Source organism: Schistocerca gregaria, chromosome X (assembly GCF_023897955.1).
Source record: "Schistocerca gregaria isolate iqSchGreg1 chromosome X, iqSchGreg1.2, whole genome shotgun sequence".
NCBI classification, from domain to species: Eukaryota; Metazoa; Arthropoda; class Insecta; order Orthoptera; family Acrididae; genus Schistocerca; species Schistocerca gregaria.
In genome coordinates, this window is record NC_064931.1 from 674,633,966 (window position 1) to 674,706,054 (window position 72,089).

General features: G+C 39.5%; 1 protein-coding gene across 1 annotated transcript; it reads left to right on the forward strand.

Moving 5' to 3' along the window:
• Nucleotides 1-4,750: 4,750 nt before the first annotated feature.
• LOC126297760 (glutaryl-CoA dehydrogenase, mitochondrial-like) lies at nt 4,751-27,265 on the forward strand (the record flags this gene model as incomplete). The annotated part of the gene is made up of 3 exons (XM_049988934.1): nt 4,751-4,757; nt 7,957-8,180; nt 27,032-27,265. Coding segments are annotated over 3 exons (465 nt in total), but the record flags the coding sequence as incomplete, so codon positions are not given.
• Nucleotides 27,266-72,089: the final 44,824 nt, after the last annotated feature.

A 72,089-nucleotide genomic window follows, 5' to 3' on the forward strand; every position in this document is an offset into this window, starting at 1 on the left:
TATGAGAAGAGTTATAAACAATAGAAATGCTAGTTCTACATAGACATGTGCTATACTCTGTTGCCACTACACGGGGTTCATAAATACCCATACAAAAACCTCTTCGCTCCTGGCAACAGGTTGGCCTCAACCTCCATCACTTTCACTGTCTACAACCTCCCTTGCTCTTCTCACATTTGGTCATAGTAGTTATGAAATTGTTTTCCTGCAAAGGAAAACTTGGTACATTCATATCTCTGCTCCACAGTAACTTCAGTTCTGTGGCCAACAGTGCTGACAGGTGACACTCAACTTCATGGAAGAAGTTGAGTCCAAACATATACATGAATAAGATGAAAAATACGAGTTTCTTAACAGTTTTGCTTCTGAGCTAGTACTGAGAAAAAATAAGAGTTCAGTATACAGTCCAACAAAAAGTTAATAGTGACAGGGTTAATCAAGTGAAAGGTAAATGGAACAGTAAACCCTACTTTTTTTTAAATTATTGTGGTTACAGTTCTATGTAGTTGGAAAGTTCAGTTACTTGTGATGTCTTCATTGCACTTTTCGCAAGATGATGCCACTAAACTCCATAGCTGCTGTGATATCTTTCCCTACTCTATTTTTTAAAAGAAATTTTGCAAAAGGGGTTGAGTCACTAATTTACGGTGACTTGGGAAGCAACAGGGATCATTTTACAAAATGGTAGTTGATGCCTCCTTTGTGTAGCATAGCAAATGGAGACTATTATCCATGTAATTTTGGAGACTAGGACTTACCAATTGAATGAGCTCCTAATTCTGGATGGAGTGTCCATAATGGCAGTGGCTGCATCACCTACAATGGCAGCATTATGTGGGATCAGGTGCCATGTCCTTCTTCACCAGTCCATGCTGAAGATCCCCTGCTGGCTGCAAGTGCTGTCCTGTATCTTGACCATAAACAGTGGTAAGCTCCCACCTCTGACAGCCTTCTGTTTGTTTCTGTCACAGAGGACACACTCCCATGTCTTTTCTCCCCTTCTGTTGCCCCCAACGTATTCTCATTGGTCCCCATTCTTGCTGCTTTGTTATGACAGTAATTTTATCCTTGTGTGGTTCTAAATAGTACAAAAATTTAGTGGTTATTTTCGCTGTCTAAAATAAAACATTAAAATATTATTTAGCAATTAACATAATAATATAAGAGTTTACCTGGTATAAGAAACGATAGCCTCTCAAATTTTCTGCCAGTGACAGATGTGTGGCAGAACCATTACAAAAGTAAATTACATACATTCACATAATGCACCTGGAATACCTCAAAATGTTGCTTATGGTATTGCCAGTAAGAGTCTGAAGCCCCTGTGTTTCTTGGAATGGCACAAATGACGATGGGCATGGTAGTAGGGGCACTAAAGCTTGTATCTCCTAAGACTGTTGCCGACTGCATTATTCCAAACTTTTTTATTGGCTCTCCTGTTTGTTTAGTTGTTACTGAAGTAGTTGATGGTGTTGGTGTTGTCCACGCTGAAGTTATTGCTGGTATATTTCAGTTCTTATTGCTTGCATTTTCTCTGTGGAAGTGAATACATTGTACCTTATGAAAGAATTACGGCTTATTAACAGGAATCATGGACCTTGCCGTTGGTGGGGAGGCTTGCATGCCTCATACAGATGGTCGTACCATAGGTTCAAGCACAACGGAGGGTATCTGTTGAGAGGCCAGATAAATGTGTGGTTCCTGAAGAGGGGCAGCAGCCTTTTCAGTAGTTGCAGGTGCAACAGTCTGGATGATTGACTGATCTGGCCTTGCAACACTAACCAAAACAGCCTTGCTGTGCTGGTACTGCGAACAGCTGAAAGCAAGGGGAAACTACAGCCGTAATTTTTCCCAAGGGGATGCAGATTTACTGTGTGGTTAAATGATGATGGCATCCTCTTGGGTAAAATATTCCGGAGGTAAAATAGTCCCCCATTTGGACCTCCGGGCAGGGACTACTCAAGAAGATGTCATTATCAGGAGAAAGAAAACTGGCGTTCTATGGATGGGAGTATGGAATGTCAGATCCCTTAATCAGGCACGTACATTAGAAAATTTAAAAAGGGAAATGGATAGGTTGAAGTTAGATATAGTGGGAATTAGTGCCAGGAGGAACAAGACTTTTGGTCAGGTGAATACAGGGTTACAAATACAAAATCAAATAGGGGTAATGCAAGAGTAGGTTTAATAATGAATAAAAAGTTAGGAGTTCAGGTAAGCTACTACAGACAACATAGTATTGTGGCCAAGACAGACACGAAGCCCACGCCTACGACAATACTACAACTCTATATGCCAACTAGCTCTGCAGATGATGAAGAAATTGAAGAAATGTATGATGAGATAACAGAAATTATTCAGATAGTGAAGGGAACGTAGTTGGTGAATACGGATTGTGGGTAAGAAATGAATGAGGAAGAAGCCTGGTAGAATTTTGCACAGAGCACAACTTAACCATAGCTAACACTTGGTTCAAGATCCATAAAAGAAGGTTGTATGCATGTAAGCAGCCTGGAGATACTGATAGGTTTCAGACCGATTATATAATGGTAAGACAGAGATTTAGGATCCAGGTTTTAAATTGTAAGATATTTCCAGGGGCAGATGTCGACTCTGACCACAATCTACTAGTTATGAACTGCAGATTAAAACTGATGAAACTGCAAAAATGTGGGAATTTAAGTAGATGGGACCTCGATAAACTGACTAAACCAGAGGTTGTACAGAGTTTCAGGGAGAGCATAAGGGAACAATTGACAGGAATGGGGGAAAGAAATGTGTAGAGGAAGAATGGGTAGCTCTGAGGGATGAAGTAGTGATGGCAGCAGAGGATCAAGTAGATAAAAATACGAGGGCTGGTAGATATCCTAGTGTAATAGAAGAAATATTGAATTTAATGGATGAAAGGAGAAAATATAAAAATGCAGTAAATGAAACAGGCAAAAAGGAATACAAAAGTCTGAAAAATGAGATCAACGGGAAGTGCAAAATGGCTTCAGGGATGGCTAGAGGACAAATGTAAGGATGTAGAGGCTTATCTCACTAGGGGTAAGATAGATACAGCCTACAGGAAAATTAAAGAGACCTTTGGAGAAAATAGAACCACTTGTATGAATGTCAAGAGCTCAGATGGAAACCCAGTTCTAAGCAAAGAAGGGAAAGGATAAAGGTGGAAGGAGAATATAGAGCGTCTATACAAGGGCGATGTACTTGAGGACAATATTATGGAAATGGAAGAGGATGTAGATGAAGATGAAATGGAAGATATGATACTGTGTGAAGAGTTTGACAGAGCACTGTAAGACCTGAGTCAAATCAAGGCCCCGGGAGTAGACAACATTCCATTAGAACTACTGACGGCCTTGGGAGAGCCAGTCCTGACAAAACTCTACCATCTGGTGTGCAAGTTGTATGAGACAGGCGAAATACACTCAGACTTCATGAAGAATATAATAATTCCAATCCCAAAGAAAGCAGGTGTTGACAGATGTGAAAATTACTGAACTATCAGTTTAATAAGTCACAGCTGCAAAATACTAACGCGAATTCTTTACAGATGAATGGAAAAACTGGTAGAAGCCAACCTCGGTGAAGATCAGTTTGGATTCCGCAGAAATGTTGGAACACATGAGGCAATACTGACCCTACGACTTATCTTAGAAAATAGATTAAGGAAAGGCAAACCTACATTTCTAGCATTTGTAGACTTAGGGAGAGCTTTTGACAATGTTGACTGGAATACTCTCTTTCAAATTCTAAAGATAGCAGGGGTAAAATACAGGAAGCGAAAGGCTATTTACAATTTGTACAGATACCAGAGGGCAGTTATAAGAGTCGAGGGCTATGAAGGGGAAGCAGTGGTTCGGAAGGGAGTGAGACAGGGTTGTAGCCTGTCCCCAATGTTATTCAATCTGTATATTGGGCAAGCAGTAAAGGAAACAAAAGAAAAGTTCAGAGTAGGTATTAAAGTCCATGGAGAAGAAATAAAAACGTTGAGGTTCGCCGATGACATTGTAATTCTATCAGAGACAGCAAAGGACTTGGAAGAGAAGATGAACGGAATGGACAGTGTCTTGAAAGGATGGTATAAGATGAACATCAACAAAAGCAAATTGAGGGTGATGGAATGTAGTCGAATTAAGTTGGGTGATGCTGAGGGAATTAGATTAGGAAATGAGACACTTAAAGTAGTCAAGGTGTTTTGCTATTTGGGGAGCAAAATAACTGATATTGGTCTAAGTAGAGAGGATATAAAATGTAGAGTGGCAATGGCAAGGAAAGCGTTACTGAAGAAGAGAAATTTGTTAACATTAGTATAGTATCAGGAAGTCGTTTCTGAAAGTATTTGTATGGAGTGTAGCCACGTATGGAAGTGAAACATGGATGATAAATAGTTTAGACAAGAAGAGAATAGAAGCTTTCAAAATGTGGCGCTACAGAAGAATGCTGGAGATTAGATGGGTAGATGACATAACTAATGAGGAGGTATTGAATATCATTGGGGAGAAGAGGAGTTTGTGTCTCAACTTGACTAGAAGAAGGGATCGGTTGGTAGTACATGTTCTGAGGCATCAAGGGATCACAAATTTAGCATTGGAGGGCAGTGTGGAGTGTAAAACTCCTAGAGGGAGACCAAGAGGTGAATACACTAAGCAAGTTCAGAAGGATGTAGGTTGCAGTAAGTACTGGCAGATAAGAAGTTTGCACAGGATAGAGTAGCATGGAGAGCTGCATGAAACCAGTCTCAGGACTGAAGACGAAAACAACAACAACAACAACAACAGGAAACTTGAAACATATACCAGAATAATTATCAGTTTGTTAGTACATTACATGAATAATGTAGACCTGAGTTCAAAATTTTTTCAACCTCAATTATGTGCATAGAATAGATGATAGAAATGTACTAAAGTTCATTTCAGGTAAGGGAACCTTTATTAGACCACCAATCGTTGAAATACCTGTATCAATGTGCATGTAGAAGAACATTGCATTGGCATAAATAAAGATGTTATGTTTTATGGCTTGGGTACTAAGGAGAACTTTCAGGGCTGTAGAACTAGTCAATAATGTGTTGCTCAATTGAAATTTTGGTATCGCCACCAGCAGACAAATGTATGGACACAGATGAACTGCAGTGGGTCCTGTGGTAGAGTAGTGCAGAAAGCTATCATGGATGTCATGTGTGGTGTGTCATATGGGCAGAACTGCTGACTCAGGTGTTTACTTGCCAGGGACGATAGGTTGGGCCAGTGAGTTCCTATGGAGTGATCGACTAACACTGACCTGGCTTCCACATTGCAGCATGCTTTTGTTTCCACATTTCTTTGGTAATTCATGCTGGTTGCATTTTGTGCTTTTCTCCCTGTCTACATGGTGTTTGGACTCCCTGTTCCCCCATAGATCAACTTGCACATTGAGTTTATCCTCTTCTGCAGTCCAGCTTCCAGGCTCCTGGATTGAGTGCCCACAGTTGGCTAGATTAGTGACATTTGTGCTGATGGCTAGGTTTTGCAACATTGTTGTGCCTGTGCAGATACAAAAGAAACAATTATGTTGAAGTATGGTTTTTCACTGTATTAAGTGTTGCAAATATTAATTCTAGATTTGCATGAGGCATTTGGTTCTATAAATCATACATTACTTTTATCCAAATTAGTGGTATAAGAGCAGTATCACTAAAATTCATAAGTTATCTCTGAGATGGGAGACAGTATGCTAAACTCTCTTATAAGAATGGAAGTAAAAATGCTTCACAGTAAAATCAGCATACAAGACTCTCAACTTTGGAGTTCCCAGGGCAGTATTCTTAGATCATAAAACTTAAAGCTAGTCAACTATGCTGCTGATACAGCATTTATTATCCTCAGCCACAATGAGCAGATAGCATTCCAAAACAATATAGACAACTTTGAACTAATCATGGAACATCTGATCATGAATAAACTTATACCGAATAAGGCCAAGACTGTTGTGATAAAGTTGGTGCTCAATTGCAACCAGTCTCAAGTGTATATAAACAGTTGAAACATCCAATAAACATACATTTTCAGACATTGTTATTGATGAGTGTCTTACATGAAAAGAGTCTGTCAGCTACATCTGTAAAGAGACTAGCTGAAATATTTGGTTACTAAAACACCTGAAAAATATATAACTCCTCCTATCATTAAACAAATGCGCTATGGATTAATCCCTTCAAATTTACAACACGAGACTGAAATTTGGGGAGGAGCACCCACAGTCTACATGCATAAAATATTCAGGCTTCAGAAGATACTAGTTATGGTAATTACTACTGTAAGCAAACACTAGTCATGTTGGGACTATATTAAGTATAATTTATTGACTATATAATAAAGGTATATGCTTATGGCAATTATATGATGCAATAAGCATAATGAATAGACATTTTATTAATTCAATACATGAACAAGGTGTATTCAAATAACTTACGGGAATGCAGCTAGTTGACGACATTCTATACACTGGGGGAAACTAAGGTCTCATAAGATGTTGTTATTATCATACTGAGTAACAAAAGAGCTACAAATGAAAGTCCACTTGCATTTTGTAATAGGTTGCCAAATAATGTAAAGCAGCTCTGTGGAAATTTCTTTAAGAGCAAGTTGAAACAGCTTTTGATTAAAAGAATTTTATATCCACTCAGACATTTCTGAACTCCATTATCAGTAGTATTACTTTTGAATGTTGCAGTGTATTAGTGATGGTGAATGTTTATATAATGGCATCTAATGTGCTTCTATTTTAGCTTATGTATTCCTTATATGTACGACATGATATCATCATTGTAAGTGTGCGGTAATTACAATGTTCAAGGCTGTAAAGGTATCATAGACAAATAAAGGTTAATAATAATAATAATAATAATAATAATAATAATAATAATAATAATAATAATAATAATATCATTTCTGATGTTATAAAATTCCTATACTGGTGCTTTTCTTTGTTAATAATCATGCATAATAATATTGTATTATATTGTATTGTATGGAACTGAGGACCTAGAAATGATGGAGAGGCTTCGTACCTGCCATAGCCCACAGTGGTACACAATCCCACAACTGGCTACAGCAGTCCACTCACCCCACCGCCGCCCAACACTGAACCAAGGGCTATTGTGCTGTTCAAGGCTGTAAAGGTATCATAGACAAATAAAGGTTAATAATAATAATAATAATAATAATAATAATAATAATAATAATAATAATATCATTTCAGATGTTATAAAATTCCTATACTGGTGCTTTTCTTTGTTAATAATCATGCATAATAATATTGTATTATATTGTATTGTATGGAACTGAGGACCTAGAAATGATGGAGAGGCTTCGTACCTGCCATAGCCCACAGTGGTACACAATCCCACAACAGGCTACAGCAGTCCACTCACCCCACCGCCGCCCAACACTGAACCCAGGGCTATTGTGCGGTTCAGCCCCCAGTGGACACCTCCCCTCCCCCAGGAACATATCACACCAGACAAGTGTAACCCCAATGTTTGCATGGTAGAGTAATGATGGTGTATTCGTGCATGGAGAAAGTGTTTGCGAAGCAATCACTGACATAGTGTAACTGAGGCAGAATAAGTAGAACTAGCCCACATTTGCCAATGCAGATGGAAAACCGCCTTAAAAACCATCCACAGACTTGCTGGCACACCGGTCCTCGACACTAATCCATCGCATGGATTTGTGCCGGGGACTGGCATGCCTCCTACCCTGAAAGCAGTGCGTTAGACCATACAGCTGACCAAGCGGGCATGCATAATAGTACATACCTATAACTATATTTGGGTATTTCAGGCACATCATATTGTCATGTGCTTGTTCCTTAATACTATCTATGATGAGTTTCCATTGTGTTGATTTATTTTGATTTGAAAAGTGTACTTGTAATACTGCATCTATGTTTATGTAACTTATTGTCTGTTCTGGATAAGCAATGCCCCAGTTGCAGATATTTTAATTATTTGGGCAAAATGTGAAGATGGCAAGTTACGAGGATTCATTGTGAAAAGGAATGGAGCTAAAGGATTGGTAACACCCAAAATAGAAGGCAAACTCTCACTTCAGGCATCTGCTACAGGAATAAGTTTCTTAGATGAAGTTGAAGTTCCAGAGGAAAACGTTCTTCCTGGTGTGACTAGTTTCAAAGTAAGCTTGAAATTTGTTCTTGTCATGTGTCACCATAACTCACTACCATGATCCCTAATCTTATACCAGAACATACTGAATATTGGCAGAGTAATTCAGTCAAGAATTGCAATGTGTGAGACTGACAAGTACGTTGCGACACCAACCAAGAGCAGTATTTAATTCTTTGTTAAATGAGAATTGTGTGTTGGTAGGAACAAGTGACGGCAAAGTGTTATGTTTTGTGTATGTATTAACTCAGAACAGCAAGAAAAATTTCTTTATGCTAGTAGAAGCATCTTTAGGCAACAGATGCAAAAGTTACTTTATTTTCTAAAATTTTCTTCTTTGTTATGCCTGTAATGTCTAGAACTTACTTTAGATTCCACAGATGACTGTATTTTAATTCCCTTAGCTGAAGTTTTACCCAGCAAAGTGATCCAATTATCTGGCCAGGGTGTCGGTGCCCCTGTGTTCATGCCCTATAAGCAAGGAGGGGAGGTAGTAATGGTGTACTTTCCAGTACTGTTACAAGAGGAGTGCTGTCACACGCTAAATGTCTATACTCACATCTGAATGAAGTACCCATTTAGAATAAGACCAGAATTGGGACATGTAGTATATCTCACCTTGGCTGCTCACATTGGGCAGCAGTAATTAGGGCAATATCTGGAAAACTATCTTCCCCAGTGACATCGCCATCTTCTACGTGTGTATCTGTTGATTCTTTGTCTGCTGTTTCACTGAAGGATGAAAATGCTGACTTTTTGTTTTTGAATCTGTGCTGAGTGATTTTCTTTATATTTTCAGTTCCTTGGCCATCAAAGTGTGTCTCCTCCAGTCATCATCACACACTTTTTTGGCATGATATGTATACTTTCAAGTCTTCTAATGACACACCAGTAAAAGATAACGTCACAGCCATATAAGCAAAGTGACATTGTGGTCTAGTGGTTAGCATTTTTGGCTAGTAATGCCAAGGTCCTGTGTTTGATTCCCAGTGACCATCTCAAATTTTTTGTAGGTGGAAAGGTTTGGAAGGAAATCCACTTAGCCTTGTAATGCCAACTATAACCAGAAAAATTGATGCATAAATCTCCAAAGTAGTGTTACATCAAAAGGTACGCACCAAGCTAGATGACAAATGACATTTATTTATTAGCAGCAGAAGCATGAGCTGTTAAGTTTTTCAGGTTAGAGAGCAAGATGTGTGATGTATCATGATTATCTTTGCAAGATTTCATAATAGTTCTGTATGATGTAGGTCTAGATGGAGTGACAGTAGTAAGAAGGGGCATGTTTTACAAGAGATTACCAATTGAATAAAGAGAAAATGTTTGTTGCTCCGTAATTAATGTGAAAGTTTGGTTTTCTTTGTCTCTACAGATTTGTAGTTTATTTGCCATTTCTACATGATAGTCTGAAGTTTTCCTGTTGCAGTCACAGAGGAAATGTGAACAAAAAATAAAACTCTGCAGTCACAACAATGAAACACTCTCTGGCACTGTAGTCCGATGACACTGTTCACACATTGCCACTTTGTAATATTTTTCACAGTGTAGTGTCTATGGGTCCATGGCTCATCTAAGTAAACCATTGGTCACTTTATGCTAATGCTTCATTTTTTAAAATTTTTTTGAAGTCTGTTATCATGGGCTTTTTTGCCAGTATGTTCATGACTCATTCATTCTAGCAACTTCTAAAATCAAATCACATAGATGGAACAGTTTTTCTTAGAGTTTCTTTTCTAGTAGGGAAGGCTAATTCAGTGAAACAACAGCTGTGAAATTTCTGTAATGATTGTATTTCCTTCCATGTCCATAATATTGTAACAATTTATTTAGATCACCAATGGTATGCATTTCTCTAATTCTGTTTTGGGGCACATACTTGATGTCCGTATCCACTTGGCATCATATCCCTCCTTCTGTAATTTGCACACCATTCCTTAACTGAATGCATCTTTTATCACCTTCTGTGTCAGCACTATCACACTTTCCTTATTGTCATTGCCTGTAATATTAATGATGTTAATAGCAAGTAGTCATGGCTTTCCACAAAGGTATTTTCTGCAGTCCATTTTTGTGCTCGCACTCTGAGTTGGACTGGAACGTTACTGTAACGAGTCACATTGCCAAGTAGTTCCCATTACAGCCAGGTAACTGATTCACCTTGCCGAGTAATACAAAGTGCTTATTGTAATTGTTGAATTCATCAGTCTGAAGACTGACTTGTTTTCCTGTATAAGCCTTTTACTACCTGCATAACTAATGCACCCTACATCAATTTAAACCTGTCAACTGTATTTAACATTGATTTCCTCCTGCAACTTTTACCCTTGACACGTTCCTCTAGGCCAAATTAAACTATTCTTTGATGCCTCAGGATGTGTCTAATCAATCACTTTCTTCTGTTAGGCAAGTTTTGATGTTGACCTCTTTGATGTCGAATTCCATTCAGTACCTGCTTGTTACTTATCCAATCTATTCATTTAATCTTCAGGATTTTTCTGTAGCACCACATAAGCTTATATTCTCTTTACCATTTATTTTCTTCATTTCACTTCTACATGACACCACACTCCAAATGGATACATTCATAAAAGGCTCCCTAACACTTAAATTTGTATTTGTTGTTAACATCATCTTGCTTTTCAGGAAAGTTTTTCTTGCTATTGCCAGTCTATGTTTCATGTCATTTGTACGTCTGCTGTCATCAGTTATTTTGCTACCCAAATAGTATGATTTCTCTACTTTCAGCACTTAATTTTATAATCATCACCTGATATAATTCAACTACACTCCATTACTCCTGTTTCACTTTCTTAGATGTTAATTTTATATTCTGTTTTCAAGACAATGTTCACCCCATTCAGCTGATGTTGCAAATACTTTGCGACACGTTCCATAATTTCAGTGTCATCATCAAACCTTAAAGTTTCTTGTCTGGGAACATAAATTCTTTTTTCCATGTTTCTCCTTGGTTTCCTTTGATGCTTGTTCAATTTACAGATAAAGTTACTTAGGGTATATGCTACAATCCTGTCTCACTCTTTTCGCAATTACTGCCTCACTTTCATGTCCTTTGACTCTGACCTGTACTTATTTTAGATAACCTTTCACTCCATGTGTTTTATCATTGATAAATTCATAATTTTGAGGAGAGTATTCCTGTCAACACTGTCAAATGCTTTTCCTCCGTCTACAGATAGTATAAATGTCTATTTATGCAATACATCAAACTGAGATCAGTGCATATGTTTTTGTCATCCTCTTTAGTTATCATGGAATCACTTCTTTCTTGGGATCTGACATTTTCTTCATACACTGATGAATATTGGTTCTATGAAGGGTGAACCATAATTCCACCAGTACACTTTCAGAGGTAGTAGCATGAACAAAACAAGAAAGAAATTTCTAGTAAACATAAGCTCTAAAATGCATACCTTAAGAGCTATGAGCACTTGTTCAGTACAAGTGATGTGTTTCACAGTAGCAAAGATGACCATGTGCTCGTAGCTCTTAAGGTACCAATTTTGGAGCCCATGCTTGCTAGACTTTTTTTCTTGTTTTGATCCATACTACCAGCTGTGAATGTTTTTCTGTGGAATTGGTTCACCCTGTATAATGCAGTCTCTACATATGAAATAACCTTGGCAATTGTTAATTTGAAACCCTTTGGGTATGAACACTAATTCTTCCTTCTCATATAGAAATACTACTGTACTCACCTGTGTGTGTTCGATATTCACTCTGTAGGTTCTAAATATTCTTGTCAGTTTTATATTTTCTTTTGAAATATGATGCAACCACTGAACTCTAAAACATACACTATAATCTAATCATCAGATGAACATGTTAACTGTTGCAGAGGATTGTTTTTCATGATCTCACTAATATCCAAAAGCCACTCATTGTGAGAATGCAATTGCAGCAGTGCTAGAGAGGGAGCAGTGCTGTAGGTTTTGTGCCATTTTATTTTGAGACTAAAGCTTGCTGTAGTTTGACAGAAAGCATGGCAAATAGATAGGTCAGGCTGAATGCCTTCTGTTTTTGTCCAAAGTTTTTGTACATTTGGGTACAAAAATCCTCAGTAATTATCAAATTTGTGTGTGCTTCAGAGGAATTAGAAATTCAGAGAAGAAGAAAGTTGCTTAAAATCTACTGCTGTCTTTTGAATGCATGGAAATAAAATATCCAAATTCATAATAGTGATTATGTATAAAACGATTTTTTTGTTTAGCAGGATATAAGCAGAGTTTAGTTTCTGAGAGGATGAAACTGGTACAAGGGTATACTCTGCAATGGTTTTAAGGTAACGACTGAATTTGATGTACCATAAACTGGGTTAAATTATGCAACCTGGGTTACTTTACACACTTCCCATTAAGTTCTGTGGGGTACCGCCCATGGCCTGTTTTGGAAATTCTGAGTAAAATGGCTGCTTAGATAAGACATAGTGAACTTTACTGGATTGTAAGATCATGACAGTGTTGTCCGTACATCATGCTGCAGGATGATAAATGCAGTTAATTGGATGTGAGTATGTTTACGTATTTTTACAGTGTTTAGAAACTGTCATTGCCATGTCATAATTATGTGGAACAGTAGGTGAAACACTCTTTTAGTGGAGACATTTTACTAGCAAGCTGAAAACAAGCAATGGTGTGTGACTTTTGATTGGGTGGGGGTAACTTTACGACGACTGCAAACAAAAGCAGAAAATAAGGATACTGAGGAAATTATTGGACAAGTGCTATCTTATGATGAGATTCAAGTTAAGTTTGTGAAGATGACAGGTGACTCAACATAGACATTTGTATGGCCTGATGTTGGAGATATCTCCAAAATCAATAACTAGGGGCTACTTGATGAACATGTGGGATAACAAAATGATCTTCGTAGTTCAAAGAACACCTGCAATCTTTTATGTATGTATCCAGTCTTTACTGAAGTGAAATCAAGGTTAGTAGTGCCTCATCCTGCTATAGAAATACTATACAAGTGAAGAGTGAGAAACTCGTGCTCCAGACACAGCGGAAACATTATTTTCAATTTACATAATAAAAACTTAAAATTTAAATGACTTGCCATATTCCATTTATCCTTGTAATAGGTTCCAACAAGTCAATAAAGGTATGAAAAGTGTCATGCCACTTCAGATTTCTGTTTTCTTTCCATTTAAAATTTACAGACATGTGTAAAGTTACCCATTATAAGGCCATACTGCCAAATAGCTTGCAAAGTAGACTGAAGAGCCAAAAAACTGGTACACCTTCCTAATATGGTGTAGGGCCCCTGCAAGCATGCAGAAGTGCCACAACATGATGTGGCATGGACTCGACTAATGTCAGAAGTAGCGCTGGAGGGAACTGACACCATGAATGCTTCAGGGCTGTCCATAAATTCATAAGAGTATGAGAGGGTGGAATCTCTTCTGCACAGCACGTTGCAAGGCATCCCAGATATGCTCAATAATGTTCATGTCTGGGGATGCGGAAGTGTTTAAAGTCAGAAGAATGTTCCTGGAGCCACTCTATAGCAATTATGGGTGTATGGGGTGTTGCAGTGTCCTACTGGAATTGCCCATGTCTGTTGGAATCCACAGTGGACATGAATAATGGATACAGGCGATGAGACAGGATGCTTACGTATGTGTCATCTATCACAGTCATCTCTAGACATATCAAGGGCCCCATAGCACTCCCAACTGCACATGCGCCACACTTTTACAGAGCCTCCACCAGCTTGAACGGTCCTCAGTTGACATGAAGGGTCCATGAATTAATGAGGTTGTCTCCATACCCTTACACATCCATCCGTTTGTTTCCAGTCATCAACAGTCCAATGTCGGCGTTGATGATCACAGGTGAGGTGTAAAGCTTCATGTTGTGCAGTCATCAAGGGTACACGAGTGGGCCTTCAGCTCCAAAAGACTATGTTGATGATGTTTCATTGAATGGTTCACACACTGACACTTATTGATGGCCCAGCATTGAAATCTGCAGCAATTTGTGGAAGGGTTGCACTTCTGTCATGCTGAACTATTCTCTTCAGCTGTCGTTGGTCCTGTTCTTGCAGGTCTTTTTCCAGCTGCTGAGATGTCAGAGGATTGAAGTTTTACTGGATTCCTGATATTCACCATACACTCGTGAAATGGTCATATGGGAAAATCCCCACTTCATTGCTGCCTCGGAGATGCTGTGTCCCATCCCTCGTGCACCGAGTATAACACCACGTGCAAACTCACTTAAATATTGATAACCTGGCATTGTAGCAGCAGTAACTCATCTAACAACTGCACCAGACACTTGTTGTCTTATATAGCCATTGCCGACTGCAATGCCATATTCTGCCTGTTTAAATATCTCTGCATTTGAATATGCATGTACTCTTTGAATGGAGTAACTTTACACACAATGTTGTTAAAACAAGTCATAAACACGATTTCCACTCATTTTGCGGTTACAATTGCCCTTAAGAACCAGAATGATATGCAAAAACCCATTTATATCATTTATATAACTAACCACTAACCACCTCCCCCTTTGAACCATAGTCCTTGCCGTTGGTGGGGAGGCTTGCGTGCCTCACAGATACAGATAGCTGTACCGTATGTGCAACCACAACAGAGGGGTATCTGTTGAGAGGCCAGACAAATGTATGGTTCCTGAAGAAAGGCAGCAGCCTTTTCAGTAGTTGCAGGGACAACAGTCTGGATGATTGACTGATCTGGCCTAGTAACACTAACCAAAAGAGCCTCGCTGTGCTGGTTCTCCGAATGGTTGAAAGCAAGGGGAAACTACAGCCACAATTTTTCCTGAGGGCATGCAGGTTTACTCTATGGTTAATGATGATGGTTTCCTCTTAGGTAAAATATTCCGGAGGTAAAATAGTCCCCCATTCAGATCTCCGGGTGGGGACTACTCAGGAGGACACTGTTATGAGGAGAAACAAAACTGGCATTCTACAGGTCGGAGTGTGGAATGTCAGATCCCTTAATCGGGCAGGTAGATTACAAAATTTAAAGAGGGAAATGGGTGAGTTAGTGTTAGATATAGTGGGAATTAGTGAAGTTCGGTGGCAGGAGGAACAAGACTTTTGGTGAGGTCAGAAAGCAGTAAAGGAAACAAAAGAAAAGTTCAGAGTAGGTATTAAAGTCCATGGAGAAGAAATAAAAGCTTTAAGGTTCACCAATGACATTGTAATTCTGTCAGAGACAGCAAAGGACTTGGAAGAGCAGTGGAACGGAATGGACAGTGTCTTGAAGGGAGGATATAAGATGAACATCAACAAAAGCAAAATGAGGATAATGGAATGTCGTCTAATTAAGTCGGGTGATACTTAGGGAATTAGATTAGGAACTTAGATACTTAAAGTAGTAAAGGAGTTTTGCTATTTGGGGAGCAAAATAACTAATGATGCTCGAAGTACAGAGGATATAAGATGTACACTGTCAATGGCAAGCAATCTGTTTCTGAAGGAGTGAAATTTGTTAACATCGATTTAAGTGCAAGGAAGTCGTTTCTGAAAGTATTTGTATGGAGTGTAGCCACGTATGGAAGTGAAACATGGACGATAAATAGTTTAGACAAGAAGAGAATAGAAGCTTTCGAAATGTGGTGCTGCAGAAGAATGCTGAAAATTAGAAGGGTAGATCACACAACTAACGAGGAGGTATTGAATATGATTGCGGAGAAGAGGAGTTTGTGTCACAACTTGACTAGAAGAAGGGATTGGTTGGTAGGACATGTTCTGAGGCATCAAGGGATCACCAATTTAGTATTGGAGAGCAGCGTGGAGGGTAAAAATCGTAGAGGGAGACCAAGAGATGAAAACACTTAGCAGATTCAGAGGGATGTAGCTTGCAGTAGGTACTGGGGGATGAAGAAGCTTGCACAGGATAAGGTATAATGGAGAGCTGCATCAAAGCAGTCTCAGGACTGAAGACCACAACAACAACAACAACAACAACAACAACATAACTAACCACACTTTATAAAATCAAGAAAACACAAAAAATGTGTTTATACTATCTCCAGTTGACAGTAACAGGAATATTCTTAGTTTTGATGTGAAAAGAAGAAAAAATGGAGGAGAATGAAATACTTTTTTTGTGCAAATAAGAAAAACTATTGGCTCTGGCCAGCTGTATTAAGACAATACATTTTACTGATATTAAGCTTGCAGTGACTCAAAAATGATCATCATTGTCTTGTATTGTATTGTATGTTAACCGGGGGCCTAGAAACAATGCAGAGGCTCCCTCCCAGCCACAGGCACAGTGGTCCACAACCCTACGATGACTACCGCAGTCCACGTCACCCCTCTACCGCCCAACACCAAACCACTCTTTCAGAGTTATTGTGCGTTTTGACCACAGCTCTGTGGTCTAATGATTTTATCAACCAGACTGACCATCTTCATCTAAATGAGGGTGACAGTATGGTCTTCAGGAACAACGGTTACAACATTCTTCAAATAAATGGAGTGCTTTCAAGTGAGAATTACAATAAGACCACCAACAAAAAGTAGGAAAAGAAACTTGTCTTCTTGCCATTCTGTGGGTCCATGATGAGCAAGACAAGCCACCTACTGAAAAGACACAAAATGAAATTGATCTTCAGGTCTCTGATAAATATTCGGAAGTCCTGAGACCAGTTAGAGATGGAGCAGGTCACAGAATACCGCGGGTCTACAAGATGGCTTGCGAGTGCAGCCAGTCAAATGTTGGAAATCAGTATGAATGGTAGAACAATGCAGACAGAAGAACAAGAGGCTTTATTGCATACACTACCTTGAGAAATCCACTTGAGCTGAACATGCTTTAGAAAATGGTCGTCAGATCAAATTCGATGAAACCACTGTTGTGGCTCACACTAATGGCTTTTGGGACTGTGTAATTAAGGAAGCCACTGAAATAAAAATCACCAAAACGCCCTTAATGGAGATGGTCTCCAGCAGCTCATAATGATGTGGAATCCAGAGATCACATGGTTGTAGTGAGCATATTGAATGCCAAGTCAAATTATGCTCATATATGGCAAGGCTGTGAGCAGCAATGATACCAGCTGGCATCTAGCATATACAAGGGTGTACCAGCAGCCCACTGGCAGTCATACCTCTTGAAAATGGCCAATGAGCCCTTGGCTGAAAGCTTGTGACGTTCACCTGCTTTGTTTCTTCATTGGTCCTTGGTGTTGACGTACTGCATTGTTATACTGACTGAAAAATACTGGGGGGTGGAAGTTCAACACTGACTACTGTAATTAATGTAGCTAACAGTTGCACAGTTGTGTTTCACAGTTCTTTACTGTCACTGTCCACAAGCCCCAATATTACACAGTTCACTATTGGTAAATATTGATAAGCCTCATTAATAGGTTGCAGGGAAACACCAGCATACTGCTATGATAGTTTGCTGTTGAACATCTATGAGCAGTAGAAACCTAATCACACAGTTCACAGTTCTTGCAGAAGAATAAGGTATGTGTGACACTGTTTCTCAAATAACTTGAACAGACATTGTCATTGCCTTAACACATGGCCATTTGCGTTACACTAATTCCACTGTTAAATTTGATGCATTGTTGTTACTTGAAGCAGTACATAATTTCCCTCAGAAAATTGGCCGTGGAAGGAGTGTCTCAGGACAAAAAATAGGGCCTTTATAAATCCTCACAGTAATAGGCACTGAGACTATACTTTTTTGATGTTTTAAGATACAGAAATTACAAGTAAAACATAACTCATTCAATTAAATGAATAGATCGAAAAATTCCTCCTTTTTAACAGTTCTCTCTACCACAAAGATTAGGCCAAATTATTTGTTTAAATAATGAAATTAGCAGATCTAGTTATGCAAACAGTGCTTTTGAGAAATCTGGTAATTATTTTGGAATTAAATAAGGGCTGGCTTTGCTAACATGTTTTCTAATAGAGCCAAGTAAATACTTAAAAGATTCTAGTAGTTCTTCTTCCAAATGTTTATAATTATTACAGATTTTATTTTTGTTTATAAGTAAACAATAGAATTTTAAGTCCTGAAACAATTACTGATTTCACTCTATAACAAAATATATTAACTAGAAATGGTTAAAATATATTAGGAAATTAATTACATACACAAAGCTAAGCACCAAATTAGACCTGGTGCAGGTGATGTGATGTAGGTGGTGACCTGATAAAGATAGCTACTCAAACTGATGGCATTAATCTGCATTTCATGCAACTGTTTCAGCATCATGATCAGCCTCATCTTAATGCAGCTGTTAAGCACGTTAACATTGGGCTGGAGAGGGCACTGATGGCAGAGGGCATGGGTCACATTGCAGTGGTGCCAGTTGAGTTTATCAGTAGATCAGGTTTTACTAGGCATGGCCTGCACCTCAACAGGTATGGGGAGGGGAGACTGGGAAAGCTTATAGGTGACAGTGTAGTGGGTGGTGGGAGGATCACTCTTGGGAAAATTCCTGTAGTAGTTGGTGTTAGAGCTGCACCGTTTTTGAATGAAGTCAGCTGATGGGTATACCTGCTTAAAGGAAGTCCCTCTAAGGGCTCACCTTCAGAGGATGTCATGTTTCCAAGCAGAGAACGAGACAGCATATTTCATCACAATATTAAAGATATTAGAAATGAAGTTAGTGAACTGCTTATAGATGTTGACTATGAAATTATTCGTATATCGGAGCACCACTTAAATAATTTGACAATTCAGAGGCTTCCTTTACCAGGATACAGGTTAGCTGGCTGCTTTTCAAGGATTTCGTTGTGCGGGGGAGAGTGGTCATGTACGTAAAAAACAGTATTCCTTTTGAGTCCATAGAGGTATGTACCATGGCACTGCACTGAACAGATATTTGAATGTTGTGCAGTTGCAGTTGAATTTAGTGAAACTAAACTTTTAATTGTTGTTGTTTATAGGTCCCCTAATTTTGACTTCAGAGCATTTCTGCCCAAGCTGGAGGGGGTTTTTGATTCACTTTATAGGAAGTATGAGAAATTAGTTTTATGTGGTGACCTCAGTATAAACTTTGTACATGATGGTGCAAGAAAAATGATGTTGGTAGATCTAAATTCATATGAGCTGATGCAGACTGTGTTTTTCCAACTAGGGTGCAGGGGAACAGTAGCACAGCTGTAAACAAGATTTTTATTCATTCTTAATTACTAGATGGGCATTCTGTTAGTAAAAGGGTGATTTCCCTTTCAGACGATGATGCACCAATTTGAACACTAAAAGGATTTTGTACTCAAACAAATGTCACATATAATTACAAACTATGCAGGAAAGTTAATCCAAAAGCCAGTCGGAGTGGCCGAGCTGTTCTAGGGGCTACATTCTGGAACCGTGCAACCGCTACGGTCACAGACTCGAATCCTACATCGGGGATGAATGTGTGTGTTGTCCTTAGGTTAGTTAGCTTTAAGTAGTTCTACGTTCTAGGGGACTGATGACCTCTGAAGTTAAGCCCCGTAGTGCTCAGAGCCATTTGAACCATTTAATCCAAAAGCGATTGAGAATTTTTTAAACCTTGTCAAGGAACACGAGTGGCAGGGTGTTTATAGTGCTGGTAACATAGATGACAAATATAATGCTTTCCTTAACACATTTCTGATACTCTTTGAGAGCTGCTTTCCATTAGAATGTCCTAAATAGGGTTGTTGTGGTCTTCAGTCCTGAGACTGGTTTGATGCAGCTGTCCATGCCACTCTATCCTGTGCAAGCTACTTCACCTTCCAGTACCTACTGCAGCCTACATCCTTCTGAATCTGCTTAGTGTATTCATCTCTTGGTCTCCCTCTGCGATTTTTACCCTCCACGCTGCCCTCCAATATTAAATTGGTTCTTACTCGATGTCTCAGAACATGTCCTACCAGCCGATCCCTTCTTCTAGTCAAGTTGTGCAACAAGCTCCTCTTCTCCCCAATTCTGTTCAATACCTCCTCATTAGTTATGTGATCTATCCATCTAATCTTCAGCATTCTTCTGTATCACCACATTTCGAAAGCTTCTATTCTCTTCTTGTCCAAACTATTTATCGTCCATGTTTCACTTCCATACATGGCTACACTCCATACAATTACTTTCAGAATCGACTTCCTAACATTTAAATCTATACTCGATGTTAACAAAATTTTCTTCTTCAGAAACGCTTTACTTGCCATTGCCAGTCTACATTTCATATCCTCTCTACTTCAACTATCATCAGCTGTTTTGCTCCCCTAATAGCAAAACTCCTTTACTACTTTAAGTGTCTCATTTCCTAATCTAATACCCTCAGCATCACCCAACTTAATTCTACTACATTCCATTACCCTCGTTTTGCTTTTGTTGATGTTCATCTTATACCCTCCTTTCAAGACACTGTCCATTCCGTTCAATTGCTCTTCCAAGTCCTTTGCCGTCTCTGACAGAATTACAATGTCATCGGGAAACCTCCAAGTTTTTATTTCTTCTCCATGGATTTTAATACCTACTCTGAACTTATCTTTTGTTTCCTTTATTGCTTGCTCAATATACAGATTGAATGACATCGGGGATAAGCTACAACCCTGTCTCACTCCCTTCCCAACCACTGCTTCCCTTTCATACCCCTCGACTCTTATAACTGCCATCTGCTTTCCATACAAATTGTAAATAGCTTTCACTCCCTGTATTTTACCCCTGACACCTTCTGAATTTGAAAGAGAGTATTCCAATGAACATTGTCTAAAGCTTTCTCTAAGTCTACAAATGCTAGAAACGTAGGTTTGCCTTTTCTTAATCTAGCTTCTAGGATAAGCCATAGGGTCAGTATTGCCTCACGTGTCCCAACATTTCAATCCAAACTGATCTAAACTGAGGTCGGCTTCTACCAGTTTTTCCATTCGTCTGTAAATAATTCGCGTTAGTATTTTGCAGCTGTGATAGTTCAGTAATTTTCACATCTGTCAACACCTGCTTTCTTTGGGATTGGAATTATTATATTCTTCTTGATGTCTGAGAGTATTTCGCTCGTCTCATACAACTTGCTCACCAGATGGTAGAGTTTTTTCAGGACTGGCTCTCCCAAGGCCGTCAGTAGTTCTAATGGAATGGTGTCTACTCCCGGGGCCTTGTTTCAACTTAGGTCTTTCAGAGCTCTGTCAAACTCTTCACGCAGTATCATATCTTCCATTTCATCTTCATCTGCCTCCTCTTCCATTTCCATAAAACTGTCCTCAAAAACATTGCCCCTGTATAGACCCTCTAAATATTCCTTCCACCTTTTTGCTTTCCCGTCATTGCTTAGAACTGGGTTTCCATCTGAGCCCTTGATATTCTTGCAAGTGGTTCTCTTTTCTCCAAAGCTCTCTTTAATTTTCTTGTAGGCAGTATCTATCTTATTCCTCATGAGATAAGCCTCTACATCCTTACATTTGTCCTCTAGCTATCCGTGCTTAGCCATTTTGCATTTCCTGTCGATCTCATTTTTGAGGCGTTTGTATTCCTTTTTGCCTGCTTCACTTAATGCATTTTTGTACTTTCCCCTTTCATCAATTAAATTCAGCATTTCCTTTGCTACCCAAGGACTTCTGCTAGCCCTCATCTTTTTACCTACTTGATCCTCTGCTGCCTTCACTACTTCATTCCTCAGAGCCACCCATTCTTCTTCTACTGTATTTCTTTCCCCATTCCTGTCAATTGTTATCTTATGCTCTCCCTGAAACTCTGTACAGCCTCTTGGTCTTTCAATTTTAATCTACAGTTGATAACCAATAGATTGTGTTCAGAGTCCACATCTGATACTGGAAATGTCTTTAATTTTAAAACCTGGTTCCTAAATCTCTGTCTTACCATTATATAATCTATCTTAAAACTATTAGTATCTCCAGGCTGCTTACATGCATACAACCTTCTTTTATGGATCTTGAACCAAGTGTTAGCTGTGGTTAAGTTGTTCTCTGTGCAAAATTCTACCAGGTGGCTTCCTCATTCATTTCTTACCCCCACTCCATATTCACCAACTACGTTTCCTTCTCTTCCTTTTCCTACTATTGAATTCCAGTCACCCATGACTATTAAATCTTCGTCTCCCTTCACCATCTGAATAATTTCTGTTATCTCATCATACATTTCTTCAATTTCTTCATCTGCAGAGCTAGTTGGCATATACACTCTGATCCATAGAATGCCAGTTTTTTTTTTTTTTTTTTCCTGATAACGACGTCCTCTCGAGTAGTCCCCGCCCGGAGATCTGAATGGGGGACTATTTTACCTCCGGAATATTTTACCCAAGAGGACGCCTTCATCATTTAATCATACAGTAAAGCTGTATACCCTCAGGAACAATTACAGCTGTAGTTTCCCCTTGCTTTCAGCCGTTCGCAATACCAGAACAGCAAGGCCATTTTGGTTAGTGTTACAAAACCAGATCAGTCAATCATCCAGACTGTGCCCCTGCAACTACTGAAAAGGCTGCTGCCCCTCTTCAGGAACCACACGTTTGTCTGGCCTCTCAACAGATACCCCTCCTTTGTGGTTGCACCTACAGTACAGCTATCTGTATTGTTGAAGCACGCAAGCCTCCCCACCAATGAAAAAGTCCATGGTTCAGTGGTGGCGGGGGAGGGGGGGGGGGCTAAATAGGGTACTAGCAGTAAAAGGCAGCCTGGGTGGCTAACTAGTGGGGTAAGGATATTATGTAGAACAAAGTGGGAATTATATCAAAACGGTAGAAGTGGTCACATTCAAGCTACAGTAGTGCATTGCAAACAGTACTTCAAGGTGCTTAAAAATGTTATTAGGAAGACAAAGAGTACATGGCATGCAAATAGAATAGCTCATTCACAGGATAAAATTAAAACCATATGGTCAGTTGTGAAGAATGTGTCCGGTCAGCAGCATAAGGTCGGCAATATAAAGTCAATTTCTCTTACTTCTATATCAGATATATGTACAGTATTTAAGAGTCATTTTCTGAACATTGCTGGTGAATTAAATAAAAATTTAGTTTCTACAGGAAATTATATAACACTCTTAGCAAATGCCTTTCCGAGATAGATGTCTGAAATATTTCTCTGTGATACAGACAAGGGTGAGATTGAGTGAGTAATTATATCACTGAAGACTACGGACTCTCATGGATATGATGGAGTGCCTAGCAGAATATTAAAGAACTTTGCTGCACGTGTTAGCCCTGTATTTAGCCATATTTCTAATTTTTCGTTTAGAAATGGTCAGTTTCCTGAATCATTAAAGTACTCAGTAGGAAAGCCACTTTATAAAAAGGAAGAAAGGGATAATGAAGACCATTTTCGACCTATTTCTATGCCATCAATGTTTGCTAAAGTCATTGAAAATGCTCTGTATGTAAGGATAATTGATAATTTTATATCACACATTTTGCTATCAAATGTTCAGTTCGGCTTTAGAAGTCGTTTAACAACACAAAATACTATATTCTCTTTTCTCTGTGAGGTACTTGATGTGTTAAACAAAAGGTTTCGAGTATTGGGCATATTTTTGATTTAACTAAGGTGTTTGACTATGTTGGTCACAAAATGTTGCTGCAGAAATTGGACTATTATGGAATGTGTGTAGTAGCTCACAACTGGTTCACTTCTTACTTTAGCAGCAGACAGCAAAAGGTCATTATTCACAGTGTTGAGAATAGTGGTGATGTGGAGTCTGAGTGGGGTATGGTCAAATGGGAGGTGCTACAGGGATCAGTGTTGGGGCCACTCCTATTCCTTATTTATATAAATGATATGCTCTCTAGTATTTCAGGTAACTCTAAAATATTTCTGTTTGCTGATAACACTAGCTTGGTAGTAATGGATATTATGTGCAACATTGGCTCGGTTTCAAATAGTGCAGTTCATGACATAAGTTCATGGCTTGTAGAAAATAAGCTAGTGCTAAATCACAGTAAGACTCAGCTTTCATAGTTTCTAACACACAATTCAACAAAACCTGACATTTTAATTTCACAGAATGGTTGTATGATTAATGAAACTGAACAGTTCAAATTTCTAGGTGTTCAGATAGATAGTAAACTGTCATGGAAAGCCCACATTCAGGATTTTGTCCAAATACTTAATGATGCCATTTTTACTGTTCGAACAGTATCTAAAGTAAGTGATCATTCAACATGAAAATGAGTCTGCTTTGCTTATTTTCATTAACTTATGACATAAGTCTTATGCCATATGGTATTATATCTTCAGGTAACACTTATCATTCTCAAAAGGTATCTGTGCTTCAGAAGTGCACAGTTCGGGCAATAAGTTCACAAATCTCTTGTTGACCCCTGTGCGCTAGTCTGAGTATTGACATTGGCCTCTCAGTATATTTATTCTTTACTGTCATTTATTATTAACAATATCAGCTTATTCCCAAGAGTTAGTGGCTTTCACTCAGTTAATACTAGACAGAAATCCAATCTTCATTTGGATTGCACTTCCTTAACCCTTGTGCAGGAAGGTGTGCAGTATATTATTGCAGCCATTTTCAATGAGTTACCACAAGAGTTCAAAAATCTTAGCAGTCATCTGTGCACTTTGAAACTGAAACTGCAGTGTGTCCTCATGTGTTCCTTCTTCTATTCTGCCGAGGAGTTCCTTGAAAAATTAAGCTCATTCCTATGTTATATTGTTGACTGCATTTACTTAAACTTATGGCTTGTATTTTTTGGGTCCATACACATTTTATTTTATCTGCTATTACTTTTATGTTTTAATTTCATCTTCTGACATGTTCCATGACCTTGGAGATTTGCTACTCAATTTGGTCCTACAGAACTTGATGTGTTAATAAAAAGAAAAAAGAGCTGTGTATTTCATAGTCTTATCATGCAAAGATAGTACATTGTGATTGTAAATTTTTGGAATGGATTCATTTGTGGGTTTATAGCTATTTATTGTATTTACAGCATCTTTACTTCAAGGTCAGCCAACCAGGCCTATTTCTTTACCTTTCTTATGTCTTCTCAGAAACTGGTATATAATTGTATATTTAGCATTATTTATTTCTTGTACATCCACCTTTGGCGAGTCCTTTTCTATCCATCTTTTTGCAATGCGTGTTGGCTTTTTCATGTTTGCCATGTGTATGAGAGAGACAAGCCTATTACAATTGTGGAACTTCCCTCTTCTGTTTAACTATAGCCTATGAAATGCAAATTCTTTTCATTAGTGCAGATGATAGAAATGCGCAAAGAATATAACAGAATCACTTGTATTTCATACTGTCAGAAAATAATTTTTGGAGCAAACTTTGTTGCATCAGTTAGTTATCAATAAGCTACCAATTTAATTGTCTGTTTGGCTACATAGGAACCTTACATGTTATATGTTCTGAATTTCCAGCACATTTATCTCGTTTCAATGACTTAACAGTGTCATTCACTATTATAAAATAGTATTAACGAATTTGACACTTTTGTGGCTTGTGTTTCATAGTAGTAATATTTGATCTGTACAACTATTTTATTGGCAGCCATTGCTGCCTGATTATTTACCATCATTGGAAAGCCATTATTGAAAAATCAAGATAAGAATAGGTTGAATCTATACTATCTGATTTCCCATGCTGTATTAATTTTGTAAGTCTAACCTGGAAGAGGTCCAAAAATTCAAAAAGATGCTCAGAAGATACTGTTAACAAAGTATTTTATTGCTGTAGTAGCTTACCTGAACTCCTATTTTTTTATTCATTATTAAACCTACTCCTGCATTTTCCCTATTTGATTTTGTATTTATAACCCTGTGTTCATCTGAGCAAAAGTCTTGTTCCTCCTGGCATCCTCTGTGAAGTATCTTATATGGAAACCAAATTGGGAAGGAATCAGAAAGTAATTGCTACATGTCAATAAATCTGATCATAAATAGTCTTCCAAAATATTTTGAAAAGTAAGTGGCAGGAGATAGGCAGGTTTAAAGTTGAACGATACAAACTTATGTTTGCTTTTACAGGCTGATATCAAAACAGCATACTTTTATCTGTAGGAAATAAAACCAATTATTTTCTTTAATTGTATTGCCAGTTAAAGATTTCCAATATGTATGATCGTTTCTACTAATTTTAAGAAAACACAATTAGTGTGAGACACTACTCTTTCATCTAAAGTGAGAAAATGTGTACAATTATGTTGCTACTCTTTTTCAAATTATCTTCTTCTTCCCCATGGTTAGGCAAATCATCCTGCAGCTGAGCACCGATTTCATGAAGTACTGTAAGCAAATTGTTGACACAATTACTTTGGATGTTCTAAGTTCAATCATGGAATAATATAGGTTCCCATCTCCAGATGTGTACATAATTCCCATATCAACGATCAGATTGTCGCATAGATTAAAGCTGTATCCATTACACTCATTTCTGATGGATGATCCGATTTATTCTTCAATACCCAAAAGAAAAAAGTAATTCTCATCCCTAGGTTCTCACATCTCCAGATGTGTACATAATTTCCAAATCAACAATCAGATTGTCACGTAGATTAAAGTTGTATTCATTACACTCATTTATCATGGCTGATCTGATTTATTCTTCATAGCCTAAAAGAAAAAAAAAATACTCACAACCCTACGATCTGTTATCTTGTGGATGGATCTTCGTAAACATGGCAAATGTATTCTTAGTTGAGGCACATTGGATTATATAATCAATACTCATTTGGCTCTCACAGTTTACACAATGTGGATATAATGAACTCGAAGAATACTGAGGAATTGATGCATACTGTAACAGGCAAAACTAAAAAAGGCCTCATGTTTGAAGTGAAGATGATAAAATTTTTCTCTGTGTTCTTTTTGTATTCAAAATAAACTCTTCCATGTTTCTCATTTTTATTGTAAGTGTTTGATCTGTTGTAACTTAAGGTTCTTTTTTGTGCCCTTTTTCTTCAGGTACCTTTTACCTGTCTTCGTAATGCTCATTGTGGTATTTGTTGGGGAGCCCTGAGTGCAGCAGAGTTTTCCTTAGCAGAAGCATGTCGATATACACTAGAGCATCACCAGTTTGGACAGCCTTTAGCAGCCACCCAGCTCATTCAGAAGAAATTAGCAGATATGCTTACAGAAATATCAATAGGTCTTCAAGCATGTCTTCATGTGGGTCGCCTGAACGATAAGAATTTGTAAATGTACTAATTTTTGAGGAAAAAGATTTTGTAATATTGCTGATTTTAATCACAAAGACAAAACAACATATTCAATCAAATCAAAACTTAATTGGAAATATGTTGAAAAAAACCTTGATAATCCAAACTTGTTCATTACTGAAAATAAATTTTTTAATTAAGGGTAAAATATAAGGTATATCAAAAAATAATAACACTTTTCACCCTAGAATTCTGTCCTGTGGTATTAACTGCCTCTATGAAGACACATTGACTTGTAACTACTTTTATGTCATAATTTTCAAAGTTACACAAGAAATGCTATGTAATTCATTTGGGAATGAAGATGTTCACTGTCAACTGAGAAATTCCTGGTAACAAAACTCACTCAGGCTTAGTGTGATGCAGAAAGCAGTGGGTTATGCACTCCCAAAAATAATTCACCCCTTATCCAAGTATGTGAAAAATCTAATATACAATGTAATTAACTTCAAACGCAAACTAAAATCGTGTCTGCTTGACATCTCCATCTCCATAGGAAAAGGATGGAATATTAGAGCTTAACATTGTCATTGATGAGGTCATTAGAAATAGGTTGGAGAGGAAATCAGCTGTGCCCTTTTAAAAGTACCTTTCCAAGGTACTTTCCCAGCATTTGCCTTAAACTGTTTAAGCAAATCAAGGAAAACCTAAATCAGGATGTCCAGGTGGGGATTTGAACCGAATGAGTTGAGTGTCTTACACTGTGCCATTTTGCTTGTATACAATTGAAAAATTTCTGAATGTACAAGACTATAAAGTGTATGTGACATTGCACATATAGTTAAGTATAAATCAATGTATGTTGAAAAATGGAGATTAAAGATAGCTTAATATTAAGTAAAGGACAATCATATAAATGGCTAGCCTGTTACTATATTTTTCACTGAGTAAGTCCTTTGTAAACTAAATGACTCATTTGATCAGAGTACTGTGAAATCACGTACTTGTTTACAGTATATTCTGAGGTTCATTATTACGCTGCAAAGTTCCCAAGGAAGAGTACTAATTACCGGAACTGGACACAAATTTGATGGAGGAGAGTTCAGATCCTCTCAAAGTTATTTATGTTTTCCTTTACTTCCATAAACTGATGTAGACATCTACATCTACATACATACTCCACAAGCCACTTTATGATGCTTGGCAGAGGTTACCTTGCACTACAGCGAGTCATTATCTTCCTTGTTCCATCGCAGATGGAGTGAGGGGGAAAAGACTGTCTAATTGCTTGTGTATGAACCAAAATTTTCCTTATGTTTACTTCATATTCCTTACACAAGATGTACATTGGGCGTGGTAAAATTCTTCAGCAGACAATTAAAAATGCTGGTTTTCTGAACTTTCTCAATTGTGTTTCACTAAAAATATGTCATTTTTCCTCCAGGGACTCCTATTCAAGTTCTCCGAGGATTTCCATAATACTCATATAATGATTGAACCTATCAATAACAAATCTAACAACATGCCTCTGAATTGCTTCGATGTACTCTAATCCTACCTAGTAGAGTCTCAAAGACTCTAGTGGTATTCAAGAAGTATTCTGTATGTGGCCTCCTTTAGAGATGAGCTATACTAAAAAGATTTCTTGCAATAAAACAAATTTGACCACTTACATTCCCTGCAACTGATGTCATGTGCTTGTTATATTTGATATTGCTTTGCAACTGTACACCTATCTGTTTGATTGATGTGACTGCTTATTTGGTTCACATGGGGTACCACAGCCATACTTGCACATCATGTGCTGGCTTTCAGATTGGCTATATGCACTGTTTAATAACAGGGTAACCGCAGAACACATCAACACCTACCATGCTTGAAAATGGCCTGCAAGGCCAAAATTGGGCAATCATGCAAGATATAATAAAGGATGATTATAATTAAAATTAAACTTTCAAACCACTGTAGAAGTAACACCACTGTTCAGAATGACGTCAAATTGTAATGGAATGTTATTGGAGAAGTTTGAAAACGTATGACAGATGGAAAATAAATAGTTACAAAATGCAGCAATAGATGGCACCGTAAGCATTATAATTTAATAATGGTCAACTACAAATGACAAATGAATCATACAACAATGCCTAAGGTATACGTTTGATGTTAAACAAACTTAACTACTCAGTTTGCATGTGTGTGCAGTTGTGATACTGTTAGTTACATAAGTCCATCCACCACAGTAAGGTCATATCACATTGGATGGGAAAAATTGGTTTTTAATTGTCTTGAGGCCAAAAATCACATAGAAAGCATCACTTACATCAGTTTTTAATTGCCCTGAGAGCAAAAACTGTACAAGAAGCATCAATCAAAATCAGATCATATTATTAATTTCTGTGTGACTGGTCCAAAAACTGTTCAGTATGCTGTCCACTGTTTTCTGCAACAAGTTGAAATTGAGGAACAGAATGTTACACCACTGATGGAAGTGTTTCTGGAGTCACGTTCAGAATGTGTTGCACAGTGCGTGCCTTCAATGCAGCTAAGTTTGCAGTCGGGACACTGAACACATCATCTTTCAGGCAGCCGGACACCCAGAAATCATACGGTTATGATCAGGTGATCAGGATGGCCAGGCTGTAAGAAAATGGCGGCTGATAATTTTATCAATTCTGAAATGGAACTTCAGCAACTGCTTAACTGGATTTGCAATGTTCAGAGGTGTGCCATCTTGCATAAACATGATCCCATCCACACATCCATGGTTTTGGAGAGCTAGAATAACTAAGTTGTGCAAGAAACACTCATAGCACTTACCAGTGATGGTACAGGCAACAGGACCAGAAGCACCTGTCTCTTTGAAAAAATATGGCCCTATGATAAATGATGCCGTAAACCTACACCACTCAGCGACCTTTTCAGGATGTAGTGGAACCGGTTGATTTGAGTGTGGATTTTCTCTTGCCCACGTTTGAAAACACTGTGTATTGACATAACCTGTCAGATGGAAGTGGGCTTCATATTTCCACAAAATCTTCCCTGGCAAATCATTGTCCACTTCCATGCAAGCAAAGGTCTCTCTTGCTGGCAGGTCAACAGGAAGGAACTCGTGCACATGGGTAATTTTGAATGTATAGCAAAGAAGAGTGTTTTGTAGGATTTTATGTGCAATGCTCATGGGTATGTCCAATGTTCAGGCAATTCTCCATGCACTACACGTTTGAACACCACCACCTGTCTCCTCTTGCACTGCTGTGGCCACTGCTTCCACTGACGTTGAATCAATTTGTTTCCTCTGTCTATCAGGTTGCTCACCAAAAGAAAACGTCTTTTCGAATTTATGAATAATTTTCTCCAGACCCACAGCAGTCATTGGACCAACGCCTTTTTTAAAACTCTACAGTGTCCAGTACTTCCACAGAATGATGTGTGCACAGTCATCATTCTTGTAATACAGCTTTACAAGCAGAGCGTGATTGTGCATTAGGACAGTCATTGCGAACGTCGCAGATGCGAACGGAGAAAAAGCCGTGTACCTGGAGTGTTTATACCAACTTCAATGTGTCATGCGCATGACGGGTGTTTTCATTTACCTATTCTGTCACATGCACCACCATCTGTTGATCAATTTTCATACTATATTTTTCATCTGCCATATGTTTTCCCCCTTCTCCAATAATTTTCCAATGCAATTTGACCTCATTCTGACTAGTGGTGTTATTTCTACAGTGCTTGGAAATTTTAACTTTAATTATAATCACCCTGTAAAATGAATACTCGTGAAAATCATCTGAGGTTGAAAACTTCAAAATGTCCTTTAATGTGATTGCTGATAAAAAAAACATGACTTTCATGTGTCATGTGACACATTTGCAGATGAATAACATGCCCAGAACTTCTAAAATGGATCCTAAAAATGCGCTTGTCATACTTACTGATAAAAGTAAGAAATTTCCAGTGTTGTATCATGAAACACTTAAAGTTTAATTATTTATCAACAAGAATAATGTGTGGTAGCTCACCCATGATCACCTTGTAGACATTTGTTTAAGGAGTTGGGCATCCTCACTTCTGCTTCACAGTATATTTATTACCTCATGAAGTTTTTTGTAAATAATCCATTACAGTTCATTGCAGTACATTATGATGTACATAATTACAATACCACAAAGAAAAATGAGATCCATTACTCCGCATAAAGGTTGTCTTTAGCAAAAAAAAGAGTGGTATAATGCTGCAACAAAAATTGTTGGTCACTTAATGAGGCATATAAAATGTCTGGCAGACAGCAAAGCAGAATTTGAGAACAAACTGAGAAAGTTTCTCCTTGACAACTCCTTCTGTTCTATAGAAGAATTTATGTTATTCTAATGTGTTAAAGGTGATGGGTAAGCAATACCAAATCATATCCGCATTATATATATAGGACCCTTATAAATTTTGATGCCGTAACAATATTCACAAAATAATTTGTGATGGAATGTAGAATGACTCATTCCTACAAGATATTGATTTATATACAACAAACTCAATTTAAATTGTTCAATTTTTACTATTAAAATAAAATTGTTTTAAACATGAGATAAGTAAGTACATTTCATACAGTGACTTTCTCAGAGTATTTCAACGAATTTAAATGGATGACGGGTGGGTAGTGAGAAAAACTGAAGACCAAGCTTAAGAAAATTCCTCACACACCGATTGCCTGTAATATTAATATTATGAACATCCTTCTGTCAAGATTGAGCTCACCTAGTAACCCAGGGGGGATGTCATAATACCAGAGGTATTATGGAGTAATGAGGAATATAACCTAATAGCATCTAGCAAAACGTTTCGGCCTTATGACAGCAGTGACATGTCATTGCTCGGACTGTGTGAAACAGTGTGTGTAGATAGCCACCCTGATCCATAACTACTCAACTGTTGACCACAACACACAGAAATTGGCCAGAAATGGATCCAAGAAACACACATATGGTGTCCTACATGTGCTCAATATGATTAAGGTCAGGTGACCTGGAGGACCAGAAAACTGTCTCATTTCATGCAGTGTTCCAATTTGGGAGCAACTGGATAAGGGACTGTCTTTCTAAAGGTGCAAGTCACCTGGAGAGGGAGGTGAGAGATTTAGAGCGCACCTGATTGGGCTGAAGGTTGTTGTATCATTCACCGGTGAGGAACAATGTTAGTCATACCAGGAAGCACATTTCATTCCACATACATGTCCACCATATGGTTATACCACTGCTACTGGCCTGAATGGTGTTCTTTTGGAAAAACAGCTCACCTGGTTTTTGGTGTAATCTTACCCCGCCATAAGAGTGTACCCATGTGTTCTGCAGCTTGTTAGTTCAGGTAACTTTCTTTACTGTCAGTGTCCAGTGATGATATGAATATCCATGCTCTTTGATGTTCAATAAGCATGTGAGAGTGAAGACTTCTACACATTATAGTGAAAGGATGATTGTGGGTGCTGACCAATAATCATTGTTGTTCATGGAGGTATGTTCCATCTATGCAACTAAATGAAAGGCAGTGTGTTTATCTCCATATGCCTTTTGCTTCTTTTGTTTGTGAAGCATCTTCAGTGGCATGTTATAAATATTTCTTTTTTATACATATAATAAACGTATGTTCGCCCCAATGGCTGAGAAGTCAGCATGGCAGTCTGTCATGTCATGGGGACTGGTTTCAATTCCTGGCTGGGTTGGGGATTTTCTCCAGCCAGGAACTGGGTGTTTTGTTGTCCTCATTATCATTTCATCATCATCAGTGGAAGGCAACAGGAAACCACCCCTGGAATCACCTCCCTAGACGCTCATGGGGTGGACCTCTCTGATGAGGCTTCCTCCTTGACAAGACCTGCGATAAGGCAAAACACAAAGTTTTAGTTTTTATAAATGTGTTATGTAGTAGTTACAGAATGTTATTAAGTTACATTTTGTCATGGTTTTCTCTTGTTTTTTAGATTAGAAGCAACTTTTGTATCACAAATTTTGTGATGTTAAATTGTCATTTTGTGTTATGATTTCCAGTGTTGTTAGTCCATATGTGGTTCTGGAGATGTATTCATTCAGTCCCCATACTCCAGCTGGCCGATTTATGGTGTTTGTTCATCCACATTTATCATTTTTCATTTATTGTCTGTGTGTGTGTGTGTGTGTGTGTGTGTGTGTGTGTGTGTGTGTGTGTGTGTGTGGAGAGAGAGCGGGAAGGGGGGGGGGGAGAGAGAGAGAGAGAGAGAGAGAGAGAGAGAGAGAGAGAGAGAGAGAGAGAGATCCATCAATTATTTACTCTCATGTTTCAGATTTCTGTTTGTAATTGTTTTAGTGGCTAACATGATCAGAGAGTTATTGCTTATGTTGATTTGGTCATTAATTACTTTCCTTTTCATTGCAAGAGCTCTTTGCATGTGAAAGTTTTCTTGTAATATGAGGAGTTTTGTTGTAATCAGTCACTCTAATAATTTTATGTGAGAAGAGTGAACAGTCACAACAAAAAACTCCTGACATTACGAGAAAACTTTCACATACAAACAGCCCATGCAATGAAAAAGAAAGTAATTAATGACCTAATTAATGTAATCAATAACTCTCTGATCATGTTAGCCACTAAAACAATAATAAACAGAAATTGGAAACATTAACCACAGTAAATAATTGATGACTCTTTCTCGCCCCCTCCCCATCTCTCTCTCTCTCTCTCTCTCTCTCTCTCTCTCTCTCTCTCACACACACACACACACACACACACACACTTAAGGAAAAAAAACTGCTCTCACAAATAATGTAACATTTACACATAACAAAATACACACACAATAAACAAATGAAAAATATGAAATCACACTTAAAAGACAAAAGATAAACCACATGGTGATAGCTGGCAATACCACATACTGTAAACAAGCACATATTGATCACAAAATGAAAAGTGCAAGTAATGTGGTGTAATAAATGTGGGTGAAAAAACTGCCAGAAATCGGCCAGCTGGAGCATGGTGACCAAACGAACAAAGCTACAGGACCACACATATGGACTAATAATACTGAAAATCGGACGTAACATCAAATGATAATTTAACCTCACAAGATCTGTGTCATCAAAGTTGTTTGTAATCTAAAAAACAAGAGAGAAAGCTGACAAAATGTAAGATAGTAACATATTGTAACTATTACATAATACATTTATTTTATATATAAAAAGAAAAATGTATTACAGGCCACTGAAGATGCTTCATGAATAAAATAAGTGAAACATATATGGCATAAACAATCTAACTTTCATTGACTTGCATTTTCGAAATGTACCTCCATGAAATTTGAAGCAACTAAGGAATGACAGAGATAGGAAAAAATGACGTTGTTGTTGTTCTGCATTGAACTGGCTGTGGCCCGCCACTTAAATCTTACTAACAGAGCTAGTGGAAATCTCTTTCATCACTGTGTTATTTCTCATGACATATGACATTGGTGGTAGTGATTTTCCCCATAAGCAAGTCCTCAGGAACACCCTTGAAAGAGTGGCATATAAAAGCCCATCAATTGCATAGCCTCCAATGGAGTGTCTCATGTGCCATATACACATGATCTGATCTTGATGAAATATGCTAATAATGCATATCTTAAACACCCTGCTTTCAAATGTTATGCCAATGACCAGTACAAAATTTGATGACTGCCAGTCATGTGGCATGCCAAAGTGTTCACTTTGAAAACAGGACCACTCTCTTTCCTACACAGCAACTATCTCAAATTTATGTACTCGTGGCATGACAGGTGCACACATAAAGTTAAACAGATGTAAACACGCCTTTACAAGCAGGTTAGTTTACATGCATCTAGCAGTTGTTTTGTCAGAGAAAGTTGTTGTTGTGTCAAAAGAAAACTTCACCTGATAAAACAATAAAATTATGAGACAGAATTTCTTCCCAGTGCCTATTTTCTGGGGGCAAAACTTATAGTACAGCCAAAACATATAAAATTATACAAAAATACCCTAGCTTTCAAAACTATCTGCTGCTGCTGCTGCTGGCGTGTGGCCCACCACAGTTCAGGACATATGAGTTCATTAACACTGAGATGCATGAAAAACTCCTACATTGTGCATGACATTTACATTTTTACTCCTTTGCTACTAACTCTATTCACAAAACATTTTGCAGACACTATCCACAAAAGCTGCTGAATTTAACTACAAAATTATATCATTGTATGATATACAGACCAGGAGAAACTTTTTCATCATGCATGACATTTAAATACACTTATTCTTAAGTACTAAAACACTCCTAGTCAAGTCAACTTAAGGTAATCCCTTACACCTGCTTGTGCTTTTGGTATGTTTGAACTGTGAAGCACAAATGGCAGTAGACGAAAACTATAGCTGCCTACAGAGATATGGAGAGGCATTGCCATAGTGATGTTCACAAAAATGTACATCTCACACCAAGTATACTGCTCTAATACATACAAAGTTTCATTTCTAATAGAAAATTGGCAAAGTTAATTTCCATGCAATGCTGGGTTTGTCAGCTAGTAAGTCTATAGAAAATCAGCAGCAGGGTGCAATGCTGTTTATGAAAGAGGACGGTATATTGAACATTTCAGAAACAGAAGTCAGTATTTCCAGTAAATGTTCAGTATTTATGAGAATTAACATCTTCTTACGTTGTACTTGAAAGTCAGTAATAAAAGTTAGTGTGGTCTTATAATCTTTTAAATGAACAGATGCATCACCCATGGGACAAGTGAACAGCAGATCTATTTCCTAATTCTTGTCAGTTAACTTTTACTTGTGTTTTCTCTTTGTATCAAACTGATGTTAGACATATTATTTATCTATGTATAAACAATAAACTAAACAATTGTGGCTTCATACTTCTACAAACATTATTCATTGTATAGGAGTCATAGCCAGAGTTAGGAAATTTAATGTTCTGTTTAATGGACAGAAAACTAGAACTTACAGTGTTGACATAAAATTTACACTTCATATTGCAGGTAAGTGTGGCTTGGTGGTAAAGTGCAATCTTTGGATTGATGACTGATTTCCTTTTTCTATCGCAGGTAAACTTTGAGTAAAACACACTGGATATTCTGATTCAGAATACAGCAATAAATAAATTATTATGTACAGTATTATTTACATATTTTAGAATCACTGTGGATAAGTATTGTCACACATACCTCAGAAAATACAGCAATGCATAAATATTCAGTAAGAACACAATATTTAGTCCATTTTTTAGCTAAATGCTTGTATTCCAGTTATAGCTCTCCCAAGAATCAGAGTACGGATATCGTGAGTACCTATAACAGATTGATCAAGTGCAATTGTCCATTATTTGTATTAAGGAAACAAAGAGGAAAAAGACAGAAAAAGTATATGACCTTACCTTCATATGTATTGACTGGTTCCAGATTCAGAACATGTCTAATAATATGATATTCATCAGAAATGCCATTCCCACCCTACATGTCACAAGCAGTGCATGCAATGTCCAAAGCTTTTCCATGGGAATTACATTTCAGTATTGATATCATTTCTGGAGTACACCTTAAAAGAATATGTACAAAATGAAATTTGACTTATATGGAGAAAATGAAGATGGATTAATATGTAAGTGAGAAAGAGAGGAATTTATGTAAAATCTTGAGAACAGCTATTTTTATTATATTCTTATGAAACATGCAATAATAAATGGCTTTTCACATAAGCCAACTTTTTTTGGTGAAACTGAAGCATATAATTAGGAGACCACTCTTGCATCACAACATACAGTTTCATACTACACCTAGTCACCTAATAGATAGCTGCCTCAGCTTGACATACAAGACAGCTGCACATTATCAGAACATGGAGTCTCCATGTCCCTAATGCATGGTTAAGGACACCCCAGACCAATTCAGCTGGGATTATGTGCAATCAGGACATCAAATATCCCTCAAACGACTGTAGCGTGATTTTGACCTGTTGGTATGGATTGTGTTTTCCTGGGAATGCCACATCTGGTAGGGAGACCATAAACTATGAAGGAGCATATGTGACTAATAAAAATACTGGCATATTCCACAGCTTTCATAATGCCTTCTACAACAACCACAGGTCCCAACAAGGTCCATGTCACCTATTCCGAACCTTCATCTGAGTTGCCACTCTGCTACTAGCAAATTCACTGATCGTATTTCAAACTCTAATCCCTACTAGGTTACAATATAATTTGTTTGCTTATGATAAATATTAGTGATATCAGAATATGAACATCCAATAACCTATGCTGCTTTTGCAGTCATCATTTCTAGCTTCTAAATTATAAAAATGTGACCTTTGTTGAAGTTAATCAGCAGTTTTCTGTAATCTCAGAATACAGAGTACACTGAATGACTTAATTTTTCAGTAACAAGGGTATAAGACTCCCCTGAAAACCGCACAGTACCTGTTTTCGCCAGTTTGTGAGTACTAGAATCTGTTTAGAATGCCAACGATTTTCCTACACCGCCTTAGGCGTGGCAAGATGTTGTACTTTTGGTTTTTCCATATTTGTGTCCACGCCCTGTAGATGTAGGTATAGACTATTGTTGGTAATGACCAAGTTACGAAGTTCCACGTTCGTGGGTTTCGCCCTACAGGCCGCATGTTGTATTATGCTTCTGCAGAGATGGCTGTGTGCTGTAACATCGTTCAAGGGAAGAGGAACAGTAGTAAATCCGGCATCTGGCTATCCGACACACGACAAAGCGTCCTAACGTTCCTGGAGGTACGCCTTCGCGTAGTCCGCTACTGTCGCCCCAGCCCGCCTTCCACCGAGCACACACACACTTGCACGCGCGCAGACACGCGCGCATGCGCAATAACTTCCATATTTCTGTGTAGGAGAAAACTCATCTCCGTAGACAAAAGCTCAAACCCAGCGAGGTGGCGAAGTGGGATGACTCAGGACTCACAGTCAGGAGGACAGTGGTTCGAATCTCAGTCAGGGCATTTACATTTAAGTTTCCTTCTCATCAATCTCCAGTCTAAGCTTATGCTTGGAAGACTGCAGGAAACCTAAATGTGGATGGCCTGATTGAGAAACAAACCACTGGGCACCTAACTGTAACTCCTGGTTTATCCCACTTCGTCGCCTCGCTGGGTTTTAGTGATGAAATTTGGTGAATGCGGTGCATGCCCTCTGTGTAGTTTATAACGTTTTATTTTATCACGAGGGCCTTTGCATTGGCATTTGTGGTTCGTCAAATATTTCTGCTTTAATTTTTCCGTTTCAGCTCAGACATTTTCCCTATATTTGCAAAGCATGATCCGTTCTTATCAAAAACCTTTACATACTGCCTCAAAAGGACCAACTGGGGTGTGTTTTTTCTCTGCTATTCTAGAGTCACAAGAAGCACTTTGCTAAGCAAGGAGAAAGTTTACCATTCACAGGTCTAGACAAACCATCCATTCATGTTTATGAGACGTAATCTTCTCAAAGACCAAACTAGGTTTTTATGTTCTTCTTTCACTTCCCTTGAGGGAGCAGGTGATATTGAACTAAATTTGTTACCATTGTTTATTAGTACAAATTTCAAATTTACCTTGAGCTGTGCACAGTAACGAGAAATCAGCTAGAAAACATTCAGGAAGACCCATTTCCTCCGGAGTGCACTAATTTCGTGCAAAACACGAGATTGTCTTCTTGCGAGTATAAAAAATAAAAATGAAGGTGCTTCCTGGATCAACAAGTCGTTACGACACCAGCCTGGGCAAAACCAAAAGATACGATACCACATCCATTTGTCTAACATTTATTCCGAATTAGATCGTATAGTATGAGATTTACGACTCTTATATAGGTACACGATACTTTGATGTATTTACGAAATAGTATACTTTTCCAAATTTACCTCTTTAGTGCGAGTTAAACCATGAAGACATAAAATTATGAGAACTGGTCATCCTACAGTTTGTCACTACAGAAGTCTATATTTAAAAAGTATTGTTAACCTTAAAAGGTTTTTATTGGATTTCATGTCATGTATACAATTTTTACCGTATATATGACATGTACTCAACAAACTTCCAAATGTCATATGATCTGTAGAAATACGTAATTGATTGTTTATCAGACAATAATCTTCAGTGTATTCAAAAACCGTAACTAACTTTAACAGAAAATTTACGATTGAGATAATAATTTAATCCTGCAATATGTAAAGACATCTTGGGACGTGGTGTATTTTGGTATTTATAAATTTTATTTCAACAATACATAATATCTGTTTTGTAAATCGCATTTTTTTAACCATAAAAAGGTATAAGTTTTGCATCAATCGCCACTGTTTGTTATACCAGAAATCGTTATAGTATTTATTTTGACAAAGGAAATTCTAGAACATTCTGGACAACAATTCTGTGTTATATAGAACTGGATGCATCCCAAATCAGATTGGACATAGCAGTTAGCTGAGTTGACTTTTAAGCTTTTGTATGTGACACATCGTGTGCAATATTTCTGTTATCAGCAATAATGTGAAAAAGAGCTGCTCCTGTGTAAAAAGAGGTTTCGATGATGAGACTACCTTTTAGTTGTCTTCTTGACTATTGAAAATGATGACTCCAAGAAAAACTGTGTATTGTATTTTATTATGAGTGACAAACTAATTGTGAAGTAAATTAAAACGAAATATAAAGCAATAGCATCTTCACTAGGTAGTAAACGATCTGAGAACCTATTCATAGGCAAATTAGGCGGGTGCTGCAGATTCTCATTGGAACAAGATGAATATTTACCTTTATTCTACAAATTGTTTAATCACACCTTGAAAGGGTCTTATTCTCATGACGTTCCGTTCAACCAAAACTATTCCATAGTTACAGTAGACATTTACTACACTTGGAATGGCTCATCAGGGATATTTTGCCTCAGATGGAATATTTCAATAGCAAGAAGGGTTGCAGAGTTTTTCTGTTGTATGGTAAAAGATAATCTTGGTAGCTTGATCGAGTACATTTTTGTTGCATGCCAATAATTCAGAAGATTCTTTTGACAGCTTGAGATATCTGGTGAGTTATTAACACACACCACTTTAAGCCTTGAGGAATTAATGCCATACATGCTTAATCACTGTCACCGTCATTAGTATCAGACGGACAACACTAATCCTCACAAACAACAGGTTTCAGAATGGCTTTTGCTTTCGTTTCCCGGTAGTCCACAATGTTAAATGTTTTGTACAAGTTTTAAACATATTTACAAAGTCAATAATAGGTTTTCGATTTCCCTTCATCGTTTATTCTCTGCATATGTAGCAAAAACCATCAAAGTGATTTACGCAACTTCTTCTACTTTAACTTATATTATTTCAGTTCAACAACACAAGTGAAAAAAATCTACAACATAGATGTTTCCTAACAGAACTGTCATGTGATATCTTCCTCAATCAGCCCTGTACGTCCAGAGCTCACACAGTAACCTCCAACTCCATCTGGTGGATATTGCTGGAACTAATTAGAAAGCAGTCCGGCAATAGGGCAAACCTACAGGAACCAATCCTCATACGTGTGACTTACAAGCGCACAAACCGGAGTTACAAATGCACATTTCATGTACAAGTGCATGTTAAACAACAATGATCAAAAATATAAGAACGGATTGATTTAACGCTACAACTGTGGCTAAAATCAATTATAAAATCCTACATACAAAAAACTGTTTTCTATTGGCCTGTGTAATTACTTCATTGCTAGTTTCCCTTGAGACATCTGGTGAGTTTTTAACTCAACCCAGTTCAGTCCCTGACGAATTAATGCCATAACCACATAATCGATGTCATCATCATTAGTATCAGTGGGACAACACCGGAGCTCACGAACAACAGGTTTTGGAATGGGTTTTTATCAGACTTTTCATTTCCCGGTACTCTACAATAGAAAATGTTTCGTACAAGTCTTACAGATTTATTGCAAAAGTCCATACAAAGTCAATAATAGTTTTACAGTTTCTTCTGAGATTTTCTTCTCGGCATATGTAGCAAAAACTATCAATGTGATTTACAAAATTCCTACTTTAATTTATATTATTTCTGTTCAACAACACAAGTGAAAAAAACTACAACACAGATGTTTCCTAACTGAACTGTCATGTGACGTCATCCTCGGTCAGCCCTTTAAGGCCAGAGCTCACACAGTTACTTCCAACTCCATCTGGTGCATATTTCTGGAACTAATTACACAGCCGACCGGCAATAGGGCTAACTTACGGGAACCAATACTTGTACATGTGATTTAGAAGTGCACAAACCAGAGTTACAAATGCAAATTTAATGTAGAAGTCCATGTCAAACAACAATGATCAAAAATAGAAGGGCAGATAAAGGAAGACTGATATCACTTTTTGATTTAACGACGCAGCTGTGGTTAAAATCAATTCTAAAATACTAGATAGAAAAATAACTGTTTACGCTTGGCCTTTGGAATTACTTCATTGCTAGTTTCCCTTGAGATATCTGGTGAATTATTAACTCGTTCCAGTTTAAACCCTGAGGAATAAATTCGATAATCACTGTCATCATCATTAGTATCAGTGGGACAACAACAGTCCTCACAAACAACAGGTTTCGAAATGGCTTTTGTTTCAAACGTTTTCGTTTCCCGGTAGTTGACAATCGTAAATGATTTATATAAGGTTTACAGATTTATTGCAAAAGTCTTTACAAAGTCAATGATAAGTTTTCCGTTTCCTTTCAGCTTTTATTCTCAGCATATTTGCAAAAACTATAAATGTGATTTACACAACTTCTTCTACTTTAATTTATATTATTTCGGTTCAAAAACTCAAGTGCAAAAAACTACAGAACAGATGTTTACTAACTGAACCATCATGTGACGTCATCCACGCTCAGCCCTGTACGGCTTAGTCCACACAGTAACCTCCAATTCCATCTGGTGGATATTTCTGGAACTAATTAGAAAACAGACCGGCAATAGGGCAAACATACAGGAACCAATCCTCGTACACGTGATTTAGAAGTGCACAAACCAGAGTTACAAATGCACATTTCATGTAGAAGTAATAGTTAAACAACAATGATCAAAAAAATAGGAGGAGATATGGGATGACTGATTGCACATTTTGATTCAATGCCACAACTGTGGCTAAAATCAGTTCTAAAACCCTAGATATAAAAAAGAATTTTTCTGGGCCTGGGTAATTACTTCATTGCTAGTTTCCCTTAGTTTCTTAAAATGGGGTAACAGTTAGTAATGTTGATAACAGGTGTGCAAAGCGCCAATATAGATTTGAATTCCTCAGTCTGATGCATTAAGTGAACAATAATTTATTTCTGCTAAGAAAGTAGATTTGCTTCCAATAGAAATAGAGTTCGAGTAAATGATCTGTTCATTCAGATTAAGGTTCTTTATGGTTCATTTGTATCGATTCTAGCAATTTTCAGGACGATTCTTGGAATGAGACGCACACAAATTTCTTCCCCTTCCGTCTCCCACTGAGGAAGTATTCGGGACATAGTCATACTGTCGTCGTTGAGGATTTGAGCCCCAACGTTCCCTTTTGTCTCCATCGTCTTCGTTGTACGAAGACTAGTTTCGTTGTTTAGTTAATATCTTTGGTGACCACGCTGTGCAATACCGAATGATGGGCTATTGAACTTTCCTTCTTTCTTTCTACTGTTCTACTCTCAACGAAAATTAGTTTCATTGTATAATTAATATCTGTGCAAAATCAGAACGCTCCACTTCCACTAGCTAGGAATTACCTGCAGTGCTAGATGACACGTTATGTGCTGAAATGCTAATTCATGGGGAACCATTACTTGCTTTATACTTGCAACACCTGACAGCTGTGGAGATATATGCAAACATTGTTTTCGAATAGAAATCGGAATCCGCCAGTGGTAACAGTTGATGACACACTTATAAAACATTGTAAGAACGATCGAAAGTACATTGCTGGCCATTGAAACTGCTCACCAGGTAGGATAGAAAGTAATGACATTTTACTCATAGTGCTTATACAGTGTAGTAGAAAGAATACTTGAATAAATCTGTACGTCATTTGGAAGCATACAGGTTCCGAATTTTGCACGATCGAGTAACATTAATGTGGCCACCGCCTATGTTCGACGTCAACATGCAACCATGACTCAAAGATTTGAGGAGCAGGTGACAGCACCAACAGTGTTGGGGGTATTCGGAAAACAGTGCAGTTATTAGCGCAATGTTGAAATGGAGTGATTTATGTGATGCCCAAAAGGGTATGATCATGGGCTTTAGGTTCAAGGGGGGAGTATTTCCGAAACGGCCATTTTTGTAATCTGTTCATGTACAACTTTGGTTAAATTATACTGCACATCCAAAACCGGCAAGGAGGCAACTGTAGTGCACCACAGGTCATAGGTAACAGAGATGAACGACGGCTGCGTGTTGCGTATGAGGGAATAGACGTGCGACTGTTAAGCAATTGGCCACCTAGATGACCCAAGGAGGTAGCAACAGTGTGCGACTGTTAAGCAATTGGCCATCTAGATGACCCAAGGAGGTAGCAACAGTGCCTCCTCTACAAAAGTTCAGTGAACTTCAATGTGTATGAACACTGTAGCAGGTCTCTCGTTCATGAACCCATGTTGACTGCGGGAAAGGCTGTAATTTGCACGCCAATACTTCAACTGGCGGCCACTGAGTGTCTCGAAAGCTGGCCTTTTCAGATGAATCACGTATAATGTTCCATAGGAATGTCTGAAAGGAAAACCCCTGCAACCAGGTGGGAGCGTTATGATCTGGGCAATGTTTTCAGTGGCATTCCCTGGGTAATCTCATCATTCTGGAGGCACAATATTTCAAGAAAATACTTATATACATCCGTCCCCTACAAGAATGTTGTTTTTCCTTGACATAATGCCACCTACCGGCAAGACGAAGTATCGTGTCACATAGCTTGCAGTGTATGTGGGTGTTGTGAGGAGCACCAGGATGAGTATACCGTTCTCCTCTGGCTACCAACCTCCTTGGATTGAATCTAGTTGAGAATCTGTGGGACTAGCTCGATCCCACCATGGAGCCTCAACCGAGAAACTTGGCTCAGCTGGTAATGGTGCTGGAGTCGGAGTGACTACACATCTGTCTCTGTACCCCTAGAACCTCACTTACTCATTCTGCACATCTTCCACTGCAAAATGTGGTAATTCAGGCTTTTGTCAGGTGGTCATATTAATATGAGTGGCCCAAGTAGTACACAGAATTGCCAGTTCTGGCAGCAACGATGGCTCCAATTTGGCTGAGCATTGAGTTGAACTGAGCTTGTATGAGAGGTATGGGTGCAGCACGCTATGCTGTTTCAGTTACATGCCAATCGTAGTGTCAAGTGCAAGCATCCTAGTCTCTTGTCAAACCGTGACCAAATGTACTCAATGGGCGAGAGATCTGGAAAACGTGTTGGCCAGGACTACAGTTGTACACCCTCTGTATAGAGGTAGGTTTGGACATTGTGTTTACATGCGGTCTTGCATCGTCTTGCTGAAATCTAACGTTTTGGAGACTTCTAATATAAGTCAATATCACTGGCCTTAAGGAGTCGGAAATGTAACGTCTGCTGTCCAAGTTACCGGCTATGAGAACCAGAAGTAGACATTTCCTGTACTCATGGCCCTGAATAGCATGATGCCAAGTATTGGAACATGTATGACAATGATGGGAAAGCTGAAAAACCATGATGATATACGCAGAAAGAGAGTCATGGTGCCACTCCTGTGTCCAGTGTTGTCATCACGCCTCCCTCCGCTGCTGTGTCAAGGATTGCAGCAGCAATGGTTTCTGCACTGATAGTCCGCAGTGCTCGAGACGTCACCTCACTCTCCGCGTTGATACTTGTCGTGTAGTAACCAAACCCATTTCCTGGTACTTTGCATGCAACTTTACTTTGTGATCCTGCACAGCTGAATGAATATGCATGTCCCTCGGGCTCCAGACATATGTGATTGTTGCGATCCCTCATGTCGCTTCGTAGGAATCTACTGATCGCATTCATTACATATCTGTGTGACAATCGTGGGATGCCAACCAACACAAGTAGTGATATCGTGGAACGATAATCTACTGTTTCGAATGTTCACGATGCTGCCACTGTCGAATTCTGAGACGTGCTGGTAGACGTTTCTGTTCGTACGTGAGGCGTAACACGATCATCTCACAAGCAAAGAACATTCTGAATGAGAAACCCATATATACGTAATGTAGGTGTTATTACGCTTACTACACTGCGTAGTGACACTACCCAGAATTCTGGTAAAAGTAATAAATCTTTATAGTAAGCGGTGAAAGTAACATGGGGGCCTCCACGGAGTATTATAGTGATAGCGCTGGCCATCCGCCATGCTACGTCGACAAACAGAGCAAAATAATAGATGCGTAAGTGAGTTGTGAAGCAAGTATAGCTTAGCGCAAGGGTAAATTGCCCCGCACAGCAAAGAATCTACATCTACGAGGATACTCTGCAAATCACATTTAAGTTCCTGACAGAGGGCTAATCGAACCACCATAACAATTCTCTATTATTCCACTCTCGTATGGCGTGCGGAAAGAACAAACACCTATATCTTTCCGTATGAGCTCTGATTTCCCTTATTTTATCGAGATGATCGTTTTTCCTATGTAGGTCGGTGTCAACATAATATTTTCGCATTCGGAGGAAAAATTTGGTAATAGGAAGTTCGTGAGAAGATTCCGTCGCTACGAAAAACGCCTTTCTCTTCATTTTGTCCAGCCAAAGTACTATATTTTTTCCATGACACTCTCTCCCATATTTTACGATAGTACAAAACGTGTTGCCCTTCTTTGAACTTTTTCGATGTACTCCGTCAGTCCTATCTGGTAAGGATCCCATACCGCGCACCAGTATTGTAAGAGACGACGGACAAGCGTAGTATAGGCAGTCTCCTTAGTAGTTCTGTTACGTTTTCTAAGTGTCCTGCCGATAAAACGCAGTCTTTGGGTACATTTGCCCCCAAAACATTTCATATGTGTTCCTTCCAGTTTAAGTTGTTCGTTTTTGTAATACCTAGGCTTTTAGTTGAAATTATGGCTTTTCGATTAGGCAGATTTATTGTGTAACCGAAGTTTAACGAATTCCTTTTAGCACTCATGTGGATGGCCTCACACTTTTCGTTATTTAGGGCCAACTGCCAATTTTCGTACCATTCAGATATATTTTCTAAATCGTTTTGCAATTTGTTTTGATCTTCTGATGACTTTATTAGTCGATAAACGACAGTGTCATCTGAAAACAACTAAAGACTGATGCTCAGGTTGTCTTCCAAAACGTTTATATTGTCAACGAACAGCAAAGGGCTCATAACACTACCTTGGGGAACACGAGAAATCACATCTGTTTTGCTCGATGACTTTCCGTCAATTACTATGAACTGTGACCTCTCGGACAGGAAATCACAAATCCTGTTACATAACTGAGACGATATTCCATAAGAACGAAATTTCACTACAAGCCACTTGTGCGACACAGTGTCTAAAACTTTCCCGGAAATCCAGAAATATGGAATCGATCTGAAATCCCTTGTCAATAGCACTAAGCACTTCATGTGAATGAAGAGCTAGTTGTGTTTCACAGGAACGATCTTTTCTGAACCCATGTTAACTGTGTGTCAATAGACAGTTTTCTTTGAGGCTAATTCATTATGATGTAGCAATTGGGTCGTTTCCACTGCACTGATGTAGGGGCAATTTGACTAGACACCAGGGTTTAGAGGAACAAATGAGCAATAATCGAGTATAAATGAGGCTGAATTTGAGGATAGGACGTTATTCGAGTCAGGTACTTGGTAATTGCTGAGTAGCCACACTACAATGCTGGAGCACCACTGGCCAATAAGACGGCTGGGCAGCTCCAGGATCAGCCTACGGTTCGAGACCAGGCTCTGTCTGCCGCCACACTGGGTCCTTTGTGAGACTTGGCGTCATAGCCCTGCTGGCTTGCTGTTCCTGTCTGCTGCCGTAAATGCTGAGACCCAGGGAGGGACTCTGCGTCACAACGTCAGGGCCCGTCTGTCGCCCGTCTGAGGGGCATGGGTTCAGACCCACGCACAACCTCTGAGGAAAGAGCAGCCAGGTCGCCTTCTGGCGTGTCACTCCCCTGGGAAGCGCCGCTGTCGCAGCTGCCTCGCCCTCGTTGGTTACTTTTACGAATTCTACATACTACCTTTTTACAATCTTCATAATAGCGAGAATAGCATCGTAATTAAATATTGTCACTGGTTACATGACAATCGTCATTTGCTTCCATTAATACTTATTGCTCATGGAGACACGTTTATATGGAATGTAATCAATAACACATAATTATCGATGGCCGCACAAAAATCTGCACGCTACAGTGGAAACCAATTTACAAGTCGTTTTTACGATCACTGTTTGATAAGACACGATCGGTATCATGCTCATAGGTTCAGTCATTTTAAAAGAGCGAATAACAAGGCAGAATGAGTTGCATGTTGAAAGCTTGAGATCATTCTCTTACAGACACGGACTGCAACGTAGTTCCAGCATTATGGAGACCCTCTATATTTATCAGACGTATGAGAAAACTTCTCAGCCACACTTCCCTGGTCGCTGGTTTGGCCGTGGTAGTGCAATTAACTGGCCACTAAGATAGCCAGACCTTACGCCATTTTGATTTTGAAGTCGGATGAAGTCTGCGATGTACAAGCGAAAGATATGTACGAGAGGTGAAGCGCATTGTCGCATCATGGACAGTGCTACCCTCATTAGGGAACATGCTCAGGCAGTGACAAGTAACACATGTTCTCCAAGAGTGAACAAATGCACTGAAGTTGGTGCTGGGATATTCGAACACTGATTGTGCACAGTACATCAGCTGTGATTGTATACCGATAAGGTTCCTTTCAGATTACGCTGATACTATAGCTCCCTACTTAGCACTCATATACAACCGCTCGCTCACCGATAGATCTGTACCTACAGATTGGAAAATTGCGCAGGTCGCACCAGTGTTAACTACAGACCTATATCATTGACGTCGGTTTGCAGTAGGGTTTTGGAGCATATACTGTATTCAAACATTATGAATCACGTCGAAGGGAACGATCTATTGACACGTAATCAGCATGGCTTCAGAAAACATCACTCTTGTGCAACGCAGCTAGCTCTTTATTCGCACGAAGTAATGGCCGCTATCGACAGGGGATCTCAAGTTGATTCCGTATTTCTAGATTTCCGGAAAGCTTTTGACACCGTTCCTCACAAGCGACTTCTAATCAAGCTGCGAAGCTATGGGGTATCGTCTCAGTTGTGCGACTGGATTCGTGATTTCCTGCCAGGAAGGTCGCAGGTCGTAGTAATAGACGGCAAATCATCGAGTACAACTGAAGTGATATCAGGTGTTCCCCAGCGAAGCGTCCTGGGACCTCTACTGTTCCTGATCTATATAAATGACCTGGGTGACAATCTGAGCAGTTCTCTTAGACTGTTCGCAGATGATGCTGTAATTTACCGTCTAGTAAGGTCATCCGAAGACCAGTATCAGCTGCAAAGCGATTTAGAAAAGATTGCTGTATGGTGTGTCAGGTGGCAGTTGACGTTAAATAACGAAAAGTGTGAGATGATCCACATGAGTTCCAAAAGAAATCCGTTGGAATTCGATTACTCGATAAATAGTACAATTCTCAAGGCTGTCAATTCAACTAAGTACCTGGGTGTTAAAATTACGAACAGCTTCAGTTAGAAGGACCACATAGATAATATTGTCGGGAAGGCGAGCCAAAGGTTGCGTTTCATTGGCAGGAAACTTAGAAGATGCAACAAGTCCACTAAAGAGACAGCTTACACTACACTCGTTCGTCCTCTGTTAGAATATTGCTGCGCGGTGTGGGATCCTTACCAGGTGGGATTGACGGAGGACATCGAGAGGGTGCAAAGAAGGGCAGCTGGTTTTGTATTATCGCGTTATAGGGGAGAGAGTGTGGCAGATATGATACACGAGTTGGGATGGAAGTCATTACAGCATAGACGTTTTTCGTCGCGGCGAGAGCTTTTTACGAAATTTCAGTCACCAACTTTCTCTTCCGAATGCGAAAATATTTTGTTGAGCCCAACCTACATAGGTAGGAATGATCATCAAAATAAAATAAGAGAAATCAGAGCTCGAACAGAAAGGTTTAGGTGTACGTTTTTCCCGCTCGCTGTTCGGGAGTGGAATAGTAGAGAGATAGTATGATTGTGGTTCGATGAACCCTCTGCCAAGCACTTAAATGTGAATTGCAGAGTAGTCATGTAGATGTAGATGTAGATATGTTGTGTACGATAATACTTGGAGATGAATGTGCTAAAAAACATATTTTTGAGCTGATACTTTGCTAAATTAATAATGTTATATTTACTAACTGTTGTAAATGAGTGAAGCTGGCAACTTATTGAAGAATACAATAAGTAAATAACGATGTTAATTAAATGTGTACTGTCTCGAAAATCATTCGGAATAGGGCATATGCCTGTATGACGTTTTTTGCTTCAAACGATCGTTCCTGTGACATCCCTGAATATTGACCATTCCTCCTTGGACACCCTGTTCCCCGGCAAAGTGTGACGCTGCCCTTGCTGTTCATGTTGAAAATTAATGACAGTGCAGAAAATATTAACGGCAACCTCAGACTTTTTCTGGATGGTGTACTTATTTACAATAAGACCTGCCTGAAATACGGTCCACAGATATTTAGTCTAATCCTGATAGAATTTCTTGACTGATGCAACACCTGGACACTTTCTTCAAGTCCTAAGAATGCAAAATTATGCACTTCGCAAAAAGAAAACACTGTAGTATTTTATGACTATAATATCAAAGAGTCGTAATTGGAATCTGTTAACAGATACAAATACTTGGATGTAACAGGTTTTGAAGGAACGGGATGATCGCAGAATTTAAGGAAGAAGAGACACACGGCAATCATTCGCGACCCATTAGTTTTACTACTGTTGCATATCTAGATTTCGGCTCAAAGTAACCGTTTTCACATATGGTTCAAATGGCTCTGAGCGCTATGGGACTTAATATCTGAGGTCGTCAGTCCCCTAGAACGTAGAACTACTTAAACCTAACTAACCTAAGAACATCACACATATACATGCCCGAGGGGACCGTAGCAGTGGGGCGGTTCCAGATTGAAGAGCCTATAACCTCTCGGCCACTGCGGCCGGCTCTTCGCATACACAAGAGTAAGAAAAGTTATGGAAATCCGTCTGAATGCTGTGCTTCTCTCCTTCCTTTTAGTCTTTGGTCCGTGTGCACAACAGTTCCTTGTGGAATCAAAGTTCATCGCAAAACTGGTACGTTTTTGCAGATGATGCTTGTGTTTTAAGAAATTACGTTTAAGGGAAAGCATCAGAGGACATTGTTAATGATGTTTTTCAAAGGGCTATTAACTGGTTCTCGGAAATTGGACGGTCCATAAATTTTTGGGAAAATGCACTATATTCAGTTCTGTACAATAAACAGAGTAATACCAACAATAGGCGTGGCACAAGAACAGGAGTCGGAAAAAGGGGTAGAATGCTTAAAATTTTTGGGTCTACATACTGATGAAAACTTGAACTGGAAGAAGCGTATTGCTGAGTTTCTGCTACTTTTGTTCTTCGTATAATTGCTAGTCTTGGAAACAATATAATAACATATTTTGCGTATTTACTCTGAATAATGATTCATGTAGTAATTTCCTTGGGAAGTTACCAGTTAGATATAAGGTACTGATTGCCCAAAGCGAGCAGTAAGAATAATAAGTAATAATAAGTGATTTTCACCCGCGGTCGCCTTGTAGGTACTTCTAAAAGAGCTGTGAATTTTAATTGTAGTGCCACAAATTCGTCAATAATAATCCATCACAATTTGAGAAGAATAGTGATTTACTGTCGTGCAACACTAGAGGAAAAAATTAAATTTGTTACCCATTATGATAGCTTTCAGTGACTCACAAAGGAGTTCAATACGCTGCAAAGAATGTTTTGATTATTTGCATAATAACGTACTATGTCTGACAGGTAGGGTAGCAAGATTTAAATATAATTTAGAATGATTTTCCCTGGACAACCCAGTTCTACTTCATGGGCGAACTTCTCTTTAAAAGTCGGTAGCCTGAGAAAGAGAATATTTTTAAATGTAGTTGAGTGAGTAGGACAAAAAATGTGTACATTAATGTAATCCATCAACATATATATGTACCCTGTAAACTAAATAATTCCATATCATTTGCACAGCCGTAGGCAAAGAAGATTTCAGAATTCGTTTCATTGGTAGAATACTAGGAAGTACTCAGTCTTCAAAGGTCACTGCTTACAAAACACTCATGCAACCCTTCCTAGAATATTACCTTGAATCGAACGTATTGAGATAAATGACACAGCAACGATCACAGGTTTGTGTGATCTGCAGGACAGTGTTACGGAAATTCTGGAGGAACTGGACTGGCAGACACCTACATACAAAGTGTCAGGAATTTTGGAATGTACTACAACGCCCCTACAGGGATCGAGAGGACTGGAATAGGTTAACTACAGCACGGGTAAAGGCGTATAAACAGTCATTTTTCATAAAATCCGTACGTGAATGGAGGAGAAGAAACGGTACTTAGTTCAGTTGGATGTACCCTCTACCATACATTTCCTAGTGGTTTGCAGAGTATGGATGTGGATATACAGGTGTTCGACAATGGATGTAGATATACGGGTGTTGGAGAAAGACATGGAAGCACTGCGATAAATACAAACTATGCTTAATCATAAATGCAGATGCTCGGCCATCCTGCTGGGTGCACTGTTGTATTTGATCACGAACGGCACCTGTGCAATGCCCTCAATGTGTTTCAAGTGTCAGTCGTGGTCAGAAGGCTGTTCTGTGCAGTTGTAAGTGTGTTGTGTCAGAGATAAGTGAATTCATAAATGGCCACATTGTTGGTGATTTTATGATATTTGCTTCTGTTACCAAGTAGTTGAATTGTTTGGTGTTTCATGAGGCACCACATCAAAGATTTATACCGAATACAATGAGATCGAAAACGCGTTCTCTGAGTCACAATGCGAACGAAAGTGTGTGTTCAGTAACGATCGCAAATGATCACTGAAGAGGACAGTGACGAAAAATAAGAGGACCACAGCTATAATAGTCACTGCAGAACTCAATGTCGCACTCGAGTACACTGTCAGCAGCAAAACAAGAGGAAGGGTCTTCATAAGCAGAGAACTGCAAGCTGATGTGTAATTTCAAAACCAAGCATTAGCGACTGCAATGGGTGTAACAGAAAAACGTGGTACTGAAGCCATAAAACCTTAAATGTGGAGCAATGGAAGAAAGTCATTTGGTTGGGCGAGACTTGTTTTACATTGTTTCCAATTGCTGCCCAAGTTAATGTCTGGTATATGCATGCCCCAAACTTATGATACAGACAGCTTGCTGCCAAGAGTGAAACATGGCGTGGGATTGGTAATGATTTGGTCAGCCATACCCTGGTATTCCTTGGACACCATGGTTACTCTGCAAGGTCATATTACTGTCAAGCATTGTGTGTCAATTTTGTCTGATCAGATCCATTTCATGGTACAATATTTGTTCTCCAATAGTGATCTGCAGCATCATCGATAGAATGGACTGTAGTCCTTTGGTGCAGAGCCGAGTGGATGGTCTGAATCAGAGGCTTAGGCGGTTCTGTGACGGTGTAGGCTGCAGAATCCTGGGTTTCTGGGTTTTACTTAATAGGTCAGGATTCCACCACACACAGGAAGCTGCTACGGTGTGTGGACATTTGCCACGCCAGACATTTGCCACGACTTTACCTGCTCCGAAGGATTGGTTCCCTTGTCTCCCCCTCCTCCTGCTCCTCCTCCTCCTCCTCACTCGCCGCCCGACCCACAGTAAAGGTACTTACTGAGCATTTCCGCTGGTTTTGTTAACATAGGACCAGAATCTCTATGGATTTTTAGCCACATTTCTAGTAGGAGTTTCGTGGTGGAAACTATTAAATGCATCTCTCATTGAAATCCGCACCAGATTTCGAGCCAATGTAAAACTTCGCCAATCTTGGAGATTTTGTGCTCGTCTAAATTATACGTACCTTTTTCGGTGCTCCTGCAGCAGCTTTCTGTCGTGTTTTGTGTACCATGTGGGATCAGTTCCGTCTGATATTAACATATTTCGTATGAATCTCTCGAGTGCTGTTGATACTATTTCTTTGAACGTAAGCCGCATATGGTCTTCACTTACATAGTTTGGAAGGATTGGAGACTGTCTCTTAGAAAGACGTCAACCGATTTTTTTATAAATATATATATTTCGCGTTTAGTTTTGGCGAATTTCTTTGTTACAGAACTGAGCCTCGTGATGGCTGTGTGTTCACTAATTCCTGTACCCGTTGTGATGCTCAGGGTTATTTGTGGCTAAGAGGTCAAGTGTGTTTTCGTAACCATTTACAATTTGAATGGCCTTGTGAAGTAATTGTTCAAAATAATTTTATAAAAAGTATTTAGAACAATTATGGAAGTTGTTTTCTATCTACAGTAGGGTCTGAAAATGTATTTTTGTCAACATACGGAAGGTAGACTGAAGTCACTGCCAAATATAATTGTATGAATATGATACCTGTTTGCGATGAGACTCGAGTTTTCTTTGAAATGTTCAGCAACTGTTTCATCTGAGACCGGGGAGCGGTAAAAGGAGCACGTTATTAACTTATTCCGGTTGTCGAATATAACCTCTGCCCATACTAAGTTACAGGAAATACCTGCTTCACTGTCACTTGTGAGCTGGAACACACATTACATTATGATCCTTACAATTACTCCTTTTCCTTCCAAAACCTAGGATGCTTTCTCTTTGACCCTGTTAATACCAGAGCTAAACAATGTAGGAAAACAACGTACGTTACAAGCATAGCATTCTGTATTACTTGATTTCCTTATTTCTAACATTTTAAAGTTGTACGTCGACTTTAGATGACATGTCACTCATAGATGTTCTTATCTCTGTTTATGAACGTACTTTCAATCATGTTTTGAACATTGTTCCGCTACACTTTATTAACTAATGTTTCGCCGGAAGGCATATCGGATTTTAGAGAGTAAATTAATATGGAGTATGTCGTTCTTCTTTTCACACATTCACATACCCATTTCTTCTTTCCTTATTGTATTTGGGCATGCAGCTGTAGTAATTAAAGTAGGCACAAATGCAGCGATCAAAATGAAATGATTAGCGTACATCCACATTCTCTTTACAGCATTCCTTTCTTGTTGCACCCATGGCAATGGACTGTATCTATCGCAATCAGTAAGTGTGAAAGGAAGCTACCGTACAGACAGAAGGATCTATATTTATACTTGGCAGAACTAATTACATACTGACATAATCGTCGGAAATGCTTTCGTTTCCCAAAAGACATAAATATTTCGATTTCGGAAAAGAAGCTCTGTATTTCGCCAAGATGTCGAAGAAGGAGGTCCCTTACGTACTGGTTCTATCGAGTAAGATGTGGAGACGGCGGTCTGAAAGCGGACAGAAGCAGTATGAGTAAGGGCGTCCCTTACCTGAGGGATCGCTACCTGGCGGAGGGGCAAGTGTGCCAATGTCCGGCGTGGCAAATGTCCGGCATTCGCTGCTCCACGGGTAGCAGGGGCTATGTAGAAGGTACTGGGCGGTTTTTTAGGTTAGTGGGCCTCAGAGAACCACAGAAAGGGCGTCCGTCTAAACGCGGGGAAGATAAAACACATAAGTTAGTTGTAGAAACGATCGGTATTATAGTTGTAAATTGGCGTAGCGGTGTTGGGAAAGAACCAGAGCTACGAGCCCTAATAGAAAGCACTGAAGATCAAATCATTAAAGGCACAGAAAGCTGGCTAAAGCCGGAAACAAGTTAAGCAGAAATTTTTTCTAATGGTCTAACAGTTTTCAGAAAGGGTAGATTAAATACAGTTGGTAGTGGAGTATTTATTGCTGTTAGAAGTAGTTTGCCTTGTAGCGAAATTGAAATTGATAGTTCCTGCGAAATAGTGTGGGTAGAGGTTATACTTGACAATCGGACTAAACTATTAATTGGGTCGTTTTACTGACCCTCCGACTCAGAAGATGTTGTGGAACAGTTCAAAGGAAGCTTGATTCACATTTCAAATAGGTACCCCACTCATACAATTATAGTCGGTGGTGACTTTAATCTACCCTCAATATGCGCCAAAATTATACGTTTAAAGCCGGCGGTAGGCGTAGAACGTCATCAGAAACTGTACTGAATTCTTTCTCAGAAAATTATTTTGAACTGTTAGTTCATAAGCCAACTCGAAGCGTAAATGGTTGCGAGAGCATACTTCGACCTCTTAGCAACAAATAATCCTGGACAACTAGTGAGTATCGTGAAGAATACATGGATTAGCGACGACAAGGCAGTAGTTGCTATTCTGAATACCATAACTCCTACAACCATGAAAAAGAAACGCAAAGTATATCTATTTAAAAAAACTGATAATAATGCTGTTAACACCTTTTTAAGAGACAGTCTGCACTCCTTCCGATCTGATCATGTAAGTGTAGAAAAGTTGTGGACTGATTTCCAAGAGATAATATCGACAGCAGTTGAGGGATACATACCACATAAATTAATAAGTGATTGTTCTGGTCCCCCATGGTACACAAAATGGATCAGATCACTGTTGCCGAAGCAGCGAAAAATACATGCCAAATTTAAAAGATCGCAAAATACCCAAGGCTGGTAAAGTTTTGCAGAAGTTCGAAATATAGTGCGTACTTCAATGTGGGAAGCATTCAATAATTTCCACAACGAAACTCTGGCAGAAAACCCTAAGAGATTCTGGTCATACATAAAGCACACTAGTGGCAAGACGCAATTAATTCCTACACTGCACGATAACAACGGTGAAGTCACAAATGACAGTGCCACTAAACAACAGATACCAAACACAATTTTCAGAACCTCCTTCAATAAAGAAGACGAAGTTAATATTCCTGAATTCCTATCAAGAACAACTGCCAAGATGAGAAACATAGAAATAGATATCCTCGGTATCGCAAAGTAGCTAGAATCACTTAAAAAAAGCAAGGCTTCCGGTCCAGATTGTATGCCATTCAGGTTCGCCTCAGAGTATGCTGATACAATACCTCCATATTTAGCAATCATATACACCCGCTGGCTCACAGAAAGATCCGTACCTAAAGACTGTAAAATTACTCAAGTGACACCAATACCCAAAACAGGAAGCAGGAGTAATCCGTTCAATTACAGGCCCATATCACTAACGTCGATTTGCAGTAGGGTTTTGGAACATATACTGTATTCGAACATTATGAAGTACCGCGAAGAAAAGGGTTTATTGACACGTAGACGCCTTCCACTGTGGCCAAACGGTTCTATGTCCTTCAGTCTGGAACAGTACGGTCGCAGGTTCGAATCCTGCCTCGGGCATGGATGTGTGTGATGTCCTTAGATTAGTTACGTTTTACGAAGTTCGAAGTTCTAGGGAACTGATGATCTCAGTTGTTAAGTCCTATAGTGCTCAGTGCCATTTGAACGATTTTTGACACGTAGTCAGTACGGATTCAGGAAGTATCGTTCTTTTGAAACACATTAGCTCTTTATAGTCATGAAGTAATGAGAGCTATCGACAGGGGATTTCAAATTGATTCCATATTGTTAAGTTTCCAGAAGGCTTTCGACACCGTTCTTCACAATCGTCTTCTAAAATAACAGCGTGGCTGTGGAATATCGCATCAGTTGTGCAATTGGATTCGTGATTTCCTGTCAGAAAGGTCACAGTTCGTAGTAAAAGACGGAAAGACATCAAGTAAAACAGAAATAACATCCGGCGTTCCCAAGGAAGTGTTATAGGCCCTCAATTTTCCCAGTCTGTATTAACGACGTAGAAGACAATCTCAGTAGACCTCTTAGATTGTTCGCAGATGATGCTGTCTTTTACCGTGTTGTAAAGTCATCAGATGACCAAAACAAAATACAAAATGATTTAGATAAGGAATCTCTGTGGTGTGAAAAGTTGCAATTGACCCTGAGTAAAGTAAAGTGTGAAGTTATTCACATTAGTACAACAAGAAATCCACTGAATTTCGTTCCGCGGCAAGTCACACAAATCTGAAGGGTGTAAATTCAACTAAATAATTAAGGATTGCAATTAAAAATACCCTAAATTGGAACGATCACATAGATAATGTTGCGGGTAGAGCCAACCAAAGCCTGAGATTCAATGGCAGAACACTTATAAGATGCGACAGGTCTAAAGAGACTGATTACACCACGCTTGTCCGCCCTATTCATCTACATGACTACATCTACATGACTACTCTGCAATTCACATTTAAGTGCTTGGCAGAGGGTTCATAGAACCACAATCATACTATCTCTCTACTATTCCACTCCCGAACAGCGAGCGGGAAAAACGAACACCTAAACATTTCTGTTCGAGCTCTGATTTCTCTTATTTTATTTTGATGATCATTCCTACCTATGTAGGTTGGACTCAACAAAATATTTTCGCATTCGGAAGAGAAAGTTGGTGACTGAAATTTCGTAAAAAGCTCTCGCCGCGACGAAAAACGTCTATGCTGTAATGACTTCCATCCCAACTCGTGTATCATATCTGCCACACTCTCTCCCCTATAACGCAAGTGCTTGGCAGAGGGTTCATAGAACCACAATCATACTATCTCTCTACTATTCCACTCCCGAACAGCGAGCGGGAAAAACGAACACCTAAACATTTCTGTTCGAGCTCTGATTTCTCTTATTTTATTTTGATGATCATTCCTACCTATGTAGGTTGGCCTCAACAAAATATTTTCGCATTCGGAAGAGAAAGTTGGTGACTGAAATTTCGTAAAAAGCTCTCGCCGCGACGAAAAACGTCTATGCTGTAATGACTTCCATCCCAACTCGTGTATCATATCTGCCACACTCTCTCCCCTATAACGCAATAATACAAAACGAGCTGCCCTTTTTTGCACCCTTTCGATGTCCTCCGTCAATCCCACCTGGTAAGGATCCCACACCGCGCAGCAATATTCTAACAGAGGACGAACGAGTGTAGTGTAAGCTGTCTCTTTAGTGGACTTGTTGCATCTTCTAAGTGTCCTGCCAATGAAACGCAACCTTTGGCTCGCCTTCCCGACAATATTATCTATGTGGTCCTTCCAACTGAAGTGGTTTGTAATTTTAACACTCAGGTACTTAGTTGAATTGACAGCCTTGAGAATTGTACTATTTATCGAGTAATCGAATTCCAACGGATTTCTTTTGGAACTCATGTGGATCATCTCACACTTTTCGTTATTTAGCGTCAACTGCCACCTGACACACCATACAGCAATCTTTTCTAATTCGCTTTGCAGCTGATACTGGTCTTCGGATGACCTTACTAGACGGTAAATTACAGCATCATCTGCGAACAGTCTAAGAGAACTGCTCAGATTGTCACCCAGGTCATTTATATAGATCAGGAACAGTAGAGGTCCCAGGACGCTTCGCTGGGGAACACCTGATATCACTTCAGTTTTACTCGATGATTTGCCGTCTATTACTACGACCTGCGACCTTCCTGGCAGGAAATCACGAATCCAGTCGCACAACTGAGACGATACCCCATAGATCCGCAGCTTGATTAGAAGTCGCTTGTGAGGAACGGTGTCAAAAGCTTTCCGGAAATCTAGAAATACGGAATCAACTTGAGATCCCCTGCCGATAGCGGCCATTACTTCGTGCGAATAAAGAGCTAGCTGCGTTGCACAAGAGCGATGTTTTCTGAAGCCATGCTGATTACGTGTCAATAGATCGTTCCCTTCGAGGTGATTCATAATGTTTGAATACAGTATATGCTCCAAAACTCTACTGCAAACCGACGTCAATGATATAGGTGTGTAGTTAAATGGATTACTCCTACTACCCTTCTTGAACACTGGTGCGACCTGCGCAATTTTCCAATCTGTAGGTACAGATCTATCGGTGAGCGAACGGTTGTATATGAGTGCTAAGTAGGGAGCTATAGTATCAGCGTAATCTGAAAGGAACCTAATCGGTATACAATCTGGACCTGAAGACTTGCCCGTAGCAAGCGATTTGAGTTGCTTCGCAACCCCTAAGGTATCTACTTCTAAGAAACTCTTGCTAGCAGATGTTCGTGTTTCAAATTTTGGAATATTCCATTCGTCTTCCCTGGTGAAGGAATTTCGGAAAACTGCGTTCAATAACTCCGCCTTAGCGGCACAGTCATCGATAACAGTACCATCGGCACTGCGCAGCGAAGGTATTGACTGCGTCTTGCCGCTTGTGTACTTTACATACGACCAGAATTTCTTCGGATTTTCTACCAAATTTCGAGACAATGTTTCGTTGTGGATCCTGTTAAAGGCATCTCGCATCGAAGTACGTGCCAAATTTCGCGCGTCTGTAAATTTTAGCCCATCTTCTGGATTTCGCGTTCTTCTGAACTTCGCATGCTTTTTCCGTTGCCTCTGCAACAGCGTTCGGACCTTTTTTGTGTACCACGGGGGATCCGTTCCATCTCTTACCAATTTATGAGGTATGAATATCTCAATTGCTGTTGCTACTATATCTTTGAATTTGAGCCACATGTCGTCTACATTCGCATAGTCAGTTCGGAAGGAATGGAAATTGTCTTTTAGGAAGGCTTCTAGTGGCACTTTATCCGCTTTTTTAAATAAAATTATTTTGCGTTTGTTTCTGATGGATTTGGAAGAAATGGTATTAAGCCTAGCTACAATGACCTTGTGATCACTAATCCCTGTATCAGTCATGATGTTCTCTATCAGCTCTGGATTGTTTGTGGCCAAGAGGTCAAGTGTGTTTTCGCAACCATTTACAATTCGCGTGGGTTCGTGGACTAACTGCTCGAAATAATTTTCGGAGAATGCATTTAGGACAATCTCGGAAGACGTTTTCTGCCTACCACCGGTTTTGAACAAGTATTTTTGCCAACATACCGAGGGTAGGTTGAAGTCCCCACCAACTATAACCGTATGAGTGGGGTATTTATTTGTTACGAGACTCAAACTTCAAACTTTCTCTGAACTGTTCCGCAACTGTATCCTCGGTGTCTGGAATGTTTCTGTGCGATGTGGGATCCACATCAGATAGGACTGGCTGATGACATCGAAAAAGTGTAAAGGAGGGCAGCTCGTTTTGTATTACCGCGATGTTGGGGAGATAGTGCCGCAGACTTGAAAGTGAATTGGAGTGGCAATCATTAAAACAAAGGCGGTTTTTGGTGCGATGGGATCTTCTCATGATATTTCAATCACCAGTTTGCTACTCCGATTATGAAAACCCACCTACATAGGAAGAAATGATCATCACGATAAAATAAGCGAAATCAGGCCTCGCAGAAAAAAAATTAAGTGCTCGTTTTTCCCGCGCACCGTTCGTGAGTGGGACGGTAGAGAGACAGCTTGAAGGTGGTTCATTGGACCCTCTGCCAGATACTTTCTTGTGAACAGCAGAGTAATCATGTAAATGTAGATGCTGTGTTCCAAGGAGACATGGTTCCTGTTCACGCAGCTCACATCGGCCAGGACTGGTTTATGACCAAGAGATTGAGTTGTCGCATCTTCCCTGGCCACCACAGTGACAGATCTCAACATTATTCAGCCTTCATCGTCAAATTGGGAATGGCGTGTACGTGATCACTACACACTTCCATCATCACCACTTGAAGGTCCCAATTTTTTTCAGGAACACTTCACAGAACCCGTACTTCGCTATTCTGTGATGACTAGAAGCTGTTTAGAATTACAACGATTTTCCTTCACCTCGTTAGGGGTGGTAAGATGATGTAGTTTACGTTTTCCATATTTGTGTCGACGCCCTGTTGATGTAGATATAGACTACCGTTGGAAATGACCAAGTTACGAAGTTCCTCCTTGTTTCTCTGCTTCTCCAGAGATGGCTGTTTACTATAAGATTGTTCAAGCGAACAGGAACGGTAGTAAATCCGTTTTCTGGCTATTCGACGCACGAGAAACGTTCCTGCAGGTACGCCTTCGCATGTACGATACCTTCGCCCCAGCCCACCTTCCACCGATCACATGACCACGAGCTCACAGTCACACACACACACACACACACTCACACATACGCACACGCGCACACACACAGGCACGCTCGCATGCGCAATCACTTCCACATTTCTGTGTAGGAGAATACTCCTTTCCTTAGACAAAAGCACAAACCCGGCGAGGTGGCGAAGTGGGAAGATCCATAACTCACAGTCAGTAGGTCAGTGGTTCGAATCTCGGTCAGTGCATTTACGTTTAGGTTTCTTTCTCATCAATCTCCAGTCTAAGCTGTTGCTTGGAAGACTGCAGGAAACCTAAATGTGGGTGGACTGACTGAGATACAAACCACTGGTCTCCTAACTGTGACTTCTGGGTCATCCCACTTCGTCCCCTCACCGGGTTTTATTAATTAAATTTGGTGAAAGCGGTGGACGCCCTCTGTGTAGTTTATAACGTATTTCTTATCACAAGGGCCTTCACATTGGCCAGTTCACGTGAGGTAGCTATTTTTGGTGTTGGCAACCCCATATGTTCGAGTACTTCCCAAAACTTGTTCTTTGAGCAGAATCCAACAATAGATAATAAACAATATCTGCAGCACATCAGCAGTCCACATTGTATTTTACGTACGATGTGGTGCAGCCATGGAAACGCTGGACTCTCATTCAGGAAGATTAACAATTCCTGATGTTTCTCTAACTCATTTCATGCAAATGATGTTATGGTTTCTTGAATAAGGTTATAGCCAATTTCCTTCTAAACTGCCCTTTCAAGTAAGGCAGTGTCCCTTTGTAATAATTCTGCGCACAGAACGAAACATAATACTCACGAGAAAAAACATAGATTATTATCAGTGTAACAACGAACTGGTTCAAAATATTATGAAATGTTTAAAATGCTCTATCTTTGGTGTTTCTTACTATAATTGCTTTAACTAGTTTCCTGCTTGAATTTTTCCGTTCTCAGCTCAGACACATCTCCCTATATATGCAAAGCGTGACCCGTTCTTATCAAAAGCCTTTACAAACTGCTTCAAAAGGCGCAACTTGATTTGCAGTGGACAACAAATGATTTTCTCTCGTTCAACTAAGGGGTCGATAATGACATTCTTCCTCCCTCCGTACATGTTTTCTCACTTTGGCCGTTCTGTTCACTGAAGAGGACTGTGACGAAAAATAAGAGGACCACAGCTATAATAATCACTGCAGAACTGAATGCCGCACTCGAGTACACTGTCAGCACCAAAACAACAGGAAGGGGGCTTCATAAGCAGAAAACTGCAGGCTGATGTGGAATTTCAAAACCAAGTATTAGCGACTGCAATGGGTGTGACAGGAAAACGTGGTACTGAAGCCATAACAACTTAAATGTGGAGCAATGGAACTTTGATGTTTCTTACTATAATTGCATTAACTAGTCTTGACTGAAAACGATAGCATTAAAATTCGTGTAAAGTGCTATTTGTTTGCGTAACACCGGAGTGTGTTGAGCTGATTTTCTAACAGTTTGATGCCCTGAATTCAAACAAATCGTTAATATTTGCCAATGAGCTCAAAATTCTAGAATACAAGTTTTTAGTGAAAAATTTGTTATACAGTTTTAATATAAGTCCATGAATAAAAATTTAACAATGTTTTACTATTGTGTTATATAAATATTATTATATCCTAAATAAAAATGTCATTGATGATAACATCCAGTCCCTGAACATTTAGGAAGCTTCTTTTCCATGACATTCTTGAATTATTATGGAGCGGTCAATTTTTGAAATTCCAGCAGTAAACTGCCATCACATGCATATCCAATCTTACTTGGTAGCCTTCGTCGACAGTTTTCATATGTAGAGTTAACCTATTTGTGGATCGTCATATATTTCTGCTTTAATTTTTCCGTTCTCAGCTCAGAAATTTTTCCCTATATATGCAAAGCATGCCCCGTTCTTATCAAAAGCCTTTACACACTTCTTCAGAAGGCCCTACTTGATATGCAGTGGATGACAAATGATTTTCTCTCATTCAACTAAGGGGTCGATAATGACATTCTTCCTCCCTCCATACATATTTTCTCTCTTTGGCCGTTCTTTTCCAACACTGTGGTGTGTTTTGTCTCTGCTATTCCAGAGTCACAAGAAGCACTTTGCTAACCAAGGAGAGCGTTTACCATTCATAAGTCTAGGCAAGCTATCCATTGATGTTTATTAGACTTAATCTTCTTCTCAAAGATCGAAACTAGGTTTTTATGTTCTTCTCTAACTTCCCTTGAGGGAGCAGCAGACATTGAACTAAATTTGTTATCATTGTGTATTAGTACAGATTTTAAACTTACCTTCAGCTGTGCACAAACACAAGAAAATCAGCTAGAAAACATTCAGGAAGACCCATTTCCTCAGGTGTCCACTAATTTCGTGCAGAACACGAGATTGTCTTCTTGAGAGTATGTTGTTGTTGTTGTTGTCTTCAGTCCTGACACTGGTTTGATGCAGCTCTCCATGCTACTCTATCCTGTGCAAGCTGCTTCATCTCCCAGTACCTACTGCAACCTACATCCATCTGAATCTGCTTAGTCTAATCATCTCTCGGTCTCCCTCTACGATTTTTACCCTCCACGCTGCCCTCCAATGCTAAATTTGTGATCCATCGATGCCTCAAAACATGTCCTACCAACCGATCCCTTCTTCTAGTCAAGTTGTACCACAAACTTCTCTTCTCCCCAATCCTATTCAATACCTCCTCATTAGTTATGTGATCTATCCACCTTATCTTCAGTATTCTTCTGTAGCACCACATTTCGAAAGCTTCTATTCTCTTCTTGTCCAAACTAGTTATCGTCCATGTTTTACTTCCATACATGGCTACACTCCAAACAAATCCTTTCAGAAACGACTTCCTGATACATAAATTTATATTCGATGTTAACAAATTTCTCTTCTTCAGAAACGCTTTCCTTGCCATTGCTTTGTACATTTTATATCCTCTCTACTTTGACCATCATCAGTTATTTTACTTCCTAAATAGCAAAACTCCTTTACTACTTTAAGTGTCCCATTTCCTAATCTAATTCCCTCAGCATCACCCGATTTAATTTGACTACATTCCATTATCCTCGTTTTGCTTTTGTTGATGTTCATCTTATATCCTCCTTTCAAGACCCTGTCCATTCCGTTCAACTGCTCTTCCAAGTCCTTTGCCGTCTCTGACAGAATTACAATGTCATCGGCGAACCTCAAAGTTTTTACTTCGTCTCCATGAATTTTAATACCTACTCAAAATTTTTATTTTGTTTCCTTTACTGCTTGCTCAGTATACAGATTGAATAACATCGGGGAGAGGCTACAACCCTGTCTTACTCCTTTCCCAACCACTGCTTCCCTTTCATGCCCCTCGACTCTTATGACTGCCATCTGGTTTCTGTACTAATTGTAAATAGCCTTTTGCTCCCTGTATTTTACCCCTGCCACCTTTAGAATTTGAAAAAGAGTATTCCAGTCAACATTGTCAAAAGCTTTCCCTAAGTCTACAAATGCTAGAAACGTAGGTTTGCCTTTTCTTAATCTTTCTTCTAAGATAAGTCGTAAGGTCAGTATTGCCTCTCGTGTTCCAACATTTCGACGGAATCCAAACTGATCCTCCCCGAGGTCCGCATCTACCAGTTTTTCCATTCGTCTGAAAAGAATTCGCGTTAGTATTTTGCAGCTGTGACTTATTAAACTGATAGTTCGGTAATTTTCACATCTGTCAGCACCTGCTTTCTTTGGGATTGGAATTATTATATTCTTCTTGAAGTCTGAGGGTATTTCGCCTGTCTCATACATCTTGCTCACCAGCTGGTAGTTTTGTCATGACTGGCTCTCCCAAGGCCCTCAGTAGTTAGAATGGAATGTTGTCTACTCCGGGGGCCTTGTTTCGACTCAGGTCTTTCAGTGCTCTGTCAAACTCTTCACGCAGTATCGTATCTCCCATTTCGTCTTCATCTACATCCTCTTCCATTTCCATAATATTGTCCTCAAGTACATCGCCCTTGTATAAACCTTCTATATATTCCTTCCACCTTTCTGCCTTCCCTTCTTTGCTTAGAACTGGGTTGCCATCTGAGCTCTTGATATTCATACACGTGGTTCTCTTCTCTCCAAAGGTCTCTTTAATTTTCCTGTAGGCAGTATCTATCTTACCCCTAGTGAGATAAGCTTCTACATCCTTACATTTGTCCTCTAGCCATCCCTGTTTAGCCATTTTGCACTTCCTGTCGATCTCATTTTTGAGGCGTTTGTATTCCTTTTTGCCTGCTTCATTTACTGCATTTTTATATTTTCTCCTTTCATCAATTAAATTCAATATTTCTTCTGTTACCCAAGGATTTCTAGCAGCCCTCGTCTTTTTACCTACTTGATCCTCTGCTGCCTTCACTACTTCGTCCCTCAAAGCTACCCATTCTTCTTCTACTGTATTTCTTTCCCCTATTCCTGTCAATTGTTCCCTTATGCTCTCCCTGAAACTCTGTACAACCTCTGGTTCTTTCAGTTTATCCAGGTCCCATCTCCTTAATTTCCCACCTTTTTGCAGTTTTAATCTACAGGTCATAAACAATAGATTGTGGTCAGAGTCCACATCTGCCCCTGGAAATGTCTTACAACTTAAAACCTGGTTCCTAAATCTCTGTCTTACCATTATATAATCTATCTGATACCTTTTAAAAAATAAAAATGAAGGGCTTCCTGGATCAACAGGTCGTTACACCAGCCTGGGCAAAACCGAAAGATATGATTCCACATCCATTTGTTTAACATTTATTCCGATTTAGATCGTATAGTATGAGATTTACGACTCTTATATAGGTACACGATACTTTGATGTATTTACGAAATAGTATACTTTTCCAAATTTACCTCTTTAGTGCGAGTTAAACCATGAAGACATAAAATTATAAAAACTGGTCATCCTACAGAGTTAAATTTCATTTCATATATACAGTTTTTCCCATATATGACATGTACTCAACAAACTTCCAAATGTCATATGATCTGTAGAAATACGTAATTGATTGTTTATCAGACAATAATCTTCAGTGTATTCAAAAACCGTAACTAACTTTAACAGAAAATTTACGATTGAGATAATAATTTAATCCTGCAATATGTAAAGACATCTTGGGACGTGGTGTATTTTGGTATTTATAAATTTTATTTCAACAATACATAATATCTGTTTTGTAAATCGCATTTTTTTAACCATAAAAAGTTATAAGTTCTGCATCAATCGCCACTGTTTGTAAAACCAGAAATCGTTATAATATTTATTTTGACAAAGGAAATTCTAGAACATTCTGGACAACAATTCTGTGTTATATAGAACTGGATGCATCCCAAATCAGATTGGACATAGTAGTTAGCTGAGTTGACTTTTAAGCTTTTGTATGTGACACATCGTGTGTAATGTTTCTGTTATCAGCAATAATGTGAAAATGAGCTGCTCCTGTGTAAAAAGAGGTTTTGATGATGAGACTACCTTTTAGTTGTCTTCTTGACTATTGAAAATGATGACTCCAAGAAAAAACTGTGTATTGTATTTTATTATGAGTGACAAACTAATTGTGAAGTAAATCAAGACGAAATATAAAGAAATAGCATCTTCACTAGGTAGTAAACAATCTGAGAACCTATTCATACGCAAATTAGGCGGGTGCTGCAGCTTCTCATTGGAACAAATTGAATATTTACCTTTATTCTACAAATTGTTTAATCACATCTTGAAAGGGTCTTATTCTCATGACATTCCGTTCAAGCAAAACTATTCCATAGTTACAGTAGACATTTATTACACTTGGAATGGCTCATCAGGGATATTTTGCCTCAGATGGAATATTTCAATAGCAAGATTGGTTGCAGAGTTTTTCTGTTGTATGGTAAAAGATAATCTTGGTAGCTTGATCGAGTACATTTTTGTTGCATGCCAATAATTCAGAAGATTCTTTTGACAGCTTGAGATATCTGGTGAGTTATTAACACACACCACTTTAAGCCTTGAGGAATTAATGCCATACATGCTTAATCACTGTCACCGTCATTAGTATCAGACGGACAACACTAATCCTCACAAACAACAGGTTTCAGAATGGCTTTTGCTTTCGTTTCCCGGTAGTCCACAATGTTAAATGTTTTGTACAAGTTTTAAACATATTTACAAAGTCAATAATAGGTTTTCGATTTCCCTTCATCGTTTATTCTCTGCATATGTAGCAAAAACCATCAAAGTGATTTACGCAACTTCTTCTACTTTAACTTATATTATTTCAGTTCAACAACACAAGTGAAAAAAACTACATCATAGATGTTTCCTAACAGAACTGTCATGTGATATCTTCCTCAGTCAGCCCTGTACGTCCAGAGCTCACACAGTAACCTCCAACTCCATCTGGTGGATATTTCTGGAACTAATTAGAAAGTAGTCTGGCAATAGGGCAAACCTACAGGAACCAATCCTCGTACTGTGATTTATAAGCGCACAAACCAGAGTTACAAATGCACAGTTCATGTACAAGTGCATGTTAAACAACAATGATCAAAAATATAAGAACGGATAGAGGAAGACTGATTTCACTTTTTGATTTGACGCCACAACTGTGTCTAAAATCAATTCTAAAATCCTAGATAAAAAAAAACTGCATGCGCTTAGCCTGTGTAATTACTTCATTGTTAGTTTACCTTGAGATATCTGGTGAATTATTAACGCATCCCAGTTTAAACCCTAATGAATTAATGCCATAACCGCATAATCACTGACCTCATCATTAGTATCAATGGGACAACACCAGTCCTCACAAACAACCGGTTTCGGAATGGCTTTTGTTTCAGTCGTTTTCGTTTCCCGGTAGTCCACAATCGTAAATGTTTTTTACAAGTTTTAAACATTTATTGCAAAAGTCTTTACAAAGTCAATAATGGGTTTTCGGTTTCCTTTCAGCTTTTACTCTCTGCATATGTAGCAAAAACCATCAATGTGATTTACGCAACTTCTTCTACTTTAACTAATATTATTTCTGTTTTAACAACACAAGTGCAAAAAACTACAACATAGATGCTTCCTAACAGAACTGTCATGTGACAACTTCCTCAGTCAGCCCTGTACGGCCAGAGATTTCACAGTAACCTCCAACTCCATCTAGTGGATATTCCTGGAACTAATTACACAGCAGACCGGCAATAGGGCAAACTTACAGGAACCAATACTCGTACATGTGATTTAGAAGTGCACAAACAAGAGTTACAAATGCAAATTTCATGTATAACTCCATGATAAACAACAATGATCAAAAACAGAAGAGCGGATAGAGGAAGACTGATTTCACTTTTTGATTTAACGCCCCAACTGTAGCTAACATAAATTCTAAAATCTTGGATATTTAAAAAAACTGTTCATAGCCTCTGTAATTACTTCATTGCTAGTTTTCCTGAGTATCTTAAAATGGTGTTACAGTTATTAATGGTGTGCAAAGCTCCAATAGGGATTTGACTTCATCAGTCTGATGCATTAAATGAACAATAATTTATTTCTGCTAAGATCGTGGATTTGTTTCCAATAGAAATAGAGTTCGAGTAAATGATGTTAGCACTCAGATTAAGATTGTCTATGGTTCACTTGAATCGATTCAAGCAATGTCCTGGATGATTCTTTGAATGAGACGCAGCTGAATTTCTTCCCCTTCCGTCTCCCACTGAGGAAGTATTCGGTACATAGTCATACTGTCGTCATTGAGGATATGAGCCCCAACGTTGTTTAGTTAATATCTTTGGTGACCACGCTGTGTAATACCGAATGATGGGCTATTGAACTGTCCTTCTTTCTTTCTACTGCTCTTCTCTCAACGAAAATTATTTTCTTTGTATAATTAATATCTGTGCAAAACCAGGACGCTCCACTTCCTCTAGCTAGGAAACAGCTGCACTGGTAGATGACACGTTACGTGCTGAAACGCTAATTCGTGGGAAACCAATACTAGCTTCATACTTGCAACACCTGACAGATGTGGGGATATATGCAAACATCGTTTTGGAATAGAAATAAGAATCCGCTAGTGGTAACAGTTGTAACACGTTGTAAGAACGATCGAACACATTGCTGGCCGTTGAAACTGCTCTCCAGGAAGGATAGGAAATAATGACATTTTACTCATAGTGCGCATCAGTGTAGTAGAAAGAATACATGAATAAATCTGTAGGTGATTTGGAAGTATACAGGTTCCGAATTTTACACGGTCCAGTAATATTAATGTGACCAGCGCCTATGTTCCACATCAACACCCAATAATCACTCAAAGTTATGAGGTGACAGGTGACAGTACCAGCAGTGTCGGGGGGATGCGGAAAAGAGTGCAGTTGTTATCGCAATATGGAAATGGAGTGATTTATGTGATGCCCAAAAGAGTATGATCTTTGGCTTTCGGGCCAGGGACCGAAGTATTTCCGAAATGGCTATTTTTGTAAACGGTTCATGTGCCACTGTGGTTAAAGTATACTGCACAGTCGGCCAGAGTGGCAGCGTGGTTCTAGCCGCTACAGTCTGTAACCGCGCTTCCGCTACAGTCACAGGTTCGAATCCTTCCGTGAGCATGGATGTGTGTCATGTCCTTAGGTTAGTTACGTGTAAATACACTCCTGGAAATGGAAAAAAGAACACATTGACACCGGTGTGTCAGACCCACCATACTTGCTCCGGACACTGCGAGAGGGCTGTACAAGCAATGATCACACGCACGGCACAGCGGACACACCAGGAACCGCGGTGTTGGCCGTCGAATGGCGCTAGCTGCGCAGCGTTTGTGCACCGTCGCCGTCAGTGTCAGCCAGTTTGCCGTGGCATACGGAGCTCCATCGCAGTCTTTAACACTGGTAGCATGCCGCGACAGTGTGGACGTGAACCGTATGTGCAGTTGACGGACTTTGAGCGAGGGCGTATAGTGGGCATGCGGGAGGCCGGGTGGACGTACCGCCGAATTGCTCAACACGTGGGGCGTGAAGTCTCCACAGTACATCGATGTTGTCGCCAGTGGTCGGCGGAAGGTGCACGTGCCCGTCGACCTGGGACCGGACCGCAGCGACGCACGGATGCACGCCAAGACCGTAGGATCATACGCAGTGCCGTAGGGGACCGCACCGCCACTTCCCAGCAAATTAGGGACACTGTTACTCCTGGGGTATCGGCGAGGACCATTCGCAACCGTCTCCATAAAGCTGGGCTATGGTCCCGCACACCGTTAGGCCGTCTTCCACTCACGCCCCAACATCGTGCAGCCCGCCTCCAGAGGTGTTGCGACAGGCGTGAATGGAGGGACGAATGGAGACGTGTCGTCTTCAGCGATGAGAGTCGCTTCTGCCTTGGTGCCAATGATGGTCGTATGCGTGTTTGGCGCCGTACAGGTGAGCGCCACAATCAGGACTGCATACGACCGAGGCACACAGGGCCAACACCCAGCATCATGGTGTGGGGAGCGATTTCCTACACTGGCCGTACACCTCTGGTGATCGTCGAGGGGACACTGAATAGTGCACGGTACATCCAAACCGTCATCGAACCCATCGTTCTACCATTCCTAGACCGGCAAGGGAACTTGCTGTTCCAACAGGACAATGCACGTCCGCATGTATCCCGTGCCACCCAACATGCTCTAGAAGGTGTAAGTCAACTACCCTGGCCAGCAAGATCTCCGGATCAGTCTCCCATTGAGCATGTTTGGTACTGGATGAAGCGTCGTCTGACGTGGTCTACACGTCCAGCACGAACACTGGTCCAACTGAGGCGCCTGGTGGAAATGGCATGGCAAGCCGTTCCACAGGACTACATCCAGCATCTCTACGATCGTCTCCATGGGATAACAGCAGCCTGCATTGCTGCGAAAGGTGGATATACACTGTACTAGTGCCGACATTGTGCATGCTCTGTTGCCTGTGTCTATGTGCCTGTGGTTCTGTCAGTGTGATCATGTGATGTATCTGACCCCAGGAATGTGTAAATAAAGTTTCCTCTTCCTGGGACAATGAATTCACGGTGTTCTTATTTCAATTTCCAGGTGTGTAGTTCTGATTCCTAGGGGACTGATAACCTCATAAGTTAAGTCCCATAGTGCTGAGAGCCATTTGAACCATATACTGCACATCCAGAACCGGCATTGAGGCAACTGTGGTGCACCACTAGCCATAGGTAACAGAGGTGAACGTCGGCTGCGGTGTTGTGTATGGGGGAATAGACGTACGACTGTTAAGCAATTGACCACCTAGATGACCCAAGGAGGTAGCAACAGTGTCTCCTCAACGACCGTTCAGTGAACTTCGCTGTGTATGAGCCCTGGAGCAGGTCTCAAGTTCATGCATCCATACTGACTGCTATTCATCCTCGACAAAGGCTGTAATTTTCACGCCAATACTTCAACTGGCGGCCACTGAGTGTCTCGACAGCTGGCCATTTCAGATGAATCACGTATAATGTTCCATAGGAATGTCTGAAAGATACACGCTGCATCCAGTAGGGATCGTTATGATCTGGGGAATGTTTTCAGTTGCATTCCCTGGGTAATCTCATCATTCTGGAGGCACAATATTTCAACAAAACACTTATATCCATCTGTCCCCTACATGAATTTTGTTTTTCCTTGACATGATGCCACCTACCAGCAGGCCCGGACCATCTCGATCCCACCATGGAGCCTCAACCAAGAAACGTAGGTCAGCTGGTAATGGCACTGGAGTCTGCATGATTTCACATCCCTCTCTGTACCCCTGGAGCCTT